Below are 72089 nucleotides of genomic sequence, written 5' to 3' on the forward strand. Positions count from 1 at the left end.
CATTTAATAATAAGAACAGCTAAATATATTGAACGTTTCCTATGTGTTAGTCCCTGTATTAATAATTTCATATCAATCATCTCTCTAGCCCTGGCAACAACCACACAGATAAGGTGACATTAGAAATCTGAGGCACGGAGAAGTTAAATCCCTTTTCCTCAGACGGCAGGGCTCCGCGGTGGTGAAGTTAGACTGGAGTCCATGCCTCAGCCCTGCCCTCCTCACCACCTCATCACCTGGGACTGTCAGGTGCTCCAAAGAATATCACACACTCGATTTTCCTCTTCCCCTCCCCCCTCTCCTTCTCTCCTTTTCCTTTTCGTCAACCTTTATTTTTATTGGATTTCACTGTTTTGCTTATTTTGTTCTTTTGTTTTACTTTGACAGACTTGAATGGAATGTTAACCACTGTAGGATAACTCGGTTCTTCTCCTGGGCTCAGCCTTTATTCTTTACTGGCAGTGACATTTCAGATGAGTCACTTAGCTTCTCTGAATCTTGGTATTTTTTTTTTTCCCTCTCTGTAAAATGAATGCATTAGACAAGATGATACTGAAAGGCCTTACTTGTTTCCTGGTGCTATGATTGGCTACTTTGGAAGTGCTTTAATCATGCTGGTGTGTATGAAGGTTTTCAGAGATGTGTAACAGTTGTGAAATCTAAAATATTCACACATTTCTGGGTGGAGAAATTAATACAGGGTGAGCAAAAGTAGGTTTATAGTTGTGAGTGCATGAAACGCAGACTTTATTCTTATATTATTATTTATCAATTAATGTCTTATTTTCCATACAAACAACTATAAACCTACTTTTGTCTCATTGTGTATTTATATTTGCTGTTGAAAGAGCTTGCAAATGCGGATACTGACATTCAAAGAGGATAGGTAACTTACACAAAGTCACGTGGAGGTGGTAGGGCTAAAATTTGAAACCACGTTTATCTGTCTCAAAGCCATATTCTTTGCAATCTATCAAAGACTATCAGAAAGTACTGCACAAAAAACTGCTTGACCTGCATTAGCCTCATTTCTGATATTTGACTCATAAATTAGGGTAATAATAATAGCTGGTATGCTCTGCAAACCTATGGTGCCAGTAGTGATGTCTCAACTGTCACCTTCCTTAGTCTTGCCATCACACCAAATGCCAGGCACCATAGTCACCCTCTTTTAAAAAATGAGAAAATTGAGGCACTAGGACTAATAATACTTGCCCAAGACACAGAGCTAATAAATAGGGAACTGAGGATTTGAACCAAGAGCAACTAAAATATTGACTGAGGTTATGATTTACTATGTTCTCTGACATGTGCCAGTTTTGATACATTTTCAAGCTAATACATTGCCGTGATAAAGGCTGAAAGAGAAAGTTGGGAAAGGTTAGATTTAGGGTGACCACAAAGACAATCTCTGTCGTTTAGCAATTTATACACTCCAACAGAGGAGAAGGTTTTTTTTTCTTGAAGAAAGATTTGCCAGAAACTGTAGAGAACCTGCCTCCTAAACTGTTTCCCTATTTAAAATTGCCAGCTATTGTCATTCTGTCTGACAACTAGAAAAGAAATGACAAAGTGAATTTCAGGGGAAAATGTTTGTCAGTGAGGTGTGTGGCATGTCCTTCACACTCAGGGAGTCAGGCCGACTTGCTGACACGTTGTCTACCTCAGGGCGGGGGAAGCTGAGCTCCAAGGAGAAAGCCGGTAAAGCGAACAGCTGATGAGGGAGAGCAGTCCGATTTATTCAGCCGGGTCCAGATTTACTGAGAAAAATGCCTTCCAGATGCATTCCAAGTGTGGCGATGTGATTAGGGCAGAGAAGGCAGTCAAGTCTACTTGGCTTCTGCAGAAGATTTGTTTGTGTATTCTAATTGCCTCATCGTTTAGTTTTATTTCATCTGGAACCTGGCTGCCAAATGAGTGTATTGATTACCTGTCACGGTTGCATATTTCTCAATTACAAGCCATCAAGGCTTGTAAAATCTCAACCATGTCAAGACTCATGGGTGGATTTTAGTATGACTGGGAATAGTCACGTTAGTCACCTTCTTCTGAGCACCAACTACAGAGCTGGTACCTAACAACTACGTACAGGGGCTTATTGAAATGTCACAACCTCTTCAAAGTAGATAACATTGTCTTTCTATGTGTCTAGCAAGAAAACAAAGGCTAAGGAAGATTAATAGCCCTATGCAAGGCCACATAATTAGGAAGAGGTAGAGTAGGGACTTGAACTCATGTATTTAACTTCAAACTCCACAGGGCTTTCTGACACATATAGGCAGTAATTGCACTGGTTAACAAAATAAAAGCAGACTTATAGACACAACGAACAGACTGATGGTTGCCAGAGGGAAGAGGGGCTGGGATGCAAGGTCAGAGGGGTGAAGGGATTAAGAAGTACTAATTAATAGTTACAAAATAGTCATGGGATGCAAACAAAGTACAGCATAGGGAATATTCAATAATATTGTAATGATTATGGTTATTACACAGTTATTACAAGGGCCAGATGGGTACTTGAACTATCAGGGGGATGACTTTATAAAGTGTATGGTTGTCTAACCATGATCATAAAGTATATGACTGTATACCTGAAACTAATACAAACTGTATTTGTTTGTATTACTTTAATTGACATTCAAACTGTAATTAAAAAGTAAAATATAAAAAAAGAGTATGGGTTGTGATGCCATGCTGCTTGGCTTGAAGTCCCAGTTCTGTCACTTACTAGTTCTGTGATCTTGAGTAAATTTTTTAACACTTCTATGTCTTGGTTTCCTTATCTGAAGATCCAGGGAAATAATATTGTATAGAGTTGTTAGGATTTAAATGAGTTACTGTATGTAGAGCATTTAGATTAGTGCCTAAAATAAGGAGTAACCATTATTTTTTTTACATCCTCTGGATGCTGAGAAAAAGAAACTGCAAATCTTTGACCTTCAAAAACTTGCTGTAGGCACTTTGTACTTCCAAAGCTTTTGCAACAATTTAATTTTTCTCACAGCAGCCTAGCGCTGGGGTCAGACCACTGTCTCTCATTCCCAGGCTGAGACATGAGAACACATTGTGTTAAAGTATTTTAAGTTTATGTGATTCGTGATCCTCCTTATCGCATCTAAAGACACACATAATAATGCTATTTATTCTTATTTACCCACATGCTTTGTCTACCTTAGGTCTACTCCCCACAACAACCTCACAATTAGGTGCTATTATCTCCATTTCATGGATGACGATGATAGGGGCCAGAAAATTGAGATGATTTGCCCAAGTTCATAGAGCTGATATGTAATACTACTGGGTCTTGACCCCAAATCTCAATGTATCCTAAATTTGTATACTCATCTCCAAATCATGATACTTAATCACTGATGACTTCTCCATGTCCTGCTGGGGAACTGGTGAATTTCAACCCACATATCTATTACCTTCCCTGAGTTCATCTTATAAACACATATTTACAGAGCCCTTTCTACAGTCCACTCTACTGGGTGTTGTGTGAACAGGGATGAACACAGGCATGGTCTCTTCATGAAGATCACAGCCTAAGGGGGCAATATACAATTACACACTTGACATGTTCCCTGAAGGAAACAATGAAGTTGCTAAAATGGAGAAAATTGAGGACAACAGGCCAGTGGGTGGCCCAGGGGCTCTCTGAGAAGATAACATTTGAGCCAAGATGATCATGAGAGGGAGGTGACATGTGGATAGTCAGGGAGGGTGGCAGAGGAGAAACAGATGCACAGATCCTAAGACAAAACAGGAGTATCAGAACCAAAAGAAAACCTGTGCCGTGAAGGGTAATGAGGATGGGGGGAGGGTGGTGGCTGGGGAAGGGACTGATTGTTGGGAAAGGTTGGTGGAATGGCTGGAACCTCACCATTCAGAGGGCCTGTGGGCCGCAGGGCTGTACTAGGTTCTGAGTTCTACAGAGCCTTGTGCAGCCCGTGTTGGTAGACAGACATTATCCTATCACATTGTCATCATATACTTATTTGTCTTTTTCCCCTTCAGACCATGACTTCTTGGGAGCTTAGGACAGTGTTCAGGACAAAGCAAATATTCAAAGCAAATTGAACAAACGATTGAATAAACTTCATCTGATCACACTGAAATTCTGTAAGATTCTTACTGAAAAGTAGACATAATAAAGCTGGAGTAAAAAAAGAAATGAGCATTTTTGTTCCTGGCTAAAAACTAAATCAATCACATATATTTACATTAATGTAAAGATAGATGATTATTATATATTAATAGCCATTGCCACCATAACTTGGAATGGGGCTCAATGCTTCATATACAACCAATTTAATTTTCATGACAATAAACATGTCATAGTTACTATTAATCCCCATTTCAGAGGGAAACAGCAACAGCAGCCTGGGGGAGAGTTTAACTAAATTACCCAGCATGAAAAAGAAAGTACTTGCAGCACAAGAAAGGGAACCAGGAATTTTATTCAAAGTCTATGTGCTGGAAACATTATGATACGTTTCTAAGGATAGTTAACCTTTCCATCTTTTAAAGTTTAAAAATATATACCATAGTACATAAAAGCAATAGACATTGAAAGGGAGTGAGGACTAGTAAACATAAAAAATAGAAGCTTAGAGATAATAAAGTTTAGCAATAATAAATGCTTAAGGAAAAAAGATCAAATTTGATAGAAGCCCATTAATAACTATTAGAAAATAGTAAAGAAAAACACAAAACTACTCAATGCATTAAACCTGCAGGTGCATTTGTTTTAATATTCCTTAATTTCATTAAGTTGCCTGTAGATCTATAAGCTGGGTCAACAAGCCACTAGCTGTATGCTGCCTATTTTTTCTATTTCTACGGCTGGTCAACTGTCTAGAACAGGGGTCCCCAAACTACAGCCCACGGGCTGCATGTGGCCCCCTGAGGCCAATTATCTGGCCCCCGCTGCACTTCTGGAAGGGGCACCTCTTTCATTGGTGGTCAGTGAGAGTAGCACATTGACCAGCTCATTAGCCAAAAGCAGGCCCATAGTTCCCATTGAAATACTGGTCAGTTTGTTGATTTAAATTTACTTGTTCTTTATTTTAAATATTGTATTTGTTCCCATTTTGGTTTTTTTTTTTTACTTTAAAGTAAGATATGTGCAGTGTGCATAGGGATTTGTTCATAGGTTTTTTTATACTCCAGCCCTCCAACGGTCTGAGGGACAGTGAACTGGCCCCCTGTGTAAAAAGTTTGGGGACCCCTGGTCTAGAAGGCCTTCTTCCTTCCCTGCTGTCTAAATAACTCCAAGTATTCTTCAACAGCCAGATCAGATTCCTCCAATCTGGGGAGACATACCTGACCTCTGGCCTCTTACTAAATCAATCCATTTCCTTCATACAGTTTATAGAATGCAATAGCATTTTATTTCCTGATTCATCGAATGCAGATACCAAACCTACACTCAATAGGCAATTTATAATTAGTTATTGAATAAATTAATAAATCAACTACCCTGCCCAGTTATTCCTTTTTTACTGCAAATGTTGCTAGGCAGTGAACAAAGAGAACAGAAACATATACTTATTTTGATATGCCAGACACTGATCTGCACACTTTGTTTGAATTACTGCATTTAGTCTTCATAACAGCATTGCTGAATATGTATTTCTTTTTCCGTATTATCCATGGGCAAAGAGACTCAGAGGAGACAAACTGCTTGTTCAGATTAGTGAGAATTAATTTAGTGTTGTTGAGGGAGGCAGGACAAGTCATGGAAAACATAGAATTTTGAATATCTGGGAAGAGATTTATAAAATAGGAGGAAATAATACTAAGCAGCATTTGGAATGAGAGTGTGAAATGAAATCTCTGCTCCCGTGGCCTGGGGATGCACTGTGAGGCAGCTCAGCACAGAGAATAGATCGTGATTGCTGGGCCAGCCTGCCTGGGTGGAAATCCCAGCTCTACTCCTATCTACCTGTGTGACCTTGGCCAAAGGGCATGACATTGCTGGATTTAGTTTAACCACCTGTAAAAATGGAGATGATAATCACAGCATTTGTTTTAAAGTATATAATGAAACCAAAATGAGGTAGTATGTATGATGAGTTTAAAGTTCTTGGCACTTGGAAAGAGTAAAGTATAAACTTTTTACACCATTCACTGCTTTCACCAGTAACAAAAACAACGACAACAACTGCCCCCCCCCAAGAAAGATGACATGTTAAATATCATGTGGAAGACACACAAGTAAATATATTATTTATTGGGGAAAACAGAATACTCAGGAATGGAATGGCAGCTAGTGACTCGGCAACCCTCTCTGCAAGGCATGGTGCCCAGCTCTCATCTGTATCACCTAGACCATCTTCACAACAGTGCCACTGGGAAGTAGGGCCTCTTCTAAATATTAATAAATTTAAATTGTTTATTTATTTATTTTATTTATTTATTTATTTAGTGACAGAGACAGAAAGAGAGACAGACAGATGGACAGATAGGGACAGACAGGAAGGGAGAGAGATGAGAAGTATCAATTCTTTGTTGTGGCTTCTTAGTTGTTCATTGATTGCTTTCTCATATGTGCCTTGACTGAAGGACTATAGCAGACTGAGTGACTCCTTGCTCAATCCAGTGACCTTGAGCTAAAGCCAGCAACCATGGGGTTATGTCTATGATCCCATGCTCAAGCCAGCGACCCCACGCTCAAGCTGGTGAGCCTGCACTCAAGCCGGATGAGCCTGTGCTCAAGCCAGCAACCTTGGGGTTTTGAACCTGGATCCTCTGCATCCCAGTCCAATGCTCTATCCACTGCACCAACACCTGGTCAAGCTATATATATTGTTGATTTTACACTGGAGAAATAAAGGGTAGAGAGTTGATATGATAACCATGGTTACAAAGTAACTAAGTACAAGGAAAAGGATTGGAATCCAGATTTATCTTGTGTTAACTAACACATGTGTACAAAACCTCGTGTGCTACCCAACAAGTCAGTCCACTTCTTCCTCAGGAGAGTTTGCCGTTTATCAGCTGGTACATTATCCTGACTTGAATAAGGCCCTCTAACAACCACAAGGCATGGGAAGAGGGAGTTAACTTTTTTGTGTGTGTTGTTCCAGAGGGCAGAATAAACATAGCATAAAAGGAAGGAAGTGTGGTTTAACATTAAAAAAGTTATTTAATTATAATGAGGCACCTGTGGAATCCGGGAACTATTGCTGGACTTATGAGTTATAGAAGCAATGAAGTTTAACTCCATTTCTTCCTAGCTAAGGCAACAAATGTACTAAGATTCTCCAATCCTGAATTTTCTCATCTATAAAGTTAATATAAGAATTCTTAACTCACTTAGTAGTTTAGAAAAATAGGTACAATTATATACACACATCTCTGGTAGTAAATGTGTGTTTGCTCCTCTCAGTCAACCCATTTTAAGCAATTAGAGCTGATCAATAATGCAGTGAAAGGTATTGAATCCCATCCCCATTCCACATCACTGAAAGTGCACAAATAGATGCTTCAGTGAGATGGCCCTGTGGTGCCAACTCAACTCGTAATTGTAAAAGGAACCTCAGAATCCTCTATCCCTATGATTCTATGAAATTAGGGAGGACAGATAATATGGTGGATGCTAAAACCAAGATTCAAAATTACCTCAACAGTTTGGGAAATTAAAATTAAGGTGATGGAATGAAACAGGGCTAACTACAAAGAGAAAATATTTGCATTTAAATTAGCAACAGCAAAAACAACAATACAATCTTGCTTGTATAGAATAGTGGAGGAGGTATGGCTTGGCCATGTTGCAAGTGAAAAAGTGTTGAAGTGTTTTTCCAATAACCAGTTCCATGTATGACAACTTTTAAGACAAGTAAACAACAGCAAAGCATAACCTTGACTAATCCAGTCTGAATTTTATTTTTAGAGATTCAGAATCTAAGCCAAGAAGCTTATTGTCCCATTCTGCCATGTATACCTTATTAGAAGAAAATTTTCTTCTAAATCAGCATATAGGTGAAAAATTTCATGTAAGCCAAAACCGATTTGGAAAAATCCTTATTTTACACAGAGAGTACACATGGTTTGGAAAATACAACCCATTTTTGTAACTGCCATAGACAATAGAATTTAAGGACTGCAGTGCTAAATTATGTCCAAAATGGAAGTCTTATCATGTTAGCTTTTAAAAATTTTAACAAATTCCTAATGGTGAATGGGAAATGGATGAAGAATTATAAAGCATTTCTGCTCTGTTTGTTTTCGGGAGAAAATAGACATACATGTTTAGAAAACACAGAGAGTACCTACCAAACAAGATATACCTAAAGAGACCTACAACAAGACACATTATAATTAAAATGTCAAAGGTTAAAGACAAAGACAGACTCTTACAAGCAGCAAGAGAAGTTAGTTACCTACAAGGGAGCTCTCATAAGACAGTTGATTTCTCAACAGAAACTTTTCAGGTCCAAAGGGATTGACAATAAATAGTCAAAGTGATGAAAGGTAAGGACCTACAACCAAGATTACTCTATCCAAAAAAAGCTATCATTTGGAATCAAAGGACAGATAGAGCTTCCCAGACAAAGAGCTTCTCAGACAAGAAAAAGCTAAAGGAGTTCATCAACATCAAACCAGTATTATATGAAATATGATTAAAGGGTCTTATTTAAGATGAAATAAAAAAATATAAAAAAAATATGAACAATAAAATGGCAATAAATATGTATCTATCAACAATAGAATCTAAAAAACAAAGTAAATGAACAAGCAGAACAGAAACAGATTCATAGATACAGAGAACATTTTGAGGGTTGCCATATGTGAGGGGGATTAGGGAGATGGGTAAAGAAGGTGAAAGGATTAAGAAGTTCAAATTTGTAGTTATAGATAGTCATGGGGATGTATAGCATATCATAGGGAATATAGTCAATCATATTTTAATAACTATGTATGGTGCCAGATAGGTACTAGATTTATCAGGTGATCACTTAGTAAGTTAAGTAATGTCTAATCACTGAGTTGTACACCTGAAACAGATTCAATATTATATGCTAATTGTAATTGAAAAATTAAAAAAATTAAAGTAAAAAAAAAAAAAGGAAAATCACCTTTAGAGCCAGTTTTCTCATTTCTAGCATACAGATTTTAACACCTGCCTCAAAGGCATGTTGGAAAGATTACACTCATGTATATTAATTAGAAAGGCTGATACAATGTCTTACACATAGTAGGTAATCAGTTCTCTTTTGCCTCTTCCTAATTCCTCATGACCTCAGGTTCCTCCCCAATGCTACATCTTTTCTCACTACACCTAGGGGAAAAAAGCGGATTTTCTAGAAACAGTTTCAAACATTTCATTGAAGTTTCCCCTGACTTAATATGCCACCCCTAGAGGATAAACAGTAGGGTTCTGCCAACAGAAGAAGGTTATACATTGAGAGGAGACAGTTCATAGTAATTTTGTCAGCAAAATTGTAACAATAAAGGCCCAAACAACACTTCATCTCCCTGTCAGTTGTCTTGAAAGGGGAGATTACTTTTTCCCTCAATCTTAGCACATCCAATTAAGGTACACTTGCAAGCCAGGATGGTGTAAAGTGCAAGCCAACACTTGTTCACATTAGCAATTATCAATGGAAAACTACATGAATGCAAAGACTTGGCACCCCTGTTGTCCTGGAAACCGTCTGCCTGCAGAGGCACAGTGGACACTGACAAGAAAGCTTTACATCTTTGCCTGAAAAAAGATGGCTTCTCTTTCTCCCTTTTCCCTGGTTACTTTTTTAAAAACAGAATTTTTTTCAATTACAGTTGACATACAATATTATATTAGCTTTAGGTGTACAACATAGTGATTAGTAATTACATAACCTATGAAGTAATCACCTCAATAACTCTAACACCCACTTGACATAGTTATTACAATATTACTGACTACATTCCCTATGCTGTACTTTACATCTCTGTGACTATTTTTATAACTGGTGAATAGCACTTCTTAATCCCTTCACCTTTTTCACCCATTTTCCCACTCCCTTTCCCATCTGGCAGTCATCAGTTTGTTTTCTGTATCTCTGAGTTTGTTTATTTTTTGTTTATTTTGTTTTTTAGATCCCACAAATAAAAAAATCATAATGTTTTTCTCTGTCTCATTTATTTTACTTAGTTTAAATACCCTCTAGGTCTACCCATGTTTTCACACATGGCAAGGTTTTATTCCTTTTTTGTGGCTAATATTCTTGTGTGTGTGTGTGTGTATTTATATATACTATATCTTCCCTATCCCTCTATTTATCCATAAAAACTAAGGTTGCTTCCATATCTTTACTGCAATGAACATATTTTAAATAATGTTTCGATGAACACAGGAGTACACATATCTTTTCAAATTAGTGTTTTGGATTTCTTTAGATAAATACTCAGAACTGGTATTGCTGGGTAATATGCTGGTTCTATTTTTAATTATTTGAGGAACCACCATACTATTTTCCATAATGGCTACACCAATTTACAGTCCCAAAAATAGTGCACAAGGGTTGGCTTTTCTCCATATTTTTGCCAACATTTGTTGATTGGTGATTTATTGATGATAGCTATTCTAACAGGTATGAGGATAATATCTCAGGTGATTTCTTTTTTTTTTTTTTAAGTGAGAGGCAGGAGGCAGAGAGATAGACTCCCACATTCACTCCAACTGGGATCTACTGGGCAAGCCCTCTAGGGGTGATACTCTGCCCATTTGGGGTCATTGCTCTGTTGCTCAGCAATCAAGCTATTTTAGAGCCTTAGGTGAGGCCATGGAACCATTCTCAGTACCCAGGGCCAACTTTGCTTGATTCCAAATGAGCCATGGCTGTGGGAGAGGAAGAGAGAGACAGAGAGAGAGAGAGAGAGAGAGAGAGAGAGAGAGAGAGAGAAAGGAAGGGGGGAGGTAGAGAAGCAAATGGTCACTTTTACTATGTGCCCTGTCTGGGAATTGAACATGGGACTTCCACATGCTGAGCTGACGATCTACCTCTGAGCTCATTGTGATTTCAATTTGCATTTCCCTGATGATTAGTGATGTTGAACATCTTTTCATGTGTCTACTAGCCATAGGCACCCTTTGGAGAAGTGGCTATTTAGGTCCTCTGTCCATTTTTAAATTGGATTGTTTTTTATTCTGATGTTAAGTTGCTGAGTTTCTTACATGTTTTGAATATTAATTCCTTATTGGATGTATCATTGTCAAATATATTTTCCCATTCAGTAGATTATCTTTTCATTTTGTTTCTGTTTTCTTTTGTTTCCTTTGTCAAGGAGATAGGTTAAAAAAAAAGTACTGGTAAGAACCATGTCAAAGAGTTTATTGCCTATGATTTTTTGTAGGATTTTATGGTTTTGGGTCATATTTAAGTCTTTAACCCATTTTAAGTTTGTTCTTGTATATAGTGTAAGAAAGTGATTTAGTCTCAATATTTTGCATATATCCATCCAGTCATCCCAACACCATTTATCTTTTTTTGAGTTTGTCACTGCAAATCCTCAAATCAAATACATCTCATCATCTGCTTGGCCTTGGGGAATATATCCAAGACTTACACTGATAACTGCATATCTTTTATGACTATGGATTGAGTACCTAGGTACACCAACCACTGCACAAATAAGCTACTAATCTCTTTACCTTTCTCTTTTCTTCTTTTCTTCCTTCCCTCATCCAGTCATATAGCCACACCACTGTGGGAATCTTATGTGCCAGGCACTGTGCCTAACAGAGCTGGTGCAGAGATAAATACAGAGTTGTTCTTGTCCTCAGGAAGTCCCCAGTCATAGTAATAAGCCACAAGAATACCAGAACCATAGGTAAAAGCAAATGCATCCATAAGAAAGATTAAAAATAATATATTATAAGGATGTTATAAGGCCAAAATAATAAAATCTTCAGATACTTGAAAAGGTAGAAGTACAATGCTAAACGCTAAAACAGAAATGCTAAGTATTCTTATAACTTAATTGCTAGTTAATTCTTTATCTATTCATTAATTTATCATGCATGGAATTTTGGATGAATGCAGGATAAAAGAAGTAGCCCAATAAAGAATAATAAGTTGGGGAAAAGGAGAGAAAAAGAAACGGAGAGAGAAAGGATGGTTAAGGACAGGCTGGAAGAGAAATGAAGATTTACTAAAACCCCAACTACAAGTTGGGCACATATCTGATCTATTTAATCTTCAAAGGACTTTTAAACTTTTCTCCCCCTTTTTCTCATTATTATTATTAATTCCACTTTATTGATTATTACATGAGAAATTTTTTGTTTAAGGAGGCTTACTGACTTGGAATCAACAGTTTGTACATTCAGCCACATGTCTGGCTTCAAAGTATGTTTTCTTGTTGCTCTGGCATGAGGTAGAGAAAATGCATGTTTATAAAATGGAGACAGAAAGCACTGCACTGTAAGCATGGCATTGAGGAAACGACAATATTAAGTGGTGGCCCTCAGGGGTAGCTACTCCTTTTGGAAGGTCTTGCCTTTGGAAGATTTAACCTTCCATTGGGCAGAGAGACTGACATCCCAAAAAACATCAACTACCTCTTGACATTGCTTTGAGTTTTATGGCAATCCCCATAGAAAGTGCTTTTAAAGATAATTAACAGAAAGGTAAAATTAGTGAAAGGAAAAATCCTTTTAAAACAGGGCTGCCTGGCACAATTTGACATGTGGCACATTGACGTCACTCGTGGGGACAGTCTGAGGAAATTAAAGCAGAAATTGTTCTGGTGCTTATCTTATAGGTGAGAAAACTACCCAAGGATGCTATGTGACTTGTCCAAGTTCACAGGCCTCTTACTTGATTAAAACCGCCCAGTTACTCTTCTTTCATGTGTAGCAGTGAAGAAGAGTTTGCCCACAAACTCTAATTCAAGAAAATGTGGTTGTACATTATTGGCAAGGAATATTTTAGACCCAGAATAAGTATTCTAGGCCCTTGCTGCTCCAAGTGTGGTCCATGATTGGCAGCACCAGCATCATCTGGAAGCTTATTAGACATGTAGACCCCCAGAATCTGCATTTAACAAGATCCCCAGGTGTTTCACACATATTAAATTTTGAAGATCCCTGAGAAGAAATGGCATATGTTATAGAGAAAGAAAGATAGGCTTTGGGACTAAGTTCACTTGGGTTTATATCTAAATACAAATTTCTGAACCATGAGTCTGATTTGGATAGTGAAGAAAGAAAGGAGAAACATTCAGGGAGAAATAGCAGCTTGGGCAAATTGTAGAGGTGTAACTGAAGTTGGCATGTTCAGGGGGGGACAAGTGGCCGAATGTGTAGATGAATATTCTTCCTGAAGTGGGAAGATAAGATAGAAATAGAACTTATGTAAGAGGGTGAATGTTCAACTGCAATTTTCTGATGAATATGAAACAATTAATGGATCCTACTAAACTACAACACAACCAATCCTTTTTGTATACTATTTTAAAGTTTAACTGTATCTGACACATAGGTACTCAATAAAAATTTGTTCACTGATTGAATCAACATAAAACATTTTTATGTCAGTCATCTCATGGTGTTTCTCACATGTCTGAAAGATAAAAGCAGGCATATTTTTCATATCTCCACTTTATAGAAAAGCAAAGTTTGGGTGAAGAAAATAATATGTAAGAAATTATACTGCTGATAATTGTTGTAATCAAATTTCAAATTGAAGTTGGACTCCAAAACACTCTTCTTTTCAGCCAATCAGGTTTCAGTTCTTTGGCTTCAACTTTTGCAAGTTTACAACTGAGATCTCCTCTTGAGAACAAAGTATACAAAGAGAATAAGAAAAGAAGAGATGCCCTAGTGTGTCATGGTAACCAGTTCTTTACTTTGTAGAAGTTGACAAAGTGGCTTTTTGTGCCACCAACCCTGGCATCTCCCAGAGTTGGAAGCGTGGCCTCTGTTAATTGGTGCTAACAAGCCTTATTTGTGCACCTTGCTCTGCCATTAGCATGATGTTTGCTGTGTCCAGATGACCTTTTCCTAATTCTGATTAGCTATTGTATTGCATTTTCACTCAGAGTGGCATGTAAAGCAGTTCCACCTAGGGAAAGACTTACCAAGAGAGGGGGAAGTTAATAAAGCAAATAGCTTAGTGACCAAGGATGTAATATATTTAATATGTGATGATACGTCAGCTACCTAAGCCAGTTTCAGATGACTAATGACTGAATTTGCCTCTATGAAGGTGACACCTCGTGTGTGACATGGTTGTTCTAAAAGACTAGGGTATAATGAAAGATGTGGACTTGGGACTCAAATCGAAACAAACGCCAGCTCAGGCATTAATACCCCCACCACACTCTGCTAACTAAGTAGTTCATGGTCACCAAACACCAAGGATATGCCAGGGAAAGGAATAATGTGTTCCCAGGCATTATTTCCTTTAACCCTCACAACCACTCTGTTATCAACCTTAATTTACAGCTGAAAATATAGACCAATGGTAGTCAACCTGGTCCCTACCACCCACTAGTGGGCATTCCAGCTTTCATGGTGGGCGGTAGCAGAGCAACCAAAGTATAAATAAAAAGATAGATGTAACTATAGTAAGTTGTTTTATAAAGATTTATTCTGCCAAACTTAGCGAATATCTGACATGAAGTACTTGGTAAGTAATTATTATTATATGCTTTAACTTGCTGTAACTCTGCTTTATAAACTTTATAAAGTAAAGTTACTTCCCTACTTTATAAATCACCATTACTGTGGAACCGGTGAGCGGTTAGAAAATTTTACTGCTAACAGAGATACAAAAGTGGGCGGTAGGTATAAAAAGGTTGACTACCCCTGATATAGATGGAAGAAGTTTCAGAACTTGCTCCCATCACACAGTTGAAAAGAGGTATAGTTTCAAATCAAGTCCTATCCATCTTTAGAGCTCACTCACAGGGCCTTAACATCATGGGCCTCCCATGCAACTTGGAACCAATTGTTTAACCTTGATATGGTTTCCCCAATTTAAAAACAGGAGGGCAACACATGCAAAGATCAATAGCTAATGCACATGGAAGTGCGAAAAGGATGCATAGCACACAGTAGGTTCTCAGTAAATACTAGCCTTTTCATACCCTCTTGATGAAAATAAAAGCTGTCATCTAAACATCAGCTGTGTAAGACTTACAGATGTTTTAATTACAAACAACATCATTTTACTGGAGCTAATCAACAGCATTTTGAGTTCTGAGATTAGCTTCGTAGGCAGTTCTGACAGGCCTATGGGATCTGTTACTAAACACAGCAACTCTATCCCTTTTAGTGCTTGGAAAGCTCTGTGGTGCCACACACCTGTCTAAGTCACACAAATCATATTATTGACAGGCTTGGTAACACAACTTCAATTTAGAGGGTCTCTGTTTACTCTTGGCTAATCTGTGCCAAAAATTTCAGCTTCATTATGACTCTTTTCCCTTCTATTTGCCTCACATTGAGAGAGAGAAGTAACAAAAGCCACTGCCTGGGTACTTTCATATTCAACAATCAAACAAGAGAAAAGCACCTACTTTCCAGCTTTCGTGTGAGAAGCAAATGAGATAAATGTTGCATGCCTGACTCATGCTAGGTGGTAACTAGTTCTTAATTCCTGCCTTCAAAGGACTTAAGTCACAAGAGGGCCATGAGCCAGCTCTTTCTTTGAAGCTAGAAAGCTTTAGCAAACGATCATTCCAAATAAAATGTTCATGTAAATGATTTTCCTAGGAATGCCTGTTCAGCTTGCAAATGAGACGTCCAAAGACAGCTCTTCTATTTGATGATAGGAGCTGCCACATGAGGTGATGGCCAGCTTACCTTCATAAAGTTTGTAAAAGAGCCTCATAATAACCAGAGTTAATAAATAGAATTCAAGGGGAAGAGGAGGTTAAGAAGTGAGAAGCAGTTAGTCTAGAGAAGATGTATCAAGCATTTGCTTGCAAATCACTGAATAAAGGGACAATGATTTGAAAAAGCCCAAATTTGGAACACAGTTCTCTACAAGTAGACAGGTATAAAGACAACTGAGTCAATGGAGCAGTCATAGGGAATGGGACAAGGTAAAGGAAGACACTCTGAGTAATGTGAGGGATTACACCTTAATGTAATTTAACAAAAAAGGTCAAAGACCACATTCCCCTGAAATGCTTCTGTGACCTAGAGCCCTCCTCGGAAAATTTTAAGATTTTTGTTTGATATGTAAGTTTGGTATTTCAGAATTCTATGGCCTTATATCCACCTTGAACCTAAGTTAATTTCTCACTTATTAAATAAGGATAATGTATAACATGACCCTTTTTTTGGTATTTATTATGGTGATTTTTCAGGTATTTTTTAGTTCTGATGTCACTGAATTCTGCATAACACATTTTTGAGATAGCTTTCTATTTCTGTATTCTATATGCTGAAACTGAGGCTTAGATACTTAAACAAGGAACTTGCAAAGCCCCATAGTTAGCAGGTGGCAGAGCCTAGATGGACAACCCAGACTGTCTGACTCTGAGTCTTGTGTTCTTTTGACTATGTGACACTAAGCTCTTCAAAAAAAAATTGCATAAGTAATGAACATAGAAGCAAGGGGTGTTGTGTCTAGCACATAACTGACATTCAGTAAATGTGTATTGAATCTGAGACCGAAATGATAAAAAAAAAACAACTATCTTGTATTATATATCACATATAATTATCTTTAAAATAATATAAGGATGGTTTGGCATACATGCTATATTCATGCAAAGTAGTCACCATGAGAGACTAGATACTCTTCCTAAAGTTGCTGTCCTGTTAAAGATATTTCTAAATTTTCCCTGTTGAATCATAACTGGAGTTTGAAACATAGACCATTATTTCATTGGAATACATTTCTGGCTCGGGGAAGGAAGCTTGGAAGTTTGAAAAAGCCATTTTGGCAATTCAGGTAACTCATTGAGGGGTGCCCACGGAGCAGATGGAACAGTCTGGGAAGGAGACCCAAACCAGAAGGGCTAGGAGACAGGTCCACAGTCCAGTCTGCAAAGAAGCTGTATTTGCATCTTAGCGTTCTTCTTTAAATCAAAACGTTTCTACTTTTAAGAAGATATTTAATGGCCATTTATGTAACAAAAAAACAACAACAAAATAAAACAATAACAAACAAACAAGGCTTGACCTCGTGTATCAGAAAAGAGCTGGAGGCAGACACCTTCACTACCTCCTCGCTGAGCTATATGAGCTCGTGTCCCTCTGGGTCCCTTGCTGTCTAGAGCAATAACAGATTCTTCCCTGTTGGATTTCTGTGGTGTTAAACGAGGTGATGTATATGAAATCACCCCTCACAGTGTGCCTACATGGTAATGGCTCAAACACTGTCAGCACCCTGGCTTTTTTTCTTAGGTGACTTGATTCTTCCTTGTAAAAGCAATGGCTTGGAGGTTCTGAGAGATGTGGTGACCTTTCTACCACCCTGCTGCTTTTTGTGATATGATTCCCTTGTCATTTTGGAACATAATTTAATTTTAAAAGTAAAATATTGTGAGCTCTTGAGACCCAGTTGAGGTTATTCAATCAGAAAAAGGTCACAGTAACATATAAATATTGAAAAGAGTGATAATTAGGCAGGGAAAACAGCAGAACACATTAAAAAGACATGGAACAGTTTTTAAATGTTAACATCTCAATTTAGTAATGTTTATACTACACTTAATAGTTTTATTTCAAGCCACACTTCTGGTGTAAAGAAGAAGAAGAAAAGGATTTACTTAGAAGCAATTCTGAAAACCTACATAAGCATGATCATACATGTGTACATACACAAATGAGTGACTGTTATTTGGGAATGTAGCTGTCAGTAATGATTCTCACCCTCCTCTGAACTATTTACACAATAAAGTTACATAAAGTTAAAAAGGAATAATACAGCACTGGGGAGAAAACAAGACACTATAAAAAGCTGGGTTTCATTTAGCAGTTGGCAAGTTTCAGAGGTTTGGCAATCAGGTCTAGATGCTTATATGAAGCCCTTTAGTCTGAGACAGAAATCTTTGAAAAACAAGACTGAAAAACAGGTCTTACAATCCACAGATTAGGCTTTGACGCTGTCATACACTGAGCCTCTGTTTCCTGATCTGTAATACATGAATAAATTTGACGCATATAATATAGTGTTGCTCAAATAAATAAAGCCACAAGTATAGCATGTGGCACATAGTAATTATAAATGTTATTCCCTATCTCCTTTTCTAAAGTTCCGGAAAATACTTATTTCATCATGTACATTGACTAATTCTTTTAAGCTTCTATGCTTAATAAGTAATACTCATTTCTAATATTATATAATTTATATAACACGTTTTTACTATGCAAAAGACTCCCAACACCATTATGTAAATTGGTCTTCACCAAGACCCTGTGAGTCAATTAAATAAAAATGTTAATACTGCTAATGACATGCTACTATACATAGAAAACCCTGAAATCTCAGTCAAAAAAACAACTAGACCTGATAAATGAATTCAGCAAGGTGGCAGGATATAAAATCAATATTCATAAATCAGTGGCATTTTTATATACCAACAATAAACAGTCTGAAAGAGAAATTAAGGAAACAATCCCCTTCACTATGGCAACAACAACAACAACAACAAAAATAATACCTAGGAGTAAATTTAACCAAGGAGGTAAAAGACTTGTACTCGGAAAATTATAAAACATTGATAAAAGAAATCAAGGAAGATACAAACAAGTGGAAGCATATACCATGGTCATGGACAGGAAGAATAAACATCATTAAAATGTCTATATTACCCAAAGCAATCTATAAATTCAATGCAATTCCTATCAAAATATCAATGGCATACTTCAAAGATATAGATAAAATATTTCAAAAATTTATATGGAACCAACAAAGAACACAAATAGCCTCAGCAATCTTGAAAATAAAGAATAAAGTGGGAGGTATCACTCTTCCTGATATCAAGTTATACTACAAGGCCATTGTACTCAAAACTGCTTGGTACTGGCATAAGAACAGGAATACTGATCAAGGAATGAAACAGAAAGCCCAGAAATTAACCCACGTCTTTATGGTCAACTGATATTTGACAAAGGAGGTAAGAGCATACAATGAAGTCAAGAGAGTCTCTTTAATAAATGGTGTTGGAAAAATTGGACAGGTACATGCAAAAAAAATGAAACTAGACCCCCAACTTACACAATTCACAAAAATAAACTCAAAATGGATAAAAGACTTAAATGTAAGTTGTGAAACCATAAACGTCTTGGAAGAAAACATAGGCAGTAAACTTTCCGATATCTCTCATACCAATATTTTTGCTGATATATCTCCATGAAATATAGGACAAAATAAACAAATGGGACTATATCAAACTAAAAAGCTTTTGTACAGCAAAATACACCATTAACAAAATAAAAAGACAACCCATGCAATAGAAGAAAATATTCGCCAATACGTCTGATATGGGATAATAACCAAAACTTATAAAGAACTTCCTCAACACCAGGAAGGTAAACAATACAGTTAAAAAATGTTGTATTTTTTATTTTAAAAAAATAGGCAAAAGAACTGAACAGACACTTCTTCAAAGAGGACATACAGATGGCCAAAAGGCATATGAAAAATGTTCAATGTCATTAATCATCAGAGAAGTGCAAATTAAAATCACAATGAGATACCACCTCACACCTGTCAGAATGGTGCTCATTAACAAATCAATAATAATAGGTGCTGGTGAGGGTGTGGAGAAAAGGGAACCCTCCTGCACTGCTGGTGGGAATGCAGACTGGTGCAGCTACTGTGGAAAAAAGTAGGTGTTTCCTCAAAAATTAAAAATGAAACTGTTTTTTGACCCAGCTATCCCACTTTTAGGAATATATCCTCAGAATACCAAATCACTGATTCAAAAAAAGATATACACCCCCATGTTTATTGCAGCATTGTTTACAATAGCCAAGATCTGGAAACAGCCCAAGTGTCCATCAGTGGACAAGTGGATTAAAAAGCAGTGGTACATATACACAATGGAATACTATGCATCTGTGAAAAAGAAGGGAATCTTACCTTTTGCAACAGCATGGATGGAACTGGAGACTGTTATGCTAAGTGAAATAAGCCAGGCAGAGAAAGACAAATATATGATCTCACTTATATGTGAAATCTAAGGAACAAAGTGAACTGAGGAACAAAATAGAGGCAGAAGTGGGGTCACAGAGACCAGAGGGACAGCTGTCTGAGTGAAGAGGGATAAGGGGATGGGATCAAAGAAGGTAAAGGAATTAGTGAAATTATATATACATAACACAGAGATACAGATGATAGAACAGCAAATCCCAGAAGGAAAGAGGGAGTGAGTTGGGGGGGGGATAAAAAGGATTTAAATAGATACACAGTGGTTGCAGTGAGGGTGTCATATTCAGTGGGACACTTGAATCCATATTAACACAATAAATTAAAATTTTAAAAAATGTCAAAAAAAACTAAAACTAAAATAATAAAACAAACCAAAAAATGTTAATACCAATTGGGCAAATAAACTAAGGCCCAGGGTACAGATTAGAGGAGGTCTATAACTCTACCCTAAGTCTCCCAGTACTTAAAATAATCATGATGTTTTTTCTGTTTCTAGGTATGACCTACTAACTGGTTCTAAACCTGTCCTTCTGGCCCTGGCCAGTTGGCTCAGCAGTAGAGCATTTATCTGTCCAGAGTATGGAAGTCCTGGGTTCAATTCTTGGTCAGGGGACATAGAAGTAAGTGCTCATCTGTTTTCTGCCCCTTCCCCTTCTCTCTCTGTCTCTCTCTTTTGTTCTCTTCCCCTCCTGGCACCATGGCTTGACAGGCTCAAGCAAGATAGCCCTTTACACTGAGGATGGCTCTGTGGCCTTGTCTCAGGTGCTAAAATAGCTCAGTTGTGGAGCAATGAAAAGTGGCCCCAGATGAGCAAAGCACCCCCCCCCCCATAGGGGGCTTGCTGGGTAGATCCTGGTTGGGGCACATGCAGGACTCTGTCTCTCTGTCTCCCTGCCTCTCACATAATAGAAATAAATAAATTATAAACCTGCCCTTTCACTGAAAAAAAAAGGAATTATAAAAATGGATAAAATATATGAAGATACTTTTCAGACACTAGACAATAGAGAACGCAAGACTATGATTCTTAAGAGATGAGTTGAGCCAAATACACACTCCAGCTGTCTGCCTACATGCATTTTCTGGACTGCAGCACAACAAAGTGGCATCTCAAAGAGAATATGGCTAAATGAGGCAGGTTTGGGGCTGCTGGTACATTTGAGTAGGCATTTGAGAGGTTCAATAAACTGTGCAGAGGAATTATAAGTAAGAGTTCCTTACGGGACTGCTATGTGTTAGTCTATGCATGATCAGAACAAGCATACAGCAGCTTCACTGAGAGCAACTGCCGCGGGTTGCACAGGGAGAAGGATGAGAAAGTTTGGTCCCATCTAGTATGTGGATGATGTTGCTGAGCTCCTTAGGCATCCAGCTGAGACCCAAACTATGTAGAAGCAAGAAAAAATACAAAGCAGAAATCAACAAAAAATTTGTTTAAAATAATGGTAATAGAGCAATTAATCTAAATTCAGCTCTTAGTAAATATTAATAAAATGAACAAATCTCTAGCAAAACTGAAAAAGTTTTTTAAAGAAGTCAGTGAGCTAGTTTTATCCTCCCTGCTCTTTCTACTGCACTATCTGTCTCATGAGTGGAGATGGGGATCTAGAGGCAGGACCTTCTGTACAGCTTATGACCTCCCAAGATATTTTCCCATGAATGAAAAGCACCAACATAACAAATGATATGAAGGCTGTGTGCTTCTGTGGCATCATATATCTTAGAACAATCTTCTGCATCCTCCCTTATGAGGTCATAACACCCTCATAAAGAAGGAAGGACAGATTTCCAGGTAACAAAAATGTTAGTTCAGGCTCAGAGATGCCTTGTCTCATTGTCAAGTCCAAATAGCTAAAATGGAACTGGGGACCAACATTTTAACTCTAGGTTTATTTTCATATTTTAAAAAAAGGTCAGAAAAGCCTGACCAGGAGGTGGCGCAGTGGATAGAGCGTCGGACTGGGATGCGGAAGGACCCAGGTTCGAGACCCCGAGGTCGCCAGCTTGAGTGCAGACTCATCTGGTTTGAGCAAAGCTCACCAGCTTGGACCCAAGGTTGCTGGCTCAAGCAAGGGGTTACTCGGTCTGCTGAAGGCCCGTGGTCAAGGCACATATGAGAAAGCAATCAATGAACAACTAAGGTGTTGCAACGCGCAATGGAAAAACTAATGATTGATGCTTCTCATCTCTCTCCATTCCTGTCTGTCTGTACCTGTCTATCCCTCTCTCTGACTCACTCTCTGTCTCTGTAAAAAATAAATAAATAAAAAAAGGTCAGAAAAGTAGTTAGTACTAAGAACTTTTCTCCACCATCTTTCATCAATCATATGTGGCCAAGAAGGATTTTGTTTCTTTGATGATGATTTGTTTATTATTAAGGGAAAGAAATTTTCATTATTTTCAACAGTCAACATGCACCAGCAAAGAAGGCCCTGTGTCTCAGCTGATTGCAAGGTCTTCTTCTCACTGTCTTTTTAGTTTCAAATTAAATGGATAATAGAAATAACTTTAGAGGTTGCTTAACAACCAAAATGAATTGTAAATATACATGAAACCCAAAAGAAAAGAAAATTCAATCTAAATTCCTCTCTTTCGTTCAATGAGCTCATTAGTCAACTAGAAACAAATAAAACTGCAACAAGGTAAAATGCGTCACTAACAAAATAACATATCAATTCTATTTAATTAGCATTTTTTTTGTCATCTCAAATAGTTCCCTTTTCATTTCAAAGGGCTCTTTTCAGCTGTTCTTAAACTTTTGTTTTGAATTCATGTGGTAAGGATCCTAATTACAGTTTATTTTTTCGTTAAGTTTTTTCCCCCTCCTGTTTTAAGAGTGAAAGAAATGATTAAGGAAGAATCATATTTCAGACCCAAGATAGACCCTCAGCAGTAAGGAGGTTAGTACTTTAGGCTCCAGGTCTGAGGTAATCATTCCTGGAAGACTTTGGCACATCTAGAAGATATTAATCCTTTATCATCTGTAATTCCCCTTATTTTCTGGCTTTTCTTTCAAAACATACGCTGGAGCCAGACTGCATGGGTTTAAATCATTACCAGTTGGGTGACCTTGGACAAATTACTCAACCTCTCTGCATTTTAAAGTTTTACCTGTAAAACAGGGTTGTTGTGAAGACTGAATGAGTTAATATATATAAAGTTTTTTAACAAGTCTGTGGCTCTGTAAGTTCTTGCTATTGGTATTATTATTATCACCCCATTTCTTTCCCAGTTGTTTCCCCCTCTCCATCCCCTAACACCATATTAATTTAGGGAGGCTGCTGACAAGTTCTTAAACACCTTGTGTTTGGGAACAGAAAATTCAGAATATGGTCATGCCATATTCATCCACCATGTGGTCTTTACAAATTTACTCTACCTTTCTAAATGTTAGCATCATTATTTTTATATTGAAAGACGAAATTTATTCTGTTCTTCCACATTGTTGAACTACTCTTTCTGCTGACTCCACACCCTCATTCTATGCACTCACTCAGGCACCTCCATTCAGAAGCTAAACCCATATATACTTGTCTCACTCCTCCCTCTTACAAGGACTCATAGCAGTTTCTCATTGTATACTTCTTCTCTCTTTCTCTTGGATTATAGCTGTTTATGAGGATAATACACTTCTTTCCTGTTATGCAGCAAGTTACTTAAGGGAACAACCCAAGCCATGTCCTCACTCAAGTCACTGCTGCTGATAAAATTGATTTGGTTCCCTAAGATACAGGCTGCATGCAAGAGGCCATGAGTGCTGCCAAGGAATTAAAGGAACCACGAGTAGTCCTAAAAATGAAGAGATACAGCCCTCATGTCAGAGGCACACATGTCGCTTCCCAACCTCCTTGTTCTGACTTATCCTGGACCCTACGGCCAAGCCAGCCTTCCTCACAGGTCGCCCCTGGTGGCTGGCTCTCAAGATCCTTTTTCACACAGTATATTCTTTGTTTTTCACTTCATGTCCTTTCCTTCACCTTCAATTTGCTATTTCTCTGCTCATTTCTATGTGTTAATTTCTCTCCTGTACCCCCAGGTCTTAGAAATGCACTGTTTCTTCTGCATGTAATTTCTGAAGACCACATGGTGCTAACCTTGACCTCTCACTGAAAAATAAAAACCATAATGCTGGATGGAAAAGCTGAAAAAACTGTTTCCTTCTCATTTCTTTTGTGGACCTTCTCATCTACATATCTATCCGCTCATTCATTCATAAAACCACCCAATGGCCATTTATTACTCACCTGTAATGCAAAAGACAATGTACCGAGAATATAAACATAAACAGCCACCTTTCCAGCCCACAAAGAGGTGCTACAGCAATCTGGTGTAGAAGAATTCAATTCAACTGAATTAAAATCAGCCAATCTATCTGATTCTAGAGAGTGTGACTGTGAATAAAATATGGGCCTCAGGGAGCTTCCAAGCCTCCTGAGGAAATCAGTCCTCAGGAAAGTCTTATCCTGTGACAGGTGCTGAAATGCAAATATCATTCTGATGTGATATCAAGCCTGTGCTCTGTCAGGTAAGCGCTTGTTGGCCTGGAGAGGTGTCTCGGCGTCTCTAACATTCGCTTTTCTTGCTTGTAAAGTGAGTGGAATGATATCACACAGTGTTGTTTTGAACACCAAGAAAGATGATTTAGAAAAATGCTCGCTTCATGGCATCTATTTTCAGAATTCTTAAGGTGATATTATCCATTCAAAGTCACTGTGAGAAGCAAACAGGATAACGAACGAAAGCAGCAGCACGTAGTAGGTGTTCAACACTTATTAGGTTCCCTCTTGCCTTTTCCAGTAACTCCTTTGGGAAGTGGAGGTCCCATATTATATCCTTCAAAGCAAATAGGTTAGGCATTCTGTGACCTCCTTGTGATTTTCCCTCCCTACAGATTTCTGCAGGCAGCAGTTCAATCCTGCTTTCATCTCAGACTCCCACATTACTGTGAACCACTTGACAGCCTAATCCTTATCAGAGTGAGATGAGACCATCATTCCAACTCCTGGCGAGTTGAGCACTACAAAGTGATATACTGTGGACCCAGTCCATGGCATTGCTGCCCTGACAAGGTAGATTAAGAATCTGCTCAGTGGTAGCACATTGTAACTGTGCGCTCAAAGGAAAAGTTATAGAAGGAAGCAGACATGCACCCATGGAATGGAAATCAGAAGGTGTGTGGTTCTGAATGTCTTTAACACAAAACAGAGCCTGCCTCTTCAAATGTACCTTCTTTCTGTCATCCATCACATACAACAGCTCACTCATCAAACATACCCTGAGGGTGTACCCTGGGCTTAGCCCTGTGCGAAGTAAAGGTGAATCAGAGCTGGACAATGCACTGCCTCAGCTCTCAAGGATCTCAAAATCTAGTATCAAATATTGTACAAAGAAATATTAAAATTCGCTGAAGTGTTATATGAAAAATATAAGGTGCTGACTAGAGCTCCATCTGGCCGTGCCAGGAAAGGTTTCATAGAAGAGGTGACATTTATTTCATGCTTGGCAGAGTGAGAAGGAACTCAAGCTATTTTACTTAATAAACATTGATTGAGCAATTGCAATATACTGGCAATATGCTAAGTTTTGAGCTACAAACATTACTATGACTGTATTTGGACTACTAAAGGAGCTCACAGCCTAGTACTTGATCATGTAGGAGGCTCCAGGAGGAAAGGATTAGTTGTCACAGTGTGTGGGAATGTGTTTTGCAGAGGAATGAAAAATAGATAAGTAACTCAGGTGTGTGGGGAATTGAGAGTAGTTAGTGATGAAGTTGGTACTTGATTCAAAGAGTTCTCTATAAGTCATGCTAAGGGACTTGGCAACAAATATGGATTTCAGTTTTTTTAGAAAATGGACAATCATAAGGTTTTTTTGTTCTGTTTTGTTTCTAAGATGAATGCATACTGCTCGCCTCATTCTCAAGTGAGAGAAGAGCGATGAAGAGTTATTCCTCCAAGTGGGATTATTAAACCAGCAGCATTAGCCTTAGTAGAATTGCTTAGCAATACAGGGTCTCAGGCCCTGCTCAGAGCTACTGAATCAGGATCAGCATATAAACAAAATCTCCAGCAAGCATAAGGTTCATACACACATTAAAGTCTGAGAAGCATTTGCCTAGGAATTCAAGCAACTCACTCGTGGCCACGCAGCTGAACAGTTATCAGACACAGATTTCCAGACCTTCACCCCAATGCTCTGGCCACTTCCATGCCCCTTTCTTAGGTACCCCTGTGCCTCTTTCATCATGATGAGTGGGGCAGGATATTCTAGATCGGTTCACTCAGTGTTGAAACGGGAGATCGGGTCCCTTTGGAAAGGACAGGCCTGAAGAGGAGTTTCATCTTGGCCAGAGAGTTTGGTAAAAGTATTTGGTGTAGCCATACTCTACCACATAGTAATCTTTCCAATATAAATGTATGCCTTGTCCCACATACATTTTGGGTTAAAAAGCAGTCTATCCTTAAAACAAATAATAATAATAATAATGCAATTTTAGTTTTAATGGAATTCAAATTACACTGATGAGCAGATACATTTCTTTTATGAACTCCAAGTTGCTATACATGTGAGGGGAACATAATGACAGTACCAGAGGGGTGACTTGTGACAGTGAGAGGGACAAGACACAGGACAGAACGGCACTGATGAGACACAGGATTTTTTTGGGTAAAATAAGGTGGAACTCTCTGATGAGTCTCAGAGTGTTTGAGAATATTGAAAAACAGAATTATTTTTAGAAAGTTTGCCATGAACTATGTTTTATTATCCCCCTAAATGTCTTACAGCTAAGTAAATACACTGGTCCCCCATTGTCCATGGGAGATATCATATTTCCCCATGTATAAGGTGCACACTGTTATGAAAAATCTTGGGGTCTACAAAGATTGTCTTATACAGTAGTTGTAGATATTTTTACTTGCATTTCCTGCTTTTCTGTGCTTGTTTTTGTGCTCATTGTTGAAGACAGTGATTCGTCATCAGACACTAATGAGGACAAGCTAATGGATGGGAGTTTTGACAGTGATGAGGAGTTGTATGAATCATGATGAGTAAAACTTGAGTTCAATAACTTTATGTAATACATTTTTTTTTTCAAAGTTCAGTCCCCAAAATTAAGGTGTGTCTTATACATGGGAGCGTCTTATACATGGGGAAATATGGTATGTTCCATGGTTCCCAGTGGATGCCTGAAACCATGACCTTTTTTCATATGCATACATACTTATGATGGAGTTTAATTTATAAATTATTCATGGTAAGAGATGAACAACAATAACCATGTGGATGAAAAAGGGGTCACATGCCAAACCTGACAAACTCAGGTGGAGCCCTCTGTGGCGCCTTTGCAAACTCAGAGACCTACAGTAACCACACAGGATGGTCTGAAATTAAAACTTTCTAACTAGGCCCTGGCTGGTTGGCTCAGCGGTAGAGCGTTGGCCTGGCATGCGGGGGACCCGGGTTCGATTCCTGGCCAGGGCACATAGGAGAAGCGCCCATTTGCTTCTCCACCCCCCCCTCCTTCCTCTCTGCCTCTCTCTTCCCCTCCCACAGCCGAGGCTCCATTGGAGCAAAGATGGCCCGGGCGCTGGGGATGGCTCCTTGGCCTCTGCCCCAGGCGCTAGAGTGGCTCTGGTTGCGGCAGAGCGACGCCCCGGAGGGGCAGAGCATCGCCCCCTGGTGGGCAGAGCTTCGCCCCTGGTGGGCGTGCCGAGTGGATCCCGGTCGGGCGCATGCGGGAGTCTGTCTGACTGTCCCCGTTTCCAGCTTCGGAAAAATACAACAACAACAAAAAAAATAAATAAAAAAAAACATTAAAAAAAAAACAACTTTCTAACTAAAAGCAGTTCTTGGTGGGTAGTCGTGGTTTAGGGAAGCATTTTTCTCCAATGAAAGTCAACGCTTCCAACCCTGTCCTTGTCTTTTGCATCTACAATAACCTGCCTGATAACATGCATTTGAAATGGAAGGGTCATCTTCTTTCCCTGCCCCTCTCCGGGCAGGCAGCCCACCAGAGCAAGGACCAACAAACCCCTCATTGTTGTTATCATCATCTTAATCAACTATTAACCATCTTTTTCCTGCCCATATAAAAGAAGTTTCAGTATATGCATTTTTACTCTTTATCCAATTGCAGAGATATCCCCACTTAACCTTCTCCCGCCTCCCTAATCTATCACCAGTCAATTTCATGTAACCCCTTTACGTCTTCCCCTTTGATTCTGATGTATAAAATAAGTGGTGAAACCACCATTTTCCTGAGCACTTTTTCAATCCGTTGACACTTTGCTTCTTGGCAATTGTGGACAGTTTGGCTTAAATAAACTCATAAAAGAAAGTTCTTACGGGTTTGAGAGTTTCTTATGTTGACAACTACTGATAAAATAGGACAATCGTAACAAGATACTTTAATAAAAGTTATGTGAATGTGCTCTCTCTCCCTCTCTCTCCTTCTCTCTGATAACTGAGATGGCTACTAAGTGGCTCATGGGCGAGTAGAGCATACAGTGCAGATACAACGGACAAAGGGATGATTCGTACCTGGGAGAATGGAGTGGGACAAAGTAAAATTTCATGACACTACGTGGAATGGAGCATCATTTAAGGCTTTTGAATTATTTATTTTAATTTTTTTGTTTAATATTTGCAAACTGCAGTTGATCATGAATAACTAATGCTACAAATAAGAGGAACTACTATTCTATTGCAATTTCTATTTATGATGAATTTCTTTATATGCTGGCACTCCGGCACTAAGACAGGTGTTTTGTTTCATAAAGAAATTGAAGAAAAAAAATATTTCTAAGGCTGTTTCTTAAAAAATGGAGTTTAGTTTATAAGGATGCCCTTCTCATCACTGAACCATAACTCCCAGTATTCATGTCCTTTATAGTTCTCTCCCTTGACATCTATTGATAGCTTGGCCCTATGACTTGGCTTTGACCAGCAGGATCCAAGATGCTCTGTGACTTCTAAGGCTAGATAGAGTATAAGAAGCCTTGCACCTTGGCCTGGATCTATTGCAGTACTCATTTTTATGAAGCTTCATGCAGTCTCCTTTAAGCATTACCAATAGAAACAATGTATACAGTGAGGAACAAAATAAAGACGATTGCTTTTCTCAGAGGGCTCATGGATGATTCTCTCCCCACCATCACATCCTTTTTCACTTCCCTGTTCCATTCTCTAACTGGGGCTGGGCAAGACCTTATATGCCCACACCTCAACCTGTGAACCTCAGCTTGTATATAGCCAGGTGGTACTCTACCTAAACCTGGACTCTTCACTTTCCAGTCCCCTTTGCATGTCACCACTCACAACCAAACTCATCCTCTTAAAATCCCATTAAATCTTGCCATTTTCCCACGGTCAGGTGAGTCTACAGGCTCATAAGAAAGAGGTAAAGTCAGCAGTAGTTGACTGATTAAGAACACTGAAATATCTTGAGGTCATCAGTGAGGTTAGGGCTGTGGGAATCATTCAGCAAAAGTACTAAAATGTTGGGAGACAGAAGTACTATGTCTGATTTGATACAATACAGTAGAGAAGTACCAGTGAAGACCAGTTCCAAATCTAGGGGGTAGCCAAGCAGTACATGACTGAAGTTCAATGGGACCAAAGTCATTAAAATTTGAAAAAGTTTAAGAAGTGAAATAACAAGATGTTGTGTGGGTCATCCACAAAGACAGAAGTCTTTATTTAAGTTGTTTTTTTTAAATACACCCTATATGATAATAGGACTTGGAGTATAGAATAAGATTATAAATCAAGTGCCAGGAATCTCTGATGAATGTGGGGAGATGACCAGGAAGGCAGTGGGTGGCCCTGACCTGGAAGACCTCCAAGATGGTAGAGTACAATCAGCTTTTAATGAAGGCGGGGGGAAGTAATGATTTAGGAGAAGCTCTAGGGAGCTAGAAAAATGTGAACCTCTTTATTCCAGAGCTGTGGTTAGTGAAATGTTCATTCATTTGTTCCAGAGTTTTTATGAGCTTATTATATGAAAACAAACAAACTACCTAACAAAACTGGATTGGGATGTGTAAGGAAAAAGCAGCCTTCACTTAGCAGTGTCTTGAGGAAGAAGCTTCCCGAGGAACAGAGCAGTCCCTTGGAGTCAAACCCCACAGAGCAGTGCTTAAATTACATAGACAAAAATTTTTTTTTACACAAAACAGTTTTTCGCTGCCACTGTCTTAACCAGTCTTATGGAAATTCAATTTCACAATCACTGTTTATATGAAAAAAAAATCAAGAAGCATTTAGAGAAAACAAAGTAATTGTTATTATTACCAACCCATTAATTCTTGGTATTTTTAGTAGCCAGTTATTATGGCAGGCACTGGCTGATTTCGCTCTTTGTCCTATTTCCCATCAATTTTGATGACATTTGAGTGGTCAATATTTCCACCTGATGAGGGCACATAATAGAAAAGAGAAAATTAAGAAACTATATTACTGTGCATATTCCATCCTTTGAAAAGTTCCTTTCAGATACTTGTCTTGTTTGTTTCTCATAACGTGTATGAAGTTTCACTGGCTGGGGTCCTTGGTGGGATTGTTGAAATGCAGACAGCGAGGCTCCAGCCACAGAGAGTCAGGCTCAGTAGGTCCTGGATGAGGCCAAAGAACTTACATGTCTAACTAGTTCTCAGATGGTATTGATGCTGCTGGTCTGAGAATCTTTCATTTTTCTTTCGATTTCCTCTTTGACCCATTGGTTGTTCAAGAGAATGTTGTTTAATTTGCACAGATTTGTGAACTTTTCAGTGTTTCACTGCTGCTTATTTATAATTTAATTCCATTTTTTATGGTAAAAAAAGATAATTAGTATGACTTCAATCTTCTGAAAGGCTTAGTTACACTGTATGTTGTGACCTTGCATCATCTATGTTAGAGTACGTTCTGTGTGTGCTTGAGACGAATGTGTCTGATGCTGCTGTGGGGCAGAATGTCACATGTATATATGTTAGTCCATTTTTCTATACCGCTGTTCAAATTCTTTGATTTCTTATTGACCTTCTGTCTCAGTGCTATACTCATTATTGAACTTTGGGTATTGGCATCCCTAATTATTTATGTGTTACTGTCCATTCTCTCTTCAGTTCTGTCGATGTTTGCTTTATATATTTAGACACTTTAATGTTGAATAAATATAAATTTATAATCATTAGATCTTCCTTGTGGTTGACCCTTTTATTCATTATATAATGTCTTTCTTTGTCTCTTGTGACCATTTTAAAAATGTATTTATTGATTTTAGAGAGAGAGAAAGGGGGAGAGGAAAAGGAAGAGGGAGGTCAGAGAGAGAGAGAGAAAGATTGATTTGTTGTTCTACTTATTTATGCTTCATTGGTTGATTCTTGTATGTGCCCTGACTGGGGATCAAACTTTGAACCTTGGTGTATTGGGATGACGCTCTAATCAACTGAGTTACCCGGCCAGGACCTACCTCTTTTTCTCTTAGTTTTAGTTTTTGAAGATTTACTTTGTTTTTTGTTTGATTGAGCCACATTCCCTGTTTTTTATGTGCCTTGTACTTTGTGTTGCTGTTATTGTATTTGAAAAAATAGCCACCTTTTCCAGTGTATACAGATTGGTTTTTCACAGGGAAAAGATTTTATTAATAAGCTCAACTAAATATTCTGGGGGCCTTTCAAATCTTTTTGTAGGATGCATCTTCTCTACACTTGTGTTAAGTTCCTCGTTAGAAAGATTTGTCAATTTCCTTTTCGGGAGATTGTAATCTTGTGTTCTCTCTGATGTCTGTCTGCAATACTGCATGTTCTCTGGAGCTGCTCCAAGCCACTCAGCTCTTGTTCTCAGAGGCTCCCAGTCTTCTAGAGTATGCTGGGTTCTGTCAGCACTCTGAATCAGGAATGACAGAAACCAGAACACCCCTGAAAAGCCAGAACATTAAGTAGACATTGCATTCTTTTCTTTCTCTTCAAGAGAGAGACTATGAAGCTACATCAGCTGCTGTCTACTGTCCTGTGGGTCCTCTGGAATATCAGAAAGCTGCCCAGATGTCTTTAGTTTTCATGAGACCCCAGGCATTTAGAATATGTCAGATCTCATCAGTGCTCCAAGGAAGGTCAGATAGGAACCAGTCCCATGGGGAGTTCCCCAAAAGTCTGAACATTAGACAAATACTTCAACGGTTTTCTTCCCAAAGAGATGTTGAAAGTTAGTGATTTTCTTTCTTTTCCTTCCTTCCTTCCTTCCTTCCTTCCTTCCTTCCTTCCTTCCTTCCTTCCTTCCTTCCTTCCTTCCTTCCTTCTTTCCTTCCTTCCTTCCTTCCTTCCTTCCCTCCCTCCTTCCTTCCCTCCCTCCCTCCTTTCTCCCTTCCTTCCTTTTTCTTTCTCTTTTTCTTTCTCTTTTGTTCTCTTTTTCTTTCTCTTTTTTTCTTTCTTTCTTTCTTTCTTTCTTTCTTTCTTTCTTTCTTTCTTTCTTTCTTTCTTTTTTTCTTTCTTTCTTTCTTTCTTTTTATTAAGTGACAGGTTTTTTCTTTTCTTTTTATTAAGTGACAGGTTAGGAGACAGAGAGAGACTCCTGCATGTGCCCCAACCAGAATCCACCCAGCAAGCCTTCTACAAGGGGATGCTCTGCCTGTCTAGGCAGCTGCTCTATTGCTTAGCAACCAAGCTATTTTAGTGCCTGAGGTGAGGCCATGGAGCCATCCTCAATGCCTGGAGCCAACTTTGCTCGAACCATTTGAGCCATGGCTGTGGGAGAAGAGAGAGAGATAGAAAGGGAGGGGGGATGGAGAAGCAGATAACTGCTTCTTCTGTGTACCCTGACTGGAAATTGAACCCGAGACTTCCACACACTGGGTTGATGCTCTACCGCTGAGCAACTGGCCAGGGACTGAAAGTTGGTGGTTTTCTTCTGTTTGTTCCACACTGAATTTAGGAAAGGGGCGATGGCAAGTCAATGCCATAAACTTTTCTACTGATTTCGATCTGACTAGTTTCATGTTCACCTTGGATCCGGGTGCCTCATAACTGTTTTCTGATTTCCCATAGGGGAAACTGAACTATATATTATTGACTTATTGTCTCTGTAGGAGGGAAGGTGGTCTGTGGTTTCTTGTTCCGCCATCTTGCTGATGTCCAGGATTTAAATAAACATATGATATTTAAATATGTTTATTTAGCCTTAGTGTTCCTACTTTAGCAATATGCCTATTCATTTCTATATAAATATAATTTTATTAAATTTATTAGAAGATTGGCTAATAAGATTAAGTAGATTTCAAGTATATAATTCTATAATACATCATCTGTATATTACATTGTATGTTTACCACCTCAAGTTAGGTCATTTTTTGTCACCACATATCTGACTCCCTGTTCTACCTCCTCTTCACCCCTCTTTACCTCTAGTAACCACCATACTGTTGTCTGTGTTTATGGGTTCTTGTTTGTTTGTCTAGTTTGTTTGTTGTTTTCTCTTTTATATTTCACATATGAGTGAAATAATATGGTTCTTGACTTTTCCCATCTGACTTATTTTGCTTAGCATAATTTTTTTCAAGATCTATCCATGTTGTTGCAAATGGCAGTATTTCATCTTTTCTTATGGCTGAGTAGTATTCCATGGAATAAATGCACATTTTCTTTATCCAACCATCGATCAAAGAACCTTCGGCTATTTCCATTTCTTGGCAACCATAATTAATGCTGCAACAAACATAGGGATGCATATATTTTTATGTTTTTAACTTTTTGGGAGTAGATATCCAGAAAAGGGATTGCTAAACCTTTTGGTAGCCTTATTCTTATTTTTTTTTTTTTAGTTGCTTTCATACTGTTTTTCATAGTGGCTACACCAATTTGTGTTCCCACCAGCAGATTATAAGCATTCCTTTTTCTCCACAACCTCACCAGCATTTGTTATTTCTTGTCATGTTGATAACAGCCATTCTAATGGGTATAAATAAGGTGGTATCTCATTGTAGTTTTGGTCTACATTTCCCTGATAACTAGTCAATTTAAGTATCTTTCCATATATCTGTTGGTCATTTGCATATCTTCTTGGGAGAAGTGTCTGTTCAGTTCTTCTGTCCATTTTTAAAAATTGTATTGTTTGTAATTTTGTTCTTGAGTTGTATGAGCTCTTTAGTTTACTTATTTTCTAAATTCATTTAATATATTGAAAACTCAATTTCCTCACCTATTAACTACAGATTTTTTTTTTTTTGCTTTTCTCAAAAGAATTCAATATGACCTAAATTTACTTTAAAATAATAAAGTACATAGAAGAAGACATAGGTACTAAAATCATGGACCTGGGTTTTAAAGAACATTTTATGAACTTGACTCCAATGGCAAGAGAAGTGAAGGCAAAGATAAATGAATGGGACTACATCAGAATAAAAAGTTTCTGCTCAGCAAGAGAAACTGATATCAAAATAAACAGACAGCCAACTAAATGGGAAATGATATTTTCAAACAACAGCTCAGATAAGGGCCTAATATCCAAAATTTACAAAGAACTCATAAAACTCAACAACAAACAAACAAACAATCCAATAAAAAAATGGGAAGAGGACATGAACAGACACTTCTCCCAGGAAGAGATACAAATGGCCAACAGATATATGAAAAGATGCTCAGCTTCATTAGTTATTAGAGAAATGCAAATCAAAACTACAATGAGATACCACCTCACTCCTGTTAGATTAGCTATTATCAACAAGACGGGTAATAGCAAATGTTGGAGAGGCTGTGGAGAAAAAGGAACCCTCATTCACTGTTGGTGGGAATGTAAAGTAGTACAACCATTATGGAGGAAAGTATGGTGGTTCCTCAAAAAACTGCAAATAGAACTACCTTATGACCCAGCAATCCCTCTACTGGGTATATACCCCAAAACCTCAGAAACATTGATACGTGAAGACACATGTAGCCCCATGTTCATTGCAGCACTGTTCACAGTGGCCAAGACATGGAAACAACCAAAAAGCCCTTCAATAGAAGACTGGATAAAGAAGATGTGGCACATATACACTATGGAATACTACTCAGCCATAAGAAATGATGACATCAGATCATTTACAGCAAAATGGTGGGATCTTGATAACATTATAAGGAGTGAAATAAGTAAATCAGAAAAAAACAAGAACTACATGGTTCCATACATTGGTGGAACATAAAAATGAGACTAAGAGACATGGACAAGAGTGTGGTGGTTACCAAGGGTGGGGGGAGGGAGGACATGGGAGGGAGGGAGGGAGAGAGGGGGAGGGGGAGGGGCACAGAGAACTAGATAGAGGGTGGCGGAGGACAGTCTGACTTTGGGTGAGGGGTTTGCAACATAATTCAATGACAAAATAACCTAGACATGTTTTCTTTGAATATATGTACCCTGATTTATTAATGTCATCCCATTACCATTAATAAAAATTTATTATAAAAAAAAAAAAATAAATAAATAAATAAAATAATGGCCCCTGAAAAGCAGGTTTTGGATGGGTGCCTAGTTAGCAAAGTCAGAAATGAGGGAAGGCAGGGAGAAAGAAAGTGATAGGATTCAAACTAGCCCCCACTCTCAACTAAAATACCAACCCAGCAGGTCTGATGTGAAGGGGAGGACTAATGTGACAACGACTTATATTTTAAAGCTCTCTCTGTAATTTTCCTGCAGCCAGCATAGGTGGAGCCTCATAGCTCTGATTGGGTGCAAACTGTATTCACACTGAGGTGACTATCGACACTACTGCAAATAGACTTAACTGCAGAAGTCAAAGTGAGGGGTGATTCAAGATGTGTTCTAAGAACCCTACATATTTCTCCACAGATAATTATAAAATTTCAAATCAAGGAGAGGTATTTTTTGAATTTGTAGGACCGATGACTATATATTTTCTCTCTGTAGGCTTTTTCTTTTATGGCCATGAAATAATTAGCACCTAGCACAATTTCTGGCATGTAACAAAATGTCAGCTGAATTAATTGAGTTTGATATTAAAATGTAGGCACAGTTGTCTGAGATTAGCTCCCTAAATGATATCAGTGAAAATTAGCAAACTATTCACTCTTCTAATCAACAGATCTTTCCTGAATGTCTTACATGTGCAAGGCTTTCTGCTGGAGTTTTATTGGAAGGTGAATTCGGAAGGCCGAGATCCAGTTGCTAAGGAAGATGTGAGCCACACAAAGTAGGAATAAGCACTGTGAGAGAGCTTGGATAAGGCACTGTGGGAGTCCAGAGAAAGACAACATCGCATCTGATTTGTGGATCAGAGGAAACATTCTATAGGAGGTGGCACTAAAGGAGGAATTTGAAGATGTGAAATTTAGAGATAAAGGCTCAGAGGACACCACAGGATGAGGAGTGAGAATTAACAAAAGGACATAGATTTTTGGAGAAATAAGAAGAGATAGCTGACTATAGACACACCTGGCTCGAGATAAGCAGAATTACTACCATTATAAGGTACTTGCAAGGACATGTGTGGATATTGATGCAGATCATCCTTAGGGGCAGGTAGTTCTATGCTGACTAAACTGACCAAAGTATGGGAACATACCCCTAATTCTTACCATCTTGTGATAAGTCTATGTCTATTTTCTCTAGAATAGCTCACAAAAATCCCTTCACTGTATATCGTACATTTTTATTTTTTGTCTTTCAATTATTTTGCAAACATAATTATTATCACCAAAAATGACCCTGCTTAAAATTAACTTGTGTATTATTAGATGTTTTGTGTGTACTTGTGGCCTACTCTTCAGTTGTTTGAAATCTCACAGCACTTTCTAATGACAGCAAAGGGGAGGTAATTATAGCCTACCATTCAGCATCATAAGCATGGAGCATTTTAGATTATGGATCATTATATGCATATGACAATGAACAGAATGTCCTCTGTATAGAAGAGAGAAATCACAAAACATCTCTTGGGAATCAGCAAGAATATGTAATAGTCCAAGGTCTCATTCATATGTCAAATTAACTAGGATGCTAATAATTTCTGACGGGGTAGAAGGATGTCATCTCTACCATGTCATTTATAAACTGTTTTTCTTAGGGCAAGTCATTTTGGTAATAAGGGCTTAGTGAGCCCAGGATGCTTTTTCTCTCCCTCTTTTCAATGACAGATTTTGTTAACCAGACCACAGAGGTGAGCACACAACTGAGGCTGAGCAAATCCTATTGTGTCCCATCCCACAGCAACAGTGAAGCTTTGGGCCTGGAAATATAAGCTCTACCAGAAAGTTCTGTCCATTTTTGGAATAAAACAAAATACAAATTTTTCTTACCATCAATAAGCTTTATTAAATAATTGTCATTATTATTAATGATTTCTTGCCAGCGTGAGGGCAATTTGTATATCCCATTTTTAAAAATGTTTTATCTTTTGATGCAAAAAATTGAATCAGTGCTTGTTTGATATCTTTTTCATTTTTGAATTTTTTGCCCTTCAAAAAAATTTTGTAAGGACAAAAACAAGTGATAGTCGGAGGGTGCTAAGTCCGGGGAATATGGTGGATGCGACAGACATGCTTCTGTAGCATTTCTTCCTTGTTGAAATTCGTAAAAATTACAGTGGCGTAAATGAACTTTATCAGTAGCCATGGGTACACTATCCACCCATAAGACTAACGTGAATCAACTTTGTTTTAGTTAATTTGCTACATCAGTATGTATACATTAAGTGATTAAAATAGAGAGGCTCACATGCACCAAATAAACATGTGCTTATGTGTTGAAACTTGTTGTGATAGAAATGGACAGAACTTTCCAGTAGACCTTATATTTTAAGCAAGAGCAGGCAAGGAAATGCCTGTCTATTATTCAGTGCTTGGCTGTAAGGCTGTAAGAATATGACTGCAGCTGCCAGCCACCATGCCACACTCCACATGAACAGAGGAAGGGTTGTGAGAGGACAGAGCCCATGTCTAGAGAGTATGTGAAAGAGAAAGCTCGCCAAGGGAGCTCAGCTCTCCCTATAGCTTCCTGGGTCAAAGGTGGCTGCTTTCCTGCATCTCACCTTCAGATTCTATGAACCATCCAAGCCTCCTTCCTGTAAGTCTCCTGCTTAACCTGTTAGGAGTTGAGTTTCCCTACTTTCAGCTGAAAGTGTCCTGCTTACTGACACATGGATACTGACAGGCCTGTGCCAGCCTTTGGCGTTTGAACTTGCTCTTCTCTTTGCTCATGAAATTCTTTCAGAAACTTCACACATCCTTTCCTATCTTTTCTCAGCTTTGGACTCAAATGTCACCTTCTCAGTGGGGCTGTCCCCTAACCATTCTCTCTGAACCAGGCTCAATGCTCCTTACAATACTTTCCTTATCAACATATACAGTACCACATATTATACTGAATAATCTTGTCTACTATCTCTCTCCTAAACTATAATGTGGGTAGGAATATTTGGTCCCCTAAATATTCCCAGTGCCTAGAAATCACATGGACATAGATGTCATAGATAAATAAATGTTTGTTAAATAAGTGGACAAATAAATCTTAAACACCTTCTTTGTACCAGACACTGTGCTCAGAGTGTAACATGTGAAACTTTATGTTACCCATTTATGCCCTGCTATTTTTGGCAAAAGTTATATCATGAGTGTGATAGATCATATTGGTGTCATGAAGTCATAAAGACTGTCAACTCCCTGAAGACAAGGGCCCTATCTGCCTATTTCAGCACTGATCCCAACTGCCTAATGTAAAGTCTGGAACCTGGAATATATGTAAGTATACCTAATACCTTAGATTTAGGAATATGAAATGTATCTTATAGCTTAAACATCACCATGAGTTAAGTCATGAGTCTGATATAAACTCACAACACAGCAAAGAGTTGTAGCTGTCAAGGCTTCTCTTTTGGGGTTCACTGCTGGACAGCTTTATGCAAAATGAGGCACCTCTTCTTAGCCATCACATTGGACTGTCTTCCCTATCTGCCTGTCTGGTTCTTAATTTTTTCTTCCTCATTTTTGAATCATATTAGTATGTCCGTGTAAGCATAAGCCACCTTGAATCCTTTCTGGTACAAGGCAGAGAATAAGTTAGTTAATTCACAGATTGATTTAATTATCAGAGCAACTCAGTGAGGTAGGTATTAGTTCCCTTATTACATGGGAACGGAAACTGAGCCTCTGAGATATGCAATTCGACCATGATCAAACAACAGACAAGGGTCAGCATAAGAATTCAGGTCCACGGCCACTTATCTCCATAGCAGGTGACCCTTTACCCTACTTAAGATCTGTAACCTCTCAGGTCTGCCTCGAGCTAAGGACTACAGGAAATGATATTGGACAAGGAGGCAGGAGCCTGAGTGTCAGCCCCAGACTTTTCTGTTTTCAGGCCAGTATGAGTTGGGGATGTTAGTATATTTTCTAAATCTCAGTTTTCCTATAATTCAATGGGAATGGTAATGCATCTCCCTTTGTACTATTAGATTCCTATCAAGGCACCTTCACTGAAAGAAAGGCCTGGTCTGAGAGACAGTGGTCAGGGTTCTAGAACAGAGACCCTAATTCAGAACCAGCAAGCCATGTCCAAAGGATAGCACTCATGCTCACTACCATCTGACATGTAAAATACATGAAGTTGGACTGTGATTCTGAATTTTCTCTGACATGATACTAATTCCCTTGTATGGCAGCAGCATAAAAATACCAGTGTCTCATGAAGTTGAGAGGCATTGAGTGCAAGAAACAGAGAATGAGTTCTGGACTTAGACTTTGGGTAAAGTTCCAATCTGTCTGCTGTGCTCTGTGATTGTGATTTTGACCTTCCTATGTTTTCCAAACTTTGCCTCTTCTGTAAATCTCGATGTCTAGAAAAACCAGCTAATATTTACTATCCATATATTCACATTTTAACTTCATTTGAAAATGAAGCCATTAAGAATGGCCCTGAGCACCAAGTAGCTAGTGGTGTTTCTTTTGTTTTTCTGTTCTTTTTTTTTTTTTTTTTTTGGTCATATACATTCTCTTTTCTTTTGCAAAGGTCATACTAGTTTTAGGGCCCCTCAGGAGTTGGCTAGGGTTTTTACAGAAACAAAGATTCTTCAAGATGTTTAATTCAAAAAAAGTATGACAAATATTTCTTCCGCAAACCTGTAAGACTCTGAGGGAACTTACATGGGACTAAGGCCAAAGCAAGCTTGCTGCACATCTTTCATTCATTCATCAGTCCTACCACACACACTTTCATGAGTATTTTCTCTGCCCCAGTCACCATGCCTGACATAGAAAAAGTAAAGCTTTGATCTAGAGAGGTCCACATTCTAATGGGGGACAAAGTCAGACCTGTAAGAAACAGTGTTCCTGGCAACATAACAGAAAGCTTGAGAGAATCTTCCCATGTCGAGAAGACCCAGTTGAAGATGTTTAATCTGAAGCACCCTTTAGCACCACTGCACCTTCATACATGGGCCTGGTTCTAGCTTGTGGATCCCAGAGAGCATCTGATGTCTGTATGTAAGGTCTCTTGATCTTCCAGAGAGCTCTGCCAATGGGTTTTTCATCCATTTGCCCTTTCCATCAGAGCAAAGCCATGCAATTCATCTGGTCTTGGTGCTTTGTCACTTTTAAGGGTCCAAATTGTCTTGTTCTCTGTTTCTTTACAATAGTAAAGTCTTTTAATATTTCATTATTTTCCCTCCAGAGGTTATATATATATATATATATATGATGTTCATATATATATATATATATATATATCTTATATATATATATGATTATATTATATCTTAGATATAGATAGATAGATATAGATATATCATTACTGCCTTTGTCTTTTGTACTATACAGAGACATTGCCCTATGCCCCAGATACACTTATGGTTTTATATTAGTACTATAACTAGATTGCAAGAATCCTACGAATGTGGAGCCTAGCCCCTCATGTTTAACAAATGGCTCTTGGGATCAGGAGAGGGGAGTGACTCGGTTTTGGGGCCTCCTGATCTGCACTTCCCACTATACCTGCCCATTTCCTCTGAACTCCAGGGCACAACACAACTCCTCCTCCAATTGCTCTGTCCAACTTTATCATTGTTCCTCATCTTGATCAGTTCATTCTTTTCTTGTTACTTCTTACTGAGGAGATTGTGGATACTAGGCATTATCATAATTGCTTTATGTTGTTTCCTTTAGAACAGAAATGTACCTCTGGAACTTGCTGGAATAATGCAATTTTAATAAAAAAATTTAGAGAAACCACACTGAAGAGCCCAATGATATATCCTTGGGATAAAAAATAAATTTGGTCACTCAAAAGAAGGCAGGGATATTATTTACAGAACAGAAACACTGTGGAGTCTAACAACTCTTACCCAGTCTGTTTGCTGACCCTTAGATTTACAAGATCAAATGCCAGTTAAGCCATTTCAATTTCATCTTCCCCCTATTAAAGATAGACCTGTCCACCCATTTGACCAAACCAGAAGCACTCTAGATATTTGACTTACCCCAAAATTGAATTAGTTTTCAAGTGTGGGTACTATAATCTTTAATCACCTCTGTTCTGATTGATAGGAACATCTCTTTGGAAAAGGTATGTGGTATGTCCAAGTTTACACAGAAGCTAAAAATGACAGTGAGAATTTAATTATAAATGACAGCCTATTTTGTCTACCTATATCATGAATTAAGAAGGTCTAGAAGCATGACAGTCTCCTTCTTGTCCCACTCATTTAATTTCTCTGATTTAATTTCCCTGAACCACAGGTTATTTTTTCTATTTGTAAAAAAGAATAATGGCCCTGACCAATTGGCTCAGTGAATAGAGCATCAGCCTGGTATATGGACATCCTGGGTTCAATTCCCAGTCAGGGCACACAGGAGAAATGACCATCTGCTTCTTTCTCTCCCTCTCTCTTCTCTCCCTCTTCCCCTCCCACAATCACTAGCTCAGTTGGTTCCATCATTGGCCCCAGGCACTGAGCATAGCTTTTTGGTCTGAACATCAGCCGCAGGTGCTAAAGAGAGCTTGGTTGATTAGAGCATCAGCCCCAGATGGGAGTTGCTAGGTGGATCTTATTGCAGGGACATACAGGAATCTGTCTCACTATCTCTCCTCCTCTCACTTAAAAAAAAAAAAAAAAAAAAAAAGATAATATCTTTCTTGCTTACTTTACACTAAAAATCAAGTCCAATTAAATGTAAACAATGCTTTGTACATTTAAAAAACCATTTTTTCCCGTTAATTCTAGATAAACATCTTTTTTTTCTAGAAGAGAAAGGTAGAATTTAATATTTTAAATCAAACATTGAGTCTCAAAACATTGACATCTGGAACTTTGTGAACAAATTAGAGACCAGAATAAAAAATAAGTGGAAAGCATTTACAAATTACATGATCTGGAAAATGGGAAGAGAGTGCTGATTTTTACAAAGAGGGGAAGAAACAATTGACTGAATAATTAGAAATCAGAAATGACATGCTAACAGCACATCACAGAGAACAGAAATGCTAGTGAATTCACTGGAGAATTCTTCTTATTATTTTTAATTTAAATGTAGCCTCAGTGGACAGATGTAAAGGAAACAGGGCAGACTACTAAGAAAGGAAGTAGAGGCATCAAATTGGAAAAACACAAACAAAAAACAAAACCACATTATTCTACTTAGCAAATTCAGAGTCAGACGCAATTCTGCATGCAGGATCAAACTAATGGTGGCAGAATGGCCTTGCTGGGAAGAAGAAAAACTATTGCTTCAGTCAAAACTGACAAATCAAATCTAACAGGAAACCCAAAGGACCCTTCCCTTTGGGCACAGCACAGACCTCTGTCTCCATTCAAACTCCATGGCTTTCTCTATGGCTGTTTTTTCTGACTTGCCTTTTCTGATTCCAATAGCCTGGAATCAGGAGACCGGGATTTGAACTCAAGCACTGCAACAAGCAGTCTGTGTGACCCTGGGCAGATATGAGGCTTTCTGCTCATCTATAGAGGGGTGAATCTTCCTACCTATCTCTCAACACTGTTTTGAGGATCAAGAGGGAAGCATTAAGTATACTGATTAAAAGAATAGATTCTATAGACTCTATAGCAAGGCTGCCTGTGATTAAAACTTGGCTATACCAGCTGTGTATCCTTGAACAAATAACATACACTCTCTGGCCTTAGTTTCTTTATCTGTAAATTAGGGATAACTATAGCACCTATCTCAATTACTACAGGCGAATTGCCTGGTACTCATTAAACACAGAAGCATATTAATTATTACTGTCCATATGTGAAAAAAATTAAAACAAAAACATGTGAAACATGGAACAATAAAGAGAAATAAAATTCCTCTGCTCAGTGATCTTTGTAGTATGCCGGCGTCTCTGCTGAGGCCACACTGTGCTCCCCGGATCACCAGGGGCAGGAAATGAATCCCAGAGAGAGGTGGAGAGGAGAAAGACAAAGAGGGGGAACCATGAGAGAGAAAAAATTACTTCTCTTAGAAGATGTCAAATAAGAATTGGCACCTGCTAGACTCTTATTTTATCTTCTAAATCCCAGTTCAGCTTCACTTTTTGAAGTGGGGAAAAAAGAAAAGATAAAAAGACAGAAAACAGGAAAAGGTGGATTAAGGTAGATTAGTCTGTGACAGCTGATGGCCCAGGTTTATGTCACTAGTTGTGCTGTTTACAGGAGGTCACGTGGCCTTAGGTAAATTAGGTAAGTGAGTTAACCTAACTCTGAGACTATTCTATTTATTCTTCCAGAAAATCAGGATGATGATAAATATTCACTCATTGGGTTTCATGAGGAGTAAATGACATAATGACTTTAGGCATTTAGAATGCTGTTGCACACTCATCACATAGTAACTGTCCATAGATAACATTCCTGACCCTGAAATATGCCAAAAGTCTTCATGATATTGTACAGGTGAACTACTAAGTGTCAGTCCAACCAGCTGAAGAGAGTAGTGCTCAAGGATATCAAGTGATTTGCTCAGAACCCATCAGCTAATTGGAAGCAGAGCAAGAACTCTAATCCAGCTCTTTCTGCTTCCCATGGCCTACCATGCTCCACTACATCCCAAACGAATGGTCACCTGTAAATCACACTCATTCCAATGCACAGCATGTCACTTAACATCCCCAAATAGAACTTCTGCATACATTAAAGAGACATGGCATTTTGCATAAGCCCAGGCAGTTGTTTTAAAAGCTGAATTCAAACAGCTAAAAAAATTAGTGATCATGGTTTATTAAATGTTGAGTACTTTACACACATCACATCATCATCATCGTCATCATTGTGGTCATCATTATTGTATTGATTACCTGTTATAAGTCTGGTGCTGTTCTTCATGTTTTTTTTTTTTGTGCATCTCAAAGTTTAAACTGAATAAGAATTGCCTGGAGATCTTGTTAAAATGCAGATTCTGACTCAGTAGATCTGGGGAGAGCCTGAGAGTCTACATTTTAATCAGCTCCCAGCTGATAATGAAGGCTGCTGTTTGGTAAACCTTAATGAGATTAGCAAGATTTTATAGGATTTTCTTATTCAGTCCTCATATTAATGCTGTCACAAAAATTTTAGAGGAACTAGTGTGCTCATTTTACTGAAGAAGAGATTGAGGCTCAAAGACTTTTTGTGTCCTGGACAGAGTGAATAGGAGACAGAACAGGAATTCAATCTGCCAACTCCCTGGGTCCAATGTCTCTTAATACCTGACCTTAAATGCAGTGTAGAGTATACATAATCTGCTTTTTGATTTAGCATTTAAAATTTCACATTTATTTTACTAAGAGAATACTTACCATTAGCCAAGTATTCATGAGTATTTAAAAATATATGATTGGATATCAAAAAATGGCAATTATCTATCCTTGTGCACTATAAAATCAATCTAGTAGGAAAGTAGAGAAATACATAAGCACTTATAAAGATAATCAGTGCTGGCAAGAGCATAGGAAATCAAGGACTGCAATACAGTCTCATGGGAGGTTCAATGGGTACAGCCTCTCTGGTGCGCAATGTGGTTATGTCCCCAAATTCAAAGCATGCATATAGATTAACACAGCAATTTCATTTCTAGATATGTATCCTAGGAAAGGTAGACAAGGGAAGAAAGATGTATTTTTAAGGATGTTAACTGAAGTATTATGTAAGAATGGTGAATAAGTGAATATGATTGAATTCAATATCCATTGAAATAAAATTAGGTGAGTTATTACACACTCCAACTATGGAGTAGCATAGATCTACTTAGAAGAATAAACTAAACAAACGTATATAAACAACTGACATGGATAATTATCTACCCTATATTTTTATGTGGATTAAAATTTTTTAAGAAGCTTATTACTGAACAGCATGTATGGTAAAACTACTTGTGCAATGAATAGTTATATAAGTGCTTTATACACGTGCTTCTCAGTGGGTGACATAAATGTAAAGGCTTTACCAGTCTCTTGTATGTAGTTCTATTCAAGGTTTTTACCAAGTGGATACACTATTTGTATAGCTGGAAATAACTACAAGGATACTGCCATATCAGGATGAAACAGTCACCATCAGAAATATAGCAGAGGGTATTCAGGATATTATTACAAGTGAGAGGCAACTCCGAATGCTGCCTGACCAGGTTTGGAAAGCTCTGTACAGAGGTGACCTCTCAACCCAGAACTAGAAGTTTGAGTAGGATTTTCTTAGAAGGTGAAAAGAAGAGAAGCACTTCAAATTGAAGGCAAGCCACTGTGACTTGGTGACACCAAAGTGAATATATCCCAGTCCAACGTGCCACAAAGAGCTCTCAACCAATGTGGGAAGACATTGATGTACGCATAAGACAATTAATGACTCAAAGCAAGACATGGAGGCATTTGGAGGAGCAATGAGGATTTGAGCACGTACTTTTTCTGGGTAAAAGGATTTAATTCTTCCGACAGGGGTTCTCAATGTTCCCAGTCCCAACAGAGCTGAATGATAAGATATTTTTTATCATAACAGTGGTATGGAGGATAACACTTCATGATGAAATTGGGGGCTATGTATGTCAATTTCTCCTTGATACGTTCTGGCACAGAAAGACATTCTGGAAGGGAATGCTTGAGGGGCACTGGGTACTCAGGTTGACTGGAAAAGATCTTTGGGTTGTGCAAGTTTAGAGGACTTACACTGAGTGACACTTTGGTGTCCAAGACCAGGGCCATCTCCAAAAGTAGCCAAGGATAATGCATATAACATTTTCTTTGATTCTCCAAATTGTCTACCAATTTTATTATAGTATGCAAATACATGAATGTAATTATAACATGAATGTAATTTTTAAAAAAATGTTAAAAGAATCACTCATCTTCTTCCAATTTAACTCCACTCACTTTGTATTGATTATTAAGTCTTTGTTCATAAGCATATATTTTTACATATTGGTATTATATATATACTCTATTTATTTGTTTTTATTACCTAACTTTATAGGCATACCTTTTTCCATTTAAATACATTGTAATTGAAATTTGAATGACTTCCTCATTATGTTCCATTGAATTCATGTACCACACATAGGTTGTCATATATTTAAGTTGCAATGAGTACCATGATTTATATTGTTTATATTTTAAAATTACTTCTTTACAATAATTTTCCAGGGATAGATTACTAAATCAAAACTCATTTCTCTTGTCTCTCAAAAAGGCCAAATTTCCATTACCACTTACCACATGTGTGTATGCAGTTTTATCTCAGTGTCACTGGTATTTGATTTTATTTTTTATTTTATTTTATTAAGTGAGAGGAGAGGAGATAGTGAGACAGATTCCTGTATGTGCCCTCACTGGGACCCACCTGGTAACCCCCATCTGAGGCAGACACTCCAATCAACCGAGCCATCCTCAGCACCTAGATTGATGCTTGAGTCAATCTAACCATTGGGTTCAGGAGGGGAAGAGGAGAGAAGGGGGAGAGGGAAGGGGAGAGAAGCAGATGGTTGATTCTCATGTGTGCCCTGACTGGGAATCGAACCCAGGATGTTCATACGCCAGGCTGATGCTCTATCCACTGAGTCAATCAGCCAGGGCTTGATATTATTTTTAAACAGAACATTTCCTAACTTTAAATAATGTAAAACCAAAACTTTCTATAGAGTTATTTTTAGGTTTTCAATTGCAAGTGCCAATAGATCTCTTACTCTATGTTAATTTAGAGGTTAGGATACTTCACCGAGTGACAGGCCTCTGTATGCCATGTGTTGCAGCAGGCCGTTGAATTTATTTACACATCTGCTTCTTAGCCACAGAATGGGGATAATAAAACTGTTTAGCTGGTTTGATTGTTGTGAGGATTAAATGAATTACTATATACAAAGCATCTAGAATGTAGCCTGGTACACAATAATCACTTAGTTTCCATAACATGTTCTTATTACTGTTGTTGTTATCAGTAAGACAAGTACTGGTATTATATAAATAAACGCAAAGGAGTAGTGTTTCTATTTCCTATTATGAGAACTGATAGTTCATATCATTTGAGACATAAATATTTTCTCTAATTTATGTATATATATATACTGTTTCTTTATTTAAAGAGTACTGCTTTAATTATTATTAAGACCATGTAGCTACCTATTGGTGTGTAATTTCAAGGAGGTCCTTCATCTCTCTTTGTCTCCATTTCCTTATGCACCAAATATGAGAAGGGACATACCTTGCATGACTTTTGTGAGGATTTGACATAATACACATAATTAAATAGAAAAACTTTAATCCTCTTAAAGGCTAATGTAAGAATTACCTTAGGAAGAGGGCCTTTTTGGTTCAGAAATTGCCTTAATAAGCCCACTTGAGGTGTGCTTCAAGGCTTTTAAGAAAGAAAGGAAACCATTCTTCATGAGATAAGGAAGAAATTTGTTTCGGAGGAGGAGGGAGAAGAGAAGAGTGAGGGGGAAGGGGATAAAAAGATGGCAAAAGTTTTGCAGTGACATCCTGTGATACCTCAAATTCTCCCTAAAGTTTCTATAATCACAACATCTATGGAGTGAATTCATTTTAGGAGGAAAGACTGAGTTTGATATGAGACAGTACAAACTGAGCCCTAAGGAAACTTGAGAGTCCAGAGCTTAGTTAAGGGCAAGAGCAGAAGGATGACCCAAGAATAATGGGATTTTTCCCTTTAAGGTTTTGGGCAACCAAGGCCATGAAATTAGGGAGATCTGAAAGTGCAGGGAGCACTCAGTTAGCCTCTGGATTACATGGATACAATAAGTGCCTGGTGCATAAGAATTAATTGATCAAGTAACTGTAGCATAATTTTTTAAGAACATAAACATTTTTAGATTTTAGAATTGGCTATGCATTTTTCTGTACATCCTCTCATTTGATCTTCACAGCAATTTCTGTTGGCATATTTGGGAAAATATTTTTCTCAATCTGTTGGTTTCCTTTTTCAGTTGTGATAATTTTTTATTGTGCATACATTTTTTTAAAAAAGTTTATAAGTATATGCAGTTAAATATGTTGATCTTTTCTTTGTGATTATTCCTGTGCTTCAAACCTTAGAAAGCCATCATTCCTCTAAGAAACTGGTAGGCACCCAATTGTATTACTTCTAGTTACCTGATGAATTTTTCATTTTTTAAAAACTTTAACTCTACATGATGCATTCATGAAAGCAAATATATGTGGAAGACAAAGAGATTACATTTAGTGAACATCTATGAAATTTTACAATAGTTGGTGATTTACATGTTTTATATGTAAATATATAGCTATCCCATGTAAGGTAGAAGAAGGCCAATAATTACTGAGCTCTCACCCCCTGAAAGGCTCTCTTTTAAGCCCTCTGCAGTTCTTCACATCAGCCTTATTATAGGGGTATGGACATTATCCTCATTTCATATATGAGCAAATTAAGGAGGAGTTAAGCACTAGCAGAGGAGAGAATGGAGATTTATATCCTGTCAGTCTGATGCCAGAGATACTAGCTTAACCACCATCTAAAACAGAAAACCCTGCAGCTCAGGGAGTTTGACTCAATCATGTAGCTATTTAGGTGGATCTGTCTAATGGTACAGTCCCGATTCCCTTTATACTATACATACTCTCTGCACCAGTCAGTGTCCCCAACATACTGAACAGTCAAGATGGGAATGTCACAAGCACACAGATATCCTAATTGCATTCAAGTTTTTGAGCTATGTATATAAACTAATCTGTAAGAGTGAGCAATATACTCAGAAAAGCAGGATCTTCAGTGACTGCAAATATGCTTCTCAGTGCTATTTTCACCAAGGGGTTTATGTGCATGGTAAAAATTAAATGGCTGTGTGATAAATTGACCATGAGATAAAGCAATTTTCTAAGGAATAGTGAGAGAAGGAACAAAAATGATTAAGAAAATGGGGCTAACTGGGTGAGAAAAGATTAAAGGAGTTAACTGTGTATAGCTGAGCTTGAAAGGCAGAAGAAGAACTGAAACCCCAACAAATACCCATGCACAAGAAGGCTGAGGTGATTCCAAGGGGTGAAAGGGCAAGGATTTTTTTCATATGTTTTAGGCATTACCCAAAGTAAAGAACACATTAATAGAAAAAGAAGCACACCAAATCACTAAATAGTATTAAACATTACAGCCAGGTCATATATCAAACAAAAATAACCAAGGTGAGCTGGGAATATTGAGAATTGCTGAGAAAAAACACTGCTTGCAGTGCTCACTCTCTAAGAGCATGCTCAATTTTGTTAAAAGGCAGACACAGTTTCCAAAAAGGCCTTTGCTTTCTCACACGTGGGTCCCAATGGCGTCCCTTCTCACCCTTCTACCATGCACTCTCTTGTTTTTTATGCTCTGGACACATTGTTCATTTAGCTTCTTGACCAAGCCTTCCATATGCTTCCCCTTTGCACCGTCCCAACTGTTGCTCCCTCTTCTTAGAATCATCATCACCATTGTCGTCGTCATTGTCGTCGTCATCATCATCATCATCATCACCATCATCAAGCCAGGTCATCTTCTAACTCATTTCTCTCATTTATTTCCCACAATTCTAAGTGATAGGTTTTATTATTGCTCCCTTTTCTCAAGTGTAGAAACTGAGACACAGAAAGTTTAAGAGCTTACTCTATCCAAGACAACTAGCTTGTTTTACCTCCAGGTTGTCTTCAGTTTTTAACTCTCATTTATTCTTTCAGTCTAGGCTTTACAATCACTCCTTAAGGAACACAACCCTGACTACCGCATAACATAATCTCTCAGTAGCCCTCCCACAGTTGTCTCTGTATGCACATTTTTATTTACTTGGTATCTCCCTTTTATTCAGGTTGTAAGCTTCATGAAAGGAGACATAGTTATTTGGTAGGTAAAATGCCTGGCACGTAATAGGTGCTTAACAAATATTTATTGAATGAACGTGAATAAATGAATAATAACTAAAATATTAGAAGAGATGACCCTGCTCTGTTTTTTGGTATATGTTAATAAAAATGTTTTTAGAAGAAATAATTGAGTGTCTAAGGATGTCTGTGAGGGTGGCTGCTCAGAGCTATGTCAGTTAAGGCATCGGTTATAAATAAAAGCTGTTTTCTTGGGTGGGAAATAATAGGTTATGGGGATACTTATAATTATTTCAGTATCTGAAGAACTCTATATGTTAGATAAGTTCACTAACACCTAACACCCCCACTTCCTTTTAGAAAACAAAAAGCAAAAAGAGAGAGGAGAAAATTTTTTAAAAAATGTCATAAATAATTAACTTTTCAGGACCAATCTACAAAATCTTATAAAGAAGAAAAAACTTCAGACAATTGGGAACATTAATTTTACCTTCACTTTGAGGGACACTAACCTGAAACAACATAAATCCAAATCCCATAAAAACAGGAATACTTTTGAACGGTCAATATTCAACTAAATTGGGCTTTATCAAAAGGTATATTTAAAACAGCTTCCAGAAATTTTGTTGTAGATGTCTTCTACACCCTGATCATATTTGATTACCTAGCCTTTCAGTTACTGGCGGAGCCCAAGGAGTAGCCTGGGGATATTTAAAAATCAGCAATTAATTCAGCAGGTAGGTGCTCTATGTAGAGGGCCATGACATATGTGGAGCTACCCTTTTTAGCCTACATTTATACAACAGTTACATTTATATCAGGAGCAGTAATTCCTGAGCCTTGCCTTCTAGTCTTCAGTTCTTATTTTCAATGCTCAGACTTGTGTAAACCCTTTTCTAAAGCTAAATTAATTTGACTGTTCCCTAGACATCAAGTAGGTTTTCAACTCTCTTCCCACCTTTTCTTTGCCCTATGCTTATCTAAGTATATACTTCACAATCCTTAAACATACTTAGCCATACTTCCCTGTGAAGCCTTTCCAGATTCCTCTGGCTCAGGGACCTCTCTAAGTCTTTCGTAATATTCTCAAACTTATTTTAGCACCAAATGAGATAATACCATGCAAAGCAATTTAACACTATATGGTATATTTTGTCTCACTGGTAACATTGGTTTCTAATTAAAGGTTACTTATTTCTTCTGATTTTAATACCCAGAGGGTACTGTGCAAAAAGCAAGTAATTATTAAATCAATCTATAATGACTTTTTGCTAGGTTGACAAATCAAAGTGGTTTTAAATGTATTTTAAGTACTTTCTCATATTTTATTTATTAACATTCTAACTCACTCCAAAAAGGATTTGGGATAGACCATAAAAAAGGCCAAACACACATTAAGATTTCTGGCAAAGAAATAGGCCTCAAACCATGAAACACAGAAAGCATCAGGCTACGCTAGCCAGAAGGGTTAATATTGGGATGAACATTAGAATTGGTTCTGAGATGTTTTGGTAGTCAAGGAGATAAATAGATGATATGTTGCATAGTTTCTTACTGCCTGATAAAATGCAGTAGACCAGTTCTTTATCATTTTCCTTATAAATTCTAATGGAAACTTATCTCTTGAAATGGCACATAAAAGGGGTCAGTAGGTAAGACAATGAATAATGTTTTCAATATATTTTACAACAAATGCATATCGGTTTTTCTTCTGATATTTGCTAAAGACCAAAAGTGTACTTAGAATTGAGACTGATTAGAAATACAAATACATAACATGATACTTAGAGAAGCTCCCTTAAGTATCTTTTTCTTTTTTCAATTAGGCCTTTGAAATAGATAATTGATAGAGTTTTTCAAAATCTCCATTCTATATCATTGGTTTCTTTATTTTATGATTTATGAAACTTAGCTATTGAAGTTATCAGCTACACTCTCCATTCTTATAATTTATGTTCATTTAACTTACATTCATTGGCAATGATTAGACAAATTGATATCTATTCAGTGCTTTAAAGTACACAGAATACCTTACTACCCATACAGAATATGTTACTATTATTGAATGTGACCCTCACAAGAACACCAAGTAAGTTTTATTAGTACCTCCATTTTTTACATTTGAAAACTGACAGGATAAGAGATAAGCAGATACCTGGGACAAGTCTACATGCATAATGGATACATTAACAAAATAGGGGTGGAGGTAGGGCTGACGAGAGTGATGGTGCTTCCATTCTTTGCCAAAATAATCCATTTTGAAATAGCAGTGCCATCTAGTGGTTACTTTAACACGGAAAGAATGAGGATGTTTCAAGATGGCTCCTGGATAGTGTAGTCAACATTTTATGCTATCTCGACATGCATTATTGGAGCTTAGAACATTTTCTGCTATTTGACAGATTCTGACCTTTTGATATGGAAAGTGCACCACATCTACCCAGAGTCAGTCAAAGCTATTGATTCTGATAAATGATTTGACCTCAACCAGTGGTTTTTTTCAAGTTATTTAATGCTTAAGAAAGCCAGCAATGTAATCTGAAGAGGTCAAGTGTGCTTGGGAAGGACCCTTGACAAGGTGTCAGAAAGAAGATGACTGGTATGTGCATGTGTCAGAGAAAAATAAGACATGTTCTGTATGCTCCCCAAGAAAAAGGCACCAAAATATTGTCCTACGAGTAAGATAGGGTCTATGATAACAACAATAACTAGCATGGTGCCTCACATTTTAAAGGTTATAAGACCAGTTGACATGCATGGCAATAAACATCTTTGCAAAATATTGTCTCTGGCTCTTCTATAAATTTGTATAGGCAGTGTGTACTTTTCTTTGTTGGTTCATGTCAGTAGCTTTGTTTGGAATTCTCGCTCCTCTCCATCTGCACACTGAAGAGCCAACCAAAGTGCCACCTTCCCCTTTAAGTTTTTCCTGACCCTTCTTTAGTTTATCGCCTTGGACGCTGGTTTTCTATTTATCCAGGTCTCACCACACCTCAATGTTACTTCGAACACTTACCTTTATTTGTTTGCATATGTTCTGTGTTCTCTGCTAGATCAAAAAGACTTAGAGTATCAAGTTCTATTGGCTACTCCCTGAAATATATGTCCTATCCCTGGACTAGGGTCTATTAGTATGACCCCCAAGATTCCTGGGTGGCTGACCCTTGCTCCAGTTCCACGGGTCAAAGTTTAGAAAAGCACTTAAATCAGTGTTGTCAGCCTGAGAAGGCAGGGAGTGACAAATGAGAACTGTTTTCGAGGCTGGGTGTAGAGAGCTGCACTGTATTCTGTTAGCCGTGCTGCATATTGCACAGAGCCAACTGCGATAAAGTGCACCTCGCTGTTAGCAGATGATCTCAGCACAGGGCCGTTCCAGTGTCATGTACAGAGCCTGACCTTGTGGGTGGGTGGGTGGGTCAGCCGAACTTTCTATAGCTTTGAGATGCATATGCAACTTCATATCCCCCAAGTGAGGATTTTGAAGTTGCAAAACTTGCATCTCTTCCTGTGCTGTATAACACTTTAGATCCTTCCAGCATCTTTATTACATAAACTTTCTCTCTTTTTTTTTTTTTTTGTATTTTTCTGAAGTTGGAAATGGGGAGGCAGTCAGACAGACTCCTGCATGCGCCCGACCAGGATCCACCTGGCATGCCCCCCAGGAGGGCGATGCTCTGCCCATCTGGGGCGTTGCTCTGTTGCAACCAGAGCCATTCTAGCGCTTGAGGCAGAGGCCATGGCACCATCCTCAGCACCCGGGCCATCTTTGCTCCAATGGAGCCTTGGCTGCAGGAGGGGAAGAGAGAAACAGAGAGGAAGGAGAAGGGGAGGGGTGGAGAAGCAGATAGGTGCTTCTCCTGTGTACCCTTGCTGGGAATCGAACCCGGGACTTCTGCATGCCAGGCCAATACTCTACCACTGAGCCAACCGGCCAGGGCCAACTTTCTTTTTTATACTTTAGGTAATTTATGCTTGATTGACCCAAGTGGTGTATGAAGTTGTCATCACATCAGTCTGAAGCTACTACTGTGATAGTGGCTGTGCCCTTAGAATAATATTTGGCCCAGGGTATGAATCTCATATATGAGTATTAAATAAATGCAAAAATAAGTGAATGGATAAACACATGAATTACCAAATAAATGGAGAAAGGAATATATACAAGAAGTATATGAGATGGTACTATATTCTATGAATCTACTCATTTATTCAATTGACATTTATGAGGTACTTCTGAAGAGCCAAACTCTGTAAGGTGTTGGAAGGAAGCGTTTGGACACATGAGTCAAGTGTCAGATTGTGGTATAAAGAAATCTAGCCTGACCAGGCGGTGGCGCAGTAGATAGAGCACTGGCTCAGCAAGGGGTTACTTGGTCTGCTGAAGGCTCACTGTCAAGGCACATATGAGAAAGCAATCAATGAACAACTAAGGTGTTGCAATGCTCAACGAAAAACTGATGATTGATGCTTCTCATCTCTCCGTTCCTGTCTGTCTGTCCCTATCTATCCCTCTCTCTGACTCTCTCTCTGTCTCTGTAAAAAAAAAAAAATATATATATATATATATATATATAAAATAATAAATAAATAAATAAATAAATCTAAATAGGGTGGTGTGTTTCTCCTACTTCACAGGACACAGCTCAGCGACCCAGCGAGTCTGACATCTGCCCCTGTCTTTACAAGGTAGTTGGGAGGTGTCCTAAGGTAATAGAGCACTGCAAAATAGAAAGCACAGGAAAACACAAAGCAAAAACAGCAAGCAGCCATGGTCCCACTACCAAGTTAAACACTGTTGACATTTTAGTATTTACAATTCCAAGAATATTAACAAAGCAGAAGCACGTACATGCTAATGTTAACGAAGTTCTGACTATGTGCTGGCACTAGGCATTGTTTCTCTTTGCAAGTATTTTTTTTTACGTAACTACTGTCACAGACATTGTGGTGCACCATCCAGAGCTCCCCACCAGAACCAAAGGCAGGCTTTCTAGCTGCTCGGACAGTTGTCTTGCTGACCATGCTCAGTGTTAGGCCTCAGCTGTAAAGAACTGCCTCTTCAGCTCACCATATTCTGGGCCAGCCTGCATCCAATACTGAACCATATTGGGGAGTAAAGGGCTATCCCCTCCACCCCAGCTTGGGACTCCTCTGATGGCCAGTCCCAGTTTCAGAGCTCCTCGTGGGATTAGTTTTGTTGTGACTTCTCCGTCTGCTCACAGCAGCTGCCATCTTTCCTTCACAGGGGCCGGTCCTGAGAAGACTCCTAAATAAGGCTTCCCATGCTGACCTCTATCTCCCTGGGCTTCCCAGAGGACCCCCCACCCCACAACCCACCACTGTTCCTTGAGGGTAGGTAATATCATTACGTCATATTTTAAATTCCCACTTTACAGATAAGAAAACTGAAGCAGAAAGAGGGAAGCAAGTTGTTCTAGGCCCTGCTGAAAGGGAAGGGCTTTGCAGCAAACCAAGGTCACCTGGCTATTGAGATGCAGTGCTGTACAAACTGATTAAAGAGTCAGTTACTATGAAAACTAAGGGAAACTAAAAATTTAAACTTAGTTTTCCCTATCCAAGAGAGCAAAAGAAAAATTGTGTCTCTTTAGGCATGAGTTTTTCCCTCCCAGCTTCTCTCACTTTCTCCTAGGCCACAACGCCCAACGAACAGGGACCGTGTTTGGTAGTGTTACAATTTAGACTGCCAGGAGAGAATGGGTAGTCTCAAACCTGAAGGACATGGAGGAGAGTGCTTGAAGTTAAGACTGTGGAAGCCCCAACCCTGGAGAGTGACATGCCTGAGACTGAGGAAAAGGCTTTGACTTTAAGCAGTTAATACCAAGGGTTTGCATCCCATTTCCAGAAAGCGCCTAGGAGTTGTGACAGGACTTCTCAGATGTAGCACACGAATGCAGGAAGCAGTTCACAAGAAGGTCACGGTTTTAGGTGCTGTGGCACAATGTCCCCATGTTTAGTATGTGGGACCACCAGCTTTAAGAGGAAGAAATGGGCTTGGATTATGAGCATCTTTAAAATGGTATGAGGAGCCAATACCTACCCCATATTGTGTCAACACATAAATTAAAGCTCCTGTAGCATCCCATGGATGCCACCCACTAATGTCTGAGAATGACTTTAGCACCAGTCCTGTAGGTAGATATCACAATAAGGTGAATTTTAGAAATACAGAACTATGCCTGACCTGTGGCGGCGCAGTGGATAAAGCATCAACCTGGAAATGCTGAGGTTGCCGGTTTGAAACCCTGGGCTTGCCTGGTCAAGGCACATATGGGAGTTGATGCTTCCTGCTCCTCCCCCCAACCCTCTCTCTCTCTCTCTCTCTCTCCTCTCTCTATAATGAATAAATAAAATCTTAAAAATAAAATAAAATAAAATAGAAATACAGGACTATAACATGTCCTGTTAAATGTTGTGAAGTAAAATATAACTGCTTTAAAGATAGATATACTCAGCTAAAATAAATAATATTTATACATTGAAATTAACTAGTTATGCTTTTATGATGCTATTTTCAATGTCTGCACAAGAATCCATTATATGGTTTTTAATAACTTATCTAATAACCGGTTTAATTAAGTAATCCAACATATACTCTTACACATTTAAATTAATTTAAAATTTTATTTTTTGAACAGTGTAATAAACACTGCTGTAAAATATTTTTATTGATATTCAATATTATTTCTTTAGCATCAACTTTTAAAAATGGAATTGCTGAGCCTCATAGGAAATACACATTGTTAGGGCTTTGATACACATTCTCTTTTGCTCTATTGAAAGTCTTATCCAATTTAAATATTCATACTCCAATGTTCCCATACTCTCATCAACAGGTATTCTTTAGGTGTTGCCTGTTTTATGTGAAAAATGTAATCTGTTATTGTTCGGAGGTGTCAACATTCATTTCTTTCTTCGAATGCTTTGATTTTTACAATGTGACCAGTATAGATTCTCAAAGTAGAGGCATTTAAAGGGCCACACTTGCAGAGATCCAGTGCTTTCTGTAAATTCTTTATTTCTCCTGCCAACTAAGAATGTCTTTTCTAGGATTCCTCAGATAGAACCTACACATTGCATGAAAATAATAAATACAAGCAGGTTAGATAATAAAATTCAGTCTTTTTCTCTTTCCCAATCAAGCTTCCTTTCCTTGCATAATATTCTTAAAATGCAAAGGCAATAAAAGGCAACATCACAGGCATTGATCTTGGAGTGTAGACAATTCAGAAAAGCTCACAAAAAAGCATACATCAAACCCTCTTATCCTCCAAGCAATATACTCTGACCTTTACAATAATTGCTATGTTTCTCCTTGTGGTCAGCATCTCTGTTTTCTCTAATATTTGTGGAGATTCAGTGGAAACATCTTTGTATTTATTTGTGTACTTGTTTATTTATTCAGGATGTTTACACTAAGCACTTACTTTGTGTCATACCAAGTTTTTATTTTCATATTTATCACTTTTAAAATCTATTTAAAAATCAAGCCTGTGAATGTAATATTAGTATCTGTATTAGATTCCTGTAGCAAAGTTATCTACCACAAACTGAGGGCTTAAACTGCAGAAGTTAATTTTCTCAGAGTTTGGGGGCTAGAAGTCCAAAAGCAAGGTGTCAGCAGGGTTCATTTTTCCCAAGGCTATGAGGGAGAATCTGTTCTGTGCTTCTCCCTGAGCTTCTGGTGGTTGGTTGCCCATCTTCTGGCATTCATTGCTGTGTACAAGCATCACTCTGATATCTTCCATCATGTTCAAATGAGGGGCTTCCTGTCCTGTCTATATCCAAGTTTCTTCCTTTTATTTATTTTTAATTTATATTTATTTATTGACTGATTTCTTTAGAGAGTCAGAGAAAGGAAGGGAGAAAGACAAAGGGATGGGGGTGGGGGCAACTCATTTATTGTTCCACTTAGCTGTGTGTTCATTGATTGCTTCCTATAGATGCCCTGACCAGGGATAGAACCCATCATCTTGGTGTTATAGGACAGTGCTCTAACCGGCTAAGGACTCTAGTAATTTTGAATTAGGGGATCATCCTGCTCCAGTATGACCTTATCTTAACTGGTTAGATTTACAATGACCATATTTCCAAATCAGACCACATTCTGAGGTACTGGGGTTTAGGACTTTAATATATAAATTTGGTGGAGGGATACAATTTAACCCATAACAGTATCCCATTTACAGGCATGAAAGCTGAGCTTCAGAACATACAATATGTGTGAAGGATACACACTGAGTATTAGCTTATGTAGGTCACTGTTTTTGTGCATGAGACAACCAGGACATGAAGTCATCGCACTCTCTATCACACCAAGAGATCCTGTGATTTCAAAATCACTGACACCTGACAGAGCTGTTCATGAGGCTGAAAAAGTAGATAGGTGCTAAAATGGCAGGGGGTTCTGAAGTCCAAATTGAGATATTGGTATTAATTTTAGAGGAAGTTATAAAAAATTCATGAGAAAGTGAGTGAAATAATCAGTTATATAATTGGTAGTTAAGGATTAAATAGTCTATATTTCCCAGAATTGAATAGTTTTACAGTCAATTCCTTCTCTTCCTAATACTCATGATCATTATGGTTAGCTGATATTAGGGTATAACTCCTTTGCTGGTATCACAACTGAAGTTGGTGGCAAAACTAGGAATAGAACCATGCAAGTTTGGCTGCAGGAGGGGGAGAGAGAGAGACAATGAAAGGGGAAGGGTGGATAAGCAGATGGTCACTCCTTCTGTTTGCCCTGACTGGGATTCAAACCCAAGACTTCACTTGCTGGACTGACACTCTACCACTGAGCCAACCGGCCAGGGTCAATCATATTCCAACACTACTAGGAGATAGTGTCAGACCCCACAGGGCTAAGGACTCAGTCTCACAAGGCTGCCCTCACTTCAGCTGCCAGTCACAAGTTCTGTGTCCCTAGGCTACCAGCACATCTGTTCAAGTTGGCTACAAATGCAGGGGTTCTCACAACCCCTACTCAGGTTAATGAATTTGCTAGAAATACTCATAAAATTTAATAGAACACTTTCTTATGTTTACTGGTTTATTATAAAGGCTACAACTCAGGAACAGCCTAAAGGCTACAATTCAGGGACATGCAACTCTTCTAAGGGAAGAGATGCATAGGGCAAGGAAGGGGGTGGAGGTTCATGGACTTTGATGCCTTCTCTGAGAGTACCACACTTTCAGCACTTTCACGTATGCAACAACCAAAAGCTTTTCAAAGATCACTGTTAGAAAGTCTTTTATAACCCAATCGACAGGCCCTCTTCTCACTTCCCGAGAGGGTGATTTAGAAGGGGACTGAGAATTTTCACTCTGTACTATGTCTTTGGGGGGAGGGGGCTCATCCCGAGTCACCTCATTACCACTGGCTCCAGTATGTTCCAAAGGGGCTAATATGAATAACAAAAAAGATCTCTAATACTCAGGAAATTCCAAGGCTCTCTGTTCTAGAAACCAGAGAGCAAATACTGATTTTATTATACTATATCAACCTTAGAGTGATAGATTAAATATAATTAGTAGTAGTATTATTAGAATTATTTAATCACAAATATCTTCAACTGATGATTATTTTTTTACTTAGCCTGGGCATTTCTAGTCACCAAATTAAAAGGAAAAAAAAATGACTAGGAGTTTTTTAAAAATTGTCAGGGGGTGGGGGGCAATCAGCTTAGATTTGTCCAGCAAGTAATAGTTAACATGGCATAACCTCTATCCCATTTGAACTTCTAGCCAGGCTGATCTTCCTGTGATCTAAGATCTCATCTCGTCAGATCTAAAGGATATATGACCTTAGTTGGCTTAGTGGAACCAGCTTTGATTCCTTCTTGTTCTCAACATTAAAAAAAAGAAGAAGAGGCCCTGGCTGGTTGGCTCAGTGGTAGAGCATCGGCCTGGCGTGCGGGGGACCCGGGTTCGATTCCCGGCCAGGGCACATAGGAGAAGCGCCCATTTGCTTCTCCACCCCCCCTCCTTCCTCTCTCTCTCTCACTTCCCCTCCCGCAGCCAAGGCTCCATTGGAGCAAGGATGGCCCGGGCGCTGGGGATGGCTCCTTGGCCTCTGCCCCAGGCGCTAGAGTGGCTCTGGTTGCAACAGAGCGACACCCCGGAGGGGCAGAGCATCGCCCCCTGGTGGGCAGAGCGTCGCCCCTGGTGGGCGTGCCGGGTGGATCCCGGTCGGGCGCATGCGGGAGTCTGTCTGACTGTCTCTCCCCATTTCCAGCTTCAGAAAAATACAAAAAAAAAAAAAAAAAAAAAAAGAAGAAGAAGAAAGAGATAGATGGGTAGCTAGATAGACAGACAGATAGAACAGAACTGGTCCCAAAGTATGCTGAATATGGCTTATTTGGAACATGTGGCAAACAAGGCAGCTATGATTCAACTGGCATACAAGACTTCAGCCTCCTTGGCCCATCAATCACCAGTGTCTCCATTATGGGAAAAGTGTATTGGAGAAATGAAAGTGGAAACACAAAGTGAAAACAGAGAGCAACACGCATTTTCCAACCATCTGTGACTGATGGCTTGTAGCATTTCAGTCTCCCTGCTGGGCCAGGCCCAGCTGGCAGAGGGGGCTCTTTCCTGGTAACAGCAATACTTACTTCACTAGAACTAAATTTGGGAGAAGAGATGAACCTATTTTTTTTTAATTTTATTTTTTTAATGGGGCAACATCAATAAATCAGGATACATATATTCAAAGATAACAAGTCCAGGTTATCTTGTCGTTCAATTATGTTGCATACCCATCACCCAAAGTCAGATTGTCCTCTGTCACCTTCTATCTAGTTTTCTTTGTGCCCTTCCCCCTCCCCCTTTCCCTCTCCTTCCCCCCCTCCCCCCGTAACCACCACACTCTTATCAATGTCTCTTAGTTTCACTTTTATGTCCCACCTATGTATGGAATAATGCAGTTCCTGTTTTTTTCTGATTTACTTATTTCACTTCGTATAATGTTATCAAGATCCCACCATTTTACTGTAAATGATCTGATGTCATCATTTCTTATGGCTGAGTAGTATTCCATAGTGTATATGTGCCACATCTTCTTTATCCAGTCATCTATTGACGGGCTTTTTGGTTGTTTCCATAGAGAAATGCAAATCAAAACTGCAATGAGATACCACCTCACACCTGTTAGATTAGCTATTATTAACAAGACAGGTAATAGCAAATGTTGGAGAGGCTGTGGAGAAAAAGGAATCCTCATACACTGTTGGTGGGAATGTAAAATAGTACAATCATTATGGAAGAAAGTATGGTGGTTCCTCAAAAAACTGAAAATAGAACTACCTTATGACCCAGCAATCCCTCTACTGGGTATATACCCCCAAAACTCAGAAACATTGATACGTAAAGACACATGCAGTCCCATGTTCATTGAACCTATTTTTTTTAAGAAAATATAATAATCACTCAAACTACTTTTGTGAAGAAGAAATCAGCACTATGAGAGCACTATAAAAGTCTCCAAATTCAATGGAAGTCCACCCGAAATGATTTCAGGTTATCTCTGACACACTGAAAACCTTGTAAATAGAGAGATGACAAACAAAACCAGCATCCCCTGTGTGATTAATAACCTGAAAAATTGCCTGGCTGTTCCCACAGGTCCTGGTCCCACTCAGCATCTCAATCGGAGACAGTGGGCTGACCTTGTTAGTCTCTGTTGCTTCGATTACAGTTCTGTCTACCCAGAGAAAGTGTTGGACAGACTAGCATTTCACCCCCTCTTCGTTTCCAGTCTGAAGAATTCCTTGATAAATTTACAGTTCAATAGGATTCATAACCAAATGACTAAGTGCCCTTCTGTGCCCTTTGCTACGGACATGGAATTAGAGATATGAACTACTGAAATGCTTTCCTCCAAGACCAATGGAGTCAAAGAGAAAGACATGGAGAGAGAATATTCTAACATATCAGAGTGCATGGTAAGCCTAAAAAGGGTGATGTGGAAGTCTGGGGAAGATTACTATCTCTGGCCTGGAGCTTGAGAAAAGATTTCCTACAGAGTATAAAGTGAGCAGGAGTAGGTAACGTATACTTGGTCATGGAAACTTGCACTGTAATTTTAACTACTCTTTTATTAACATCAACTTTCCATACCATCCTCTTCCCTAATGATAACATTAATTACATGAGAGTGTGTGTGGTACTGACTGATTTGACAAATGAGAAAACTAAGACTTAGTGACTTTCAATAAAAGAATTGGAGCCAGGACTTTGAGTCCAGAATATCTGATAATAAACCTGGAAGTCTATATCAAAACCGTGGACTTTTTGTTTGCATTTAATTTTCTTCTCAGAAATGCTTCTTCTACCTTCTGCAATATGAAGGTCATTTTTCTTAACTACAAAGAAGAAAGCAGTTCTTCTATAAAAATATGACAGAAAATGTGTTATACTGATTCCAGGACCTTTACATAGCTTGACAATGAATGACCCAACGATCAGTCCAATCTATTCTACTATTCTCTTTTCTCATTTGCGAAATGAAAGTTACCCATCTGGCTGCAGTTCTCACCACTGCCTAAGTTCCCCTGCTCAGCTATAGAGGCCTGCGGTCCCTCAGAGCTGTGGTGACCCCTTCCTTCTTCATGGCTGTGTTAGACATATTTCATGGCTTGTACTTCCTTTCCTTTGAAAAACATTATTAATTGTTCCAAATGTCCTTTTCCTATCAGTCTTTTCCAATTATATCCTCCACTAGACAGGAGTACATCTGTTATATTCTCCCCTATATCCCTATTAGATAGCCCTGTGTCCGACATAGTGGTATTTATAGTTTACTCAGCAGCCTTCTGTTGAGGAACTAAGTTATATGTATTTAAGGTAAAATTGTAGTATAGATGCAAACTTCCACATTTCTAAGACATTTAATTGTCTCCTGGATGGGCACATTTTACCTGGATGGGCACTCTATACTTCAGGATTTTAAAAATTTCTCACTTGGAACTTATATGCAATTTTCTCTGAGCCCTGCCCATATTGTTTTTTCTATCACTTCTGCTTTTATTCTCTGAGAATTCTCTTTCTTGGTTCCTCTTGTGATCCCGAGATGTGCCATTTCTGTTTAATTCTACAAACTACAACTAGTTACTCTATGACTTTCAGAGCATAACAGGTATTTTAGATGGAGATGTCAAATGCACTCAGATAACAAAAACCAGTCTTCCTTTTTCTCCCAAGCCAGGCCTCTGAATGATGTTCTCACATAAAAGGGCCAACTCAGAAAGACAGGCATCCCTGGACTCTTGTCGTTGTAACTGTTCAACTCTACCAGCCCAGCACCATAATACCGTCTCTAGGGGTTAATAGCTTGGTCTTCAAACCAGGTGGATCTGAGTTCCACCATATCCCAGTGATATGACTTAACTAAATCTCTCTGCAGCTCACTTTTCTCATAATAATGCCAACCTCACTATGGTTATTGTCAATTAAACACAAGAATGTATATATTAACAGAAGCGGGCCATTTTTTTCTTATCCAGGAAATGAATCAGAAGAAGCATGCTTAAGCATAACAGGATAGAATAAGATGGAATTATGAAGGTGAAAGAGACATCACTTTGTTTTATGCAATTCTGAAATATCTGGCAAAACCTTTAAAACCTGGTTCAGTAATCACTTTCACTTTGAGATCTTCACTTACATGACTTTTCTTCTCTCCATTTCTTCCCAACACATGCCTGCTCCTGCACAAAACAAATACCCTTTCTTCTATGTGATTTCTACCTGTGGCCTGGGCTCAGGACCAGAAAGATCCTGGACCTGACATGTTTTATTGTGTAACCTTGGCAAGGCAGCACTTAAGGTCTCTGAGCAATAATATTTAATAATACTATCATGTACATGATACCTGTTAATCATGAAATAAGTGTAGTCAGGATGGATACATTTAATTTCATGTGGATATTGTAAGGCATAGTGACAATATTTGAAAAGGTCTGACACAGGAGAAACTTGTTGACAACTACAGAGTGTTATAGCAGAGGCATTTATTAGTGCATTTATTCTAATCTTTTATATTTATTTTGCTCTATCCTTCTTCTTACTCTGAAGTATGAACTCCTCATAAACAATCTTGTGTATCCATCTGTGTGTTCAGAGTAGGTACTTAGAGAATATTAGCTTACCTGAGCCAGTCTAGCTGTCCTTACTCTTAAGATCTGCATGTAGTGTTGGGTGTGAGGATGAACCCAAATCAGACAGGTGGAAGGGGAGGGTGGGGAAAGAGAGGGAAGGAGAGAGAGAACACAAGTGCCTTTTACCACCAACAATAGAACTCAAAAAAGAGACACTGTTTCAAAGGCATCTTCATTAAGGAACGCTGCTGGTGCACCTCTGTCCTCTCCTCCCCTGCCTGGCCCAGGCACCAGCAAAGCCTGCCTGTTCTATGTTGCTGTGTGAGTCCTTATTCCCCAGTTTAAAGATCCACCTCAGTGGCCTTGCCTTTCTCCCTCCAATGCCCCCCTGCTCTTGCGGCCTTCTCTGAGCTCCTGGTCACACTTTATATAACATAATTATCGTTCAAGTTGACTCCTCAGTTCCCAGAATGCAGAGGTTACTCTTTTAATTGCAGTGGGTTCTTTTAAGTTCCTGCTTATTTTTAATTATGAATGCCTGAAGCTGGCCTGCCACAGTAGATCTCTTGGCTCCCAGGAAACAAGCCCAAGAAGCTGAGATGGATAGGAGTCCCATTTTCATGCAAATTACTTCCACAACAAAGAAATGTGAGAGAAGAGACTCATTTCTGCATTCCTGAGAGGTGACACTGGCCTTTGAAAATGTCCAGCTCCACATTTAGAAGAGGTTTAGATAAAACTGGCTCATTATCCTCTAGTTCCAGGCCCTGTAAACATATCAGTACCTCAGCTTCCTGGCCTGTGTGTAGGGCTCATTTTTCATATTTTGATTGGCAGGATGAGCCTTAAGCTACACTTTTAGTTACCTAAAAAAAAAGAAAATCTGTCTTCTGGAAACCCAACTCCTCAGTCTAGTAACTATACAATATCTTTTTAATACGGAACCAGTAGCTACGACCCACAGGTGAGAATCTTCTCACGTCCTTGCGCTCGCTGCATGGACATTTTATCTATGTGCCGGTACAGGGTTGAACAGCACAGTGTAGTGTGTCATTATTATTTCCTTAATAATACTTTAAAATGTTTAACACTAATTAAAATATTATTAAATTAAACTGCTTTATTGTTTATTATTATGAAATGACTTTAAGTCCCTTCAATCCTGCCAAGTACCCTAAATGTACGTAACCCTGCTAAATTCCCCATCACTGAAATCCAGTCTGGCTCTGGGCTCTCCGAAGGTGTGTAAAGTCATCTTTGCAGTTCTTGCTGATTTAGGTGAGTCCTCCTGCCTCTTTCTGCCTCACTCTGTTTGGGGGCATTCTCAGTGTTGTGAGGGTGAAAAGGGGAAGGACTCCTCATAGTAACCTGGCGCCTTCCTGTGCCATAGAATAAACTAACTGCTTTAATCATAGTCTTTCACTTAAATCTGAAATGACCTTATTAAAAGGTATCACTAGCCCCAGGTTTCTAAGAAGAAAACTGCGGCTCAGCGTGTTTAAGTAAAGCTAGTCTTGGTCTGGGTTCTCCAGAAGCAGGAAGACCCTCAATGTCTGCAGAAGTGGAGCAGTGTCACCATGACCCACTGGGACCCACTGGAACTCAATCCAACAATGAAAGTCTAGATTTACTGGGTTTTCCCCTGAGGTAGGAGGAAGTGGGGGTGTCATCCACAAAATTCTGTCAGTCATTATTGAAGGGCTGCTTCTGAGACATTTGTTTCCTGCCCTTTACAGACTGCAAGAATGGGCAGAGCGGGATGCCTCTTCCTCTTCAGAGGAAATCTTTATTAAAAGAAATTCATACACAGGCATTTGGAGTCTATGGCTGCCCATCAAACTGTTGGGACCTAAGAAGTAAAAAGAAAAGAAGAAACTAACATCTGCCACAGCTATGTAGCTCATAAAGATCAGAAGAGGAATTCAAAACCGGGATATCTGGTTGCAAGTACATTGCGATTCTACTATAGTGAACAATATCATATGCTTATAGAGAGGATAGGAGTCAATATAACTGGAGGGTTGTTTGTCAGTCTGTATTTAGAATTTATGTCAGGCATATAAAAGAGAACCTTAAAATTGCCAAATAGTACACAATCTGAGGTCACAGCATGGTGAATATAGATGTGCTTCTTCCTTTCAAACACCACTCACTGCAGATGGTGGCCAGGCATCTCAATGTCCTGTTTACTACAGCACCTGCAGCCTGCCTCCAGGTCTTGCCCTCACCTCTACAGAGCTGGCAACCCTTGAGTTGGCTGGAAGAGGAAAGAGCTCCCAAATGGCAAATGCTTCCAGCTTCCTAAGAACGCACTGTCTCGGGAAGAGGCTGTTTCTCATCTTCTACGCCATCACAACTCTAAGAGCTGCTGGAGAAAAGATATGTCCCATACTTTCCATATTCAACAATTATCTACTTCCTTCTAGGATGCTGTCAGGACCACTGAAGCATCTCTTTGCCTTTCACCCTTCTCTGGATCTGTTATTGCCAGAGATCCCTCCCTGACCCATCCTGTCACTCGTGTCTTTCATTATTTATTCTGGAACCCACAAGTCAGTAGTACACTCTCTTCATGCTTCCAGCTACTCTCACAAAGTTCTTACTCCATTCACCTCTTGTTCAATCTGTCCAGCAACTACAACTGCTTGCCTTGCAGCTATTGTTAGTGAGGACCTCTATTTTATTTTCCATGTCAGAAACTGGGCATTGGCTGTCCATCTCGCCATTCTTCAAAACATTTTCTTTTCTCCCCTCCTTCAAAAACCTAACTCCGTGAAAACTGGCATTATTAGACTGTGTCACCTCTTCCTTCTCTTTGTTGCTGTCAGCACCTGCCTCCTCATCCATCCCTGCATTCACTGGTAATTTCGGTACATGCATTGCCATTCTTCTCCATCCTTGTCATCGTTCTTAATGATTTCAAAATGTGTTCGGATGATCCATTCAACCCTGGGTCCTCTCTGTTCTTTAAAGTAGGCTCTCAGGCTTTTTTTCACCACTCACCTCAGGCACCCACTTGTAGGCACTCCTATTATGAACAATTGACAACACCAATAACTGGACCCTATCCCACAATTCCTTTACTACTTTTTTCATGTCCTGCTGACTTACATTCTAACCCCTATCCTAGCCTCATTCACTTTCTTAAAGATCTTCTCTCTTGTGTTTTCTATCCATTTCATTCTGTCTTTCCCCACTTTCCTCACCCAGCTCAGGCCTCACTCCTCTGTAGCTAGAGTTACCCCTTTTTCCTCTGTCCTACCTTCCTGGCAGACCCGTAGCCCTGGGTAGAGCTCAATTCCCAGTGACTCTGCTCCTGCATCCCAGCAGCTAACCATTCTGCAATATACACAGAGTAACTGTCTGGTCTCACTTTAAAAGAATAACCACAGGCCTGACCTGTGGTGGTACAGTGGATAAAGCGATGACCTGGAATGCTGAGGTCACCGGTTCAAAACCCTGCAATTGTCTGGTCAAGGCACATATGAGAGTTGATGCTTTCTGCTCCTCCCCTGCCCCCGTTCTCTCTCTCTCTCTCTGTCTCTCTCTCTGTCTCTCTCCTCTCTAAAATGAATAAATAAAAAGAAAACAACAAAAATAAAAGAATGACCACAAATGCCCACGGGTATTCCAGAATTCCTGGTTATTCTGTGCCCCTTCTTAATGCCTACATCTCCATCACTTTCATTACCTAACACTTGACCTAGAAAATAAAAAAATTAGACTTCCATGCATTAAGCCACAAAGGACAGTTCATTCCACAGTCAGATCTTTAGCTTATTTGCTCCTATCATTGTTCCAGGTGATGGGGACAGAGTGTGCACAAACTGGCGAAGGCCTCCCTGTCAGACGGCTCACCCTCTGTCACAATGCCTCCCACTTCCCACCCATATTAGTACTCAAACTCCGTTCTCCTCTTGTTGGTACTTCTCTCGTCCAAGGCCAACCCTCCATTTGACGCCTGTGTTCTAGCCCCTCCTACTTTCTCAGGAAACATGCTCCTGCAACTATGCTCTGTGTTCCTAAACTTCAATTCCCACTTCTGCACTGGATCATTTCTAACACTGTACATACACACCCTAGCATCTTCTATCTAAAACATGAAACAAACCCACGAAACCATCCTGTGACCCCTGTACTTATGCCTCATTTGTAATTTTCCTTTCACGGCAGAACTTCTCCAGGATTTACTGTGGCTCTGGTTTCACATCCTGGATGCACGACCCTGTCCAGTCCAGTCCAGTCTGGTTTTGCCCTCAAGCCTTTGTCATATCACCAGCCCCCTCCAGGCAGCCTACTATTATGGTCATTTCTCCATCTTCATAGATTTTATATTTATAGGATAAAGAGGGTGGGCTCTGGAGACAAACCATCTGGGTTTAAGCACCAATAGTGCTAACTTAACAGTTGTGTGAACTTGAGAATATTACTTAATATTTCGGCATCTTGATTTTCTCATCTGAAAAGTGAGCATAATGATTGCATATACCTCTTAGATTTGTTATGATAATTAAATGTATAAATATATACAGCATTTGGGCTGTGTGCCAGATACAGAGTAAGTGCTTAATTAGTGTTAGCAATGACGAGGATGACAACAATCACTACTATGGATATTATGGTAGTGGTAACATTAGAATGCTGACCTTACTTGACCACTAAGCCCCATCTCAGACAGTGGAAAATGCCCTCCTGGCATTTGCTAACCTTTCCTAACTCCTCTTCTGTTTGACCTGCAAATAGAGGGCTCAAGGCTCAGGACTGGAACTATGATTCTTCTCCATCCATACTCTATCCCTTGATGAGATAACAGTTTCTAAATGGCTTCTCTCCTAAGAACAAGACTCAGACACTGGCTGCCCACTGGACTGCTCCACTTGAGTGTCTGAGCTGCATTTCAGAACTGACGGAACACTAACAACTCTTCCATGTGTCCCCAATTTTTTCCAAATCCTTAGGAAATGGCACAACTATCCATCTAGCTGATTAAACCAGAACATGTATTGCTCTTGATAACACACTTTTCTTTTCCCCCATGAGTTACACTGAATGTTTGAGTCTCTTCAAAGTTCATATGCTGAAGTCCTAATTCCCAAAGTTAGATGAAGTCATAAAGGTAGAGCTTCCATGATGGGATTTATGCTCTAATAAAAAAAAAAAGACCTCTCTCTCTCTCTCTCTCTCTCTCTCTCTCTCTCCCCTTCTCCCCCATGTGAGGATTTACCAAGAAAGCAGGTGTCTGCAGATCAGAAAGAGAGCCCTCATCAAACACAGAATTTGCCAGCACCTTGACCTCAGATTTCCCAGCCTCCAGAACTAGTGTTTGAAATCAATGTTTGTTTTTTAAGCCACTCAGTATAAGTTGTTTTATTAAAGCAGCCTGAGCCAATGAAGACACCGTGCTTCCACTTAATTCACTTATCTGACCAAAATGTTCTGAGTATCTACAATATATGTCCATCACTCTTCTAGGTACTAAGGATACAGATATTAACAGACAACAAGAAATTCTTGTCCTCATGGAGCTTACATACTTGTCTTTTGACTCCACCTTGAAAATAAATTCAAATCTTTTCACTGCTCTCCCTGTTTACTCCAACTCCGGTCACCGTTCAACTTTATTGGGAGGACACTGGCTTCCACACTCTTTCCCTCAAGGCCACACTGGCCCCTTTACAATCTACCCTTTACATGGTGAGCAGAGTGAACTTGTGCAAACCCTGCTGATATTGATGCAAACACTTCTCATTTTTCTTGCAGTAAAAGGAAGTCTCGGCCCTGGCCGGTTGGCTCAGCGGTAGAGCGTCGGCCTGGCGTGCGGGGACCCGGGTTCGATTCCCGGCCAGGGCACATAGGAGAAGCGCCCATTTGCTTCTCCACCCCCACCCCCCACCTTCCTCTCTGTCTCTCTCTTCCCCTCCCGCAGCCAAGGCTCCATTGGAGCAAAGATGGCCCTGGCGCTGGGGATGGCTCCTTGGCCTCTGCCCCAGGCGATAGAGTGGCTCTGGTCGCCACAGAGTGACGCCCCGGAGGGGCAGAGCATCGCCCCCTGGTGGGCAGAGCGTCGCCCCTGGTGGGCGTGCCGGGTGGATCCCGGTCAGGCACATGCGGGATTCTGTCTGACTGTCTCTCCCCGTTTCCAGCTTCAGAAAAATACAAAAAAAAAAAGGAAGTCTCTCTGCCCTGACCGCTGCTCTGACTTCATCCACCTCATCCCCTCTTGTTCCCTGGGCTTTAGGCATATTGGCCTTCTTTCCGTTCTGCATTAGAACTATTGTGTCAGCTTCCCCACTCACATTCAGGTCTTAGTTTAAATCTTACCTCCTCACAAAGCCTTCCTTGATCACCTAATATTAAGTAGGCCCCCATCATGTTCCTGAGAATATTTTTATTAACATCAATCACTCTTACTTTTCTTGGGGTACTATCACTTTAAGCTTTGTATTTTCTTCATTGACATGGTTAATGTGCTAATGATTTCACTCTTATTTATGAAGGCCAAGGCTTCTATTAGTTTTCACTGTTCTGTCTTTCATGGTACTTTAATCACTACCTTACACATAGTAGAGACAAAGTAGTATTTTATACAATTTTCTGAAAAATAAAATAACAGTGGGAAGATATGAAAATAAATCACTTTGGGCTAGAAGTCAGCAATTCATTATTTAAATGCTAACTCTGTTGCCTGACCTGTGGTGGCGCAGTGGACAAAGTGTTGACCTGGAACGCTGAGGTCACTGATGCAAATCTTTGGGTTTGCCTGGTCAAGGCACATATGGGAGTTGATGCTTCCTGCTCCTACCCCCTTCTATCTCTCTCTCTCCTCTCTCTCTTTCTTTCTCTAAAAAATGAATAAATAAAATCTTTAAAAACATAATAATAATAAAAAAATAAATGCTAACTCTGTCAATAGCTACAGAGAATAGCCCTTGGGTACATTGTTGTCCTGGGATTCAGTTATCTTATTTAACAATTAGGTAGCTTAGTGACAGAGCCTCATAACGACAATAACATGATCATTGGCAACAAAAAGGCCTGGTTTTTTATTTCTGGCTCTGTTGCCTACCGGGTATATGCCTTTGAGAAGCTATTTAAGCTCACTCTATCCAAAGAGTTGTGAGAATTAAATAACTACAGAAAAACTTAGCCTAGGGCTCGGTACACATAGGTGCCCCCCAAATTCAAGTTCTTTTCTCTTCTCCTTTTTCTACTCTGAGCTATAAGCAAATTCCTTGAACTCAGCAGACATTAGCTAATGATGTACTGAGAGAAGCACAGAGAAACAGAAAGTACAAAAATTTATTTTTCTTTTGTCTCATTTCCAGGCATCATGAGGTACAAAGGACACTCCCAGTTTTGTTTAGTCCCGAGCTAGAATACACTAAATTAATTTAAATTAAGAAAGAAGAAAAAGAACCTCACCAAGTATGTGCTTACAAGGGCACGTGATCTCTGTACTCCGAAGAAAGTTTATGCAAAACTTTGCAAAGCCTGAGTGAGTCCTCCTTCCCAGCCTAGGCTGTGCCCAGGAAAGAGCATGCAGACCAGGATGCTACTGGAGCTTCCAGGGCCTTTCCTCTCTTGTAGTCTTCAGGCAGGGCGACACCTGGATGACACC

This window comes from Saccopteryx leptura, chromosome 1 (assembly GCF_036850995.1).
Source record: "Saccopteryx leptura isolate mSacLep1 chromosome 1, mSacLep1_pri_phased_curated, whole genome shotgun sequence".
In the NCBI taxonomy this organism is placed as follows: domain Eukaryota; kingdom Metazoa; phylum Chordata; class Mammalia; order Chiroptera; family Emballonuridae; genus Saccopteryx; species Saccopteryx leptura.